Source organism: Jaculus jaculus, chromosome 1 (assembly GCF_020740685.1).
Source record: "Jaculus jaculus isolate mJacJac1 chromosome 1, mJacJac1.mat.Y.cur, whole genome shotgun sequence".
NCBI classification, from domain to species: domain Eukaryota; kingdom Metazoa; phylum Chordata; class Mammalia; order Rodentia; family Dipodidae; genus Jaculus; species Jaculus jaculus.
Genome location: NC_059102.1, coordinates 182,342,404 through 182,414,160, shown reverse-complemented (window position 1 = coordinate 182,414,160; position 71,757 = coordinate 182,342,404). Strand labels below are relative to the sequence as shown.

The 71,757-nt window shown below is 44.6% G+C and overlaps 2 protein-coding genes across 2 annotated transcripts; both read right to left on the bottom strand.

The window, feature by feature from the left end:
- Positions 1-36,123: 36,123 nt before the first annotated feature.
- On the bottom strand, positions 36,124-45,285 carry LOC101617210 (polyunsaturated fatty acid lipoxygenase ALOX15-like). Its single transcript, XM_045158205.1, has 14 exons — positions 45,124-45,285; positions 43,435-43,639; positions 43,115-43,196; positions 42,918-43,040; positions 42,679-42,782; positions 42,347-42,507; positions 41,569-41,712; positions 40,331-40,540; positions 38,390-38,476; positions 38,126-38,295; positions 37,862-37,983; positions 37,103-37,203; positions 36,814-36,981; positions 36,124-36,700 (listed from the first exon to the last, which is right to left on the bottom strand). Exons 1-14 carry the CDS (start codon positions 45,256-45,258, stop codon positions 36,521-36,523), a joined length of 1,992 nt encoding a protein of 663 aa, XP_045014140.1. The 5' UTR covers positions 45,259-45,285; the 3' UTR covers positions 36,124-36,520.
- Positions 45,286-60,869: 15,584 nt separating this feature from the next.
- LOC123462204 (polyunsaturated fatty acid lipoxygenase ALOX15-like) lies at positions 60,870-69,876 on the bottom strand. Its single transcript, XM_045155036.1, has 13 exons — positions 69,727-69,876; positions 68,055-68,259; positions 67,735-67,816; positions 67,323-67,426; positions 66,977-67,137; positions 66,200-66,343; positions 64,817-65,026; positions 62,959-63,045; positions 62,695-62,864; positions 62,431-62,552; positions 61,847-61,947; positions 61,558-61,725; positions 60,870-61,444 (listed from the first exon to the last, which is right to left on the bottom strand). The coding sequence occupies exons 1-13, from the start codon at positions 69,859-69,861 to the stop codon at positions 61,265-61,267; spliced, it is 1,869 nt and encodes a 622-aa protein (XP_045010971.1). The 5' UTR covers positions 69,862-69,876; the 3' UTR covers positions 60,870-61,264.
- Positions 69,877-71,757: the final 1,881 nt, after the last annotated feature.

The window sequence follows — 71,757 nt, the reverse complement described above, 5'->3', positions numbered from 1 at the left end:
GTCTGTCCCTGGCACTAGCTCAGGTGCCAGCCCCTCCCTGTCTGCCACGCCGGCTGTCTGCCATTGTCCTGTTGCCGGTGAGTTCAGACTGCTTCTGGGTCCCAGTGTTCCACCAAGCCAGAGTTTGGGCTGCTTCAGTGCTTGGTGCCTCAATGTCCCTCCTAGTGCAAGCACAGGCAGCTTTGGCACATTACTGTGTGAGAGCTCAGGCAACTTTGGTACCCCTGCCAGGCAGGGGCTCAGGCAGCTTTGGAAAGTGAGAGCCAAAGCCCAGGCTGCTTGGCAACTACCTCAGGCTGCTATAGCTTCACATTGTGCTTGAGCCCAGGCTGATCCACCCACCTATGTGCCCATACACTGTGATGGGCAGACTACAGCACAAAAGAAATAACATGAAAAATCAAATGCAAGAAAATCCAGTTAGGTCACCCAGTCCTACAATGAACATCTCTAACCGAAACATAGAAGAGTCATTAGGATCAGAACACCAAATTGAAGCTATGAGCATTGCAACCCTGAACATGCTACTGGTAGAACTTGCAGAAAAGCAACAAAGGACCAATAATCATGTGGATGCTGCCATCACTAGACTAGACCTAATAGATAAGAAAATGGAAGGAGTTCAAAGACAGTTAAGAGATATGAGGGAGAATGAAAAAAAAGAGGACCTCACAAATCAGCTGGCCATGATAAATGAAGACATAAAGAAATGCAAGGATGAATTCTAAGAAGCATTAAGAAAATCAGAAAATAATGTGAAAAAGGAGATTGACAGAGGAATGGAAATTATACCTAGAAAAGTAGTAGAAAATGCAAACCTAATTGAACAAGTCCAAAACTCTCTAAAATCTCTCAAAAAAAAAAGAGTAAGACATGTGGAGGATAGAAACTCTGATCTGGAAGACATGATGGAAGAAACAGTCGGAGAGTTCAAAAATTTAAGTAAGTTCAAAAGTTTTTGAATAGAATATGAGGGAATTGTGGGATACACTTAAATATCCTAATATCAGGATCATTGGAATACCAGAAGGAGAAGAAATTCATTCAGACCAAAGGCATGGAGAACATATTTAACAAAATAATTGAAGAAAATTTCCCCAATCTCATAAAAGAAAGGCCCATCAAGATACAAGAAGCTAAAAGAACTCCAAACACACTGGACCAAAGGAGAAACTCTCCAAGACATATTTTGATTAAGATTCTAAACATTGACACCAAAGAGAAAATCCTCAAAGCAGCTAGGGAAACACAGCACACCACTTTTAAAGGTAACCCCATCAGAATTACTTCAGACTTCTCAATGGAAACCCTGAAAGCTAGAAGGGCCTGGAATGAAACACTGCAAAGTCTAAGAACCTATGGATCCAACCCAAACTACTCTACCCAGCAAAAGATCCCTCATAATAGATGGTGAAAGAAAAACTTTCCATGACAAAATTCAGCTTTACAATTATATGAACACAAAACCAAACCTACAGAGAGTATTTCAGGAAATTTTCCACAGAGAAGAAACAACTAGTCAACCTCAAATGCCTATAAGAAACAGATCACAATAACCAAACTCTCAGAGTAGGCACAGAAAACTTCAAAGTCCATGAAAACACCAACTCACATATACCATCACAATATGACAGGGATCAAATCGAATCTCAGAGTCATTATCCTAAATATTAATAGCATTAATTCCCCCATCAAGAGACACAAGCTAACAGAATGGATCAAAAAATTAGACCCCTGAATCTGTTGTCTTCAAGAAACCCACCTCACCACTAAAGACAGACACCTCCTCGGGGTAAAAAGGTGGAAAACAATATTCTAAGCAAACAGGAATAAGAAATAAGCAGGCATAGCTATATTAATATCGGATAAAATAGACTTCAAACCAAAAATAATCAAAAAAGACAAAGAAGGCCACTTCCTACTTATCAAGGGAATGATGAGGATAGTACTATCATAAATCTGTATGCACCAAACACAGGGGCACCACAGTTCATAAACCAAAACCTACTTGACAATAAAACAGAAATAACCACCAACACCATCATAGCTGGGGACTTCAACATACCATTATCAGTAACAGATAGATCATCCAAACAGAAACTCAACAGGGAAGTAAGAGAGCTCAACAAAACCATAGATCACTTAGACCTAACAGATGTCTACAGAACTTTCCATCCCAAATCCAGAGACTACACATTCTTCTCAGCAGCCCACGGAACATTCTCTAAAATAGACCATATACTGGGTCACAAACACTGCCTCCACATATTTAGGAAGATTGACATAATTCCCTCCATGATATCAGATCACAATGCTATATTGCTAGAAATTAGCAACAAAAGACCCACCAAGAATCCCAATGGCACCTGGAAACTGAACAGCACACTTTTAAGCAATAAATGGATAGTGGATGAAATAAAAAAGAATATTGAAAAATTTCTAGAAATGAATGACAATGAGAACACATCGTACCAAAACTTATGGGACACAATGAAGGTGGTTCTCAGGGGAATATTCATAGCACTCAATGCCTTCATAAAAAAGACAGAAATATCCCAAAATCAATAATTTAACCATCCACCGAAAGGTGCTAGCAAAGCAAGAAAAATCCAACCCAAAAAGCTCCAGAAGGAAAGAAATAATTAAAATCAGAGCAGAAATTAATGAATTGGAAACTAAGAAAACAATTTAGACAATTGACAAAACAAAGAGCTGGTTCTTTGAAAAAATAAACAAGATTGACAAACCTCTGGCCAATTTGATAAAGCAAAAAAAAAAAAAAAGAGAGAGAGAGATGCTTCAAATTAACAAAATTTAAAATGAAAAAGGAGAGATCACAACAGACATAAGTGAAATTGGGAGGATCATCAGGACTTATTTCAAAAACCTCTGCTCCACAAATTGTATAATGTGGAGAAGATGGATAAATTCCTGGATGCATACCATCTATGAAAGCTAAACTCAGAGCAGATTAATATCCGAAACAAACCTATCACATTCATTGAGATTGAAAAAGTAATAAAAAACCTCCCTAAACAGAAGAGTCCAGGACCAGATGGCTTCTCAGCTGAATTCTATCAAACCTTCATGGAAGAACTGAAACCAATCTTCCTCAAACTGTGCCACACAATTGGAGAACAGGGTAAGCTACACAACTCCTTTTATGAAGCTAGTATCACCCTAATTCCAAAATCAGGCAGAGATGCCACAAGAAAAGAAAACTACTGGCCTATTTCCCTGATGAACTTAGATGCAAAGATCCTGAACAAAATTCTTGCGAACCAAATCCAACAACACATCAAAAGCATTATCCACCTTGACCAAGTAGGATTCATCCCAGGAACACAGGGGTGGTTCAACATATGGAAATCTGTCAATGTAATACACCATACAAACAAGATTAAACATAAAAACCACATGATCAGGAACAAGCCGGGCATGGTGGTGCAAGCCTTTAATCCCAGCAATTGGGAGGCAGAGGTAGGAGGATCGCCGTGAGTTCAAGGCCACCCAGAGACTACAGAGTTAATTCCAGGTCAGTGTGGACCAGAGTGAGACCCTACCTCGAAAAACCAAAAAAAAAAAAAAAAAAGATCAGGAACAAGACAGGGTTGTCCACTCTCATCTCTGCTCTTCAATATTGTACTGGAAGTCCTAGCTCAAGCAATAAGACAGGAGATAAAAGGGATACAATTTGGAAAGGAAGAAGTTAGCTCTATTCACAGATGACATGGTTGTATATGTAAGAGACCCAAGAGACTCCATCCCAAAACTCCTGAAGGTGATTAACTCCTATAGCAAAGTAGCAGGATACAAAATCAATGCACAAAAAATCAGTAGCCTTTCTTTATTCAAATGACAAAGATACAGAGAAAGAAAGAAGGGACATGGTCCCATTTTCAATAGCAACAACAACAACAAAAAATACCGAGGAATAACCTTAACCAAGGAAGTGAAAGTTCTATATAACAAAAACATAAAAACACACAAAAAACAAATTGAGGACTTGAGAAAATGGAAAGACCTCCCAGGCTCCTGGATAGGCAGAATTAACATTGTAAAGGATGCAATCATACCAAAGGCAAGATACAGATTTAATGCAATGCCAATTAAAATCCCAACAGTGTTCTTCACAGAGTTAGAAAAATGATCTCAAATTTCATATGGAAAGGCAGAAGGCCTCGCATATCCAAACATATCCTCAGCAAAACAAATACCTCTGAAGGCATCACCATACCTGATATAAAGCTATATTACAAAGCCATAGTAATAAAAACAGCATGGTACTGACATAAAACAGGAGTATAGACCAATGGAATACACTTGAGGACCTGGACTTTGGGTCAAGCAATTATAGCTACTTGATATTTGACAAAGGCCCTCACAATAGAGGCTGGAAAAAAAGATAGCATCTTCAACAAATGGTGCTGGACAAACTGAATAACCATATGCAGGAAATTGAAACTTGATCCACACATTTCACCATACACTATACTCAAGTCCAAATGGATCAAAGACCTCCATATAAGACCAGAAACTCAACTACTACTGGAAGAAAATATAGGAAGTACTTTCCATGATATAGGAATGGAAAAAGACTTCCTGAACAAAACTTCAGTAGCTCATGATCTTAAACAGTCACTCAACCAATGGGACCACATGAAGCTGAAGAGTTTCTTTACAGATAATCATACAATAAGCAAAGCCAATAGATTACCCACAGAATGGGAGAAAATATGTGCTGGTTATCCAACTGACAGAGGCTTAATCTCTAGAATCTACAAAGAACTCAAAAATTGAAACAGTAAAAGTCAAATACCCCACTCACAAAATGGGGCAAAGAGCTGAACAGGCAGTTCACAGAGGAAGAAATACAAATGGCAAACACACACTTGAGAAAATGTTCATTATCCCTAATCATCAGGGAAATGCAAAATAAAACAACTATGAGATTCCACCTTACCCCTGTAAGGATAGCAAAAAAAAAAAAAAAAAAAAAAAAATCAAATGAAAATAAATGCTGGCAAGGATGTGCAGAAGTAGGAACACTCATCCACTGTTGGTGGGAATGTAAGATAGTACAACTGCTTTGGAAAGCAATATGGAGACTCCAGGAAAAGCTGACTATAGAGATACCACCAGACCCAGTTATTCCTTAACTGGGCATCTACCCTAAAACCTTCAAACCACAGGCCAGAGATATTTGCTCAACCATGTTTGTAGTGGCTCGATTCTTAATAGCTAAGAGCTGGAATCAACCCAGATGTCCATCACTAGAAGAATAGTTAACGAAGATGTGGTATATATACACAATGGAATTCTATACAGCAGTAAGAAAAAATGACACAAAGAAATTTGAGGAAAAATGGTTGAACCTGGAACAGATCATTCTCAGTGAACTTACCCAATCACAGAAAGAAAATCGCCGCATAGTCTCACTCATCTACAACACCTAACCTGAATCTACCCAAGATGCCTTACATACCCAGCAAGCAGCTCATGGCCTAGACAATAGGAAGGGTGGGGAGAAAGCACATGGCAAGGGAGGGGGTGGGAAACACAAATCTAGACCCAAATGGCAATGATACCATAAAATTCTACATCCTAAAAGGCAGACCAAATGGCTGAACATTCACTAGGCCCTTAGAGGGAACACCTGAACCACAAGACACTGGAGAGGGTATGATGAAGACTGACCTTAATCTTTTACAGTCTCTCTCTCTCTCTCTCTCTCTCTCTCTCTCTCTCTCTCTCTCTCTCTCTCTTCTCTCTAATTCTTTTATATTAGTTATCTTTTTCTTCCTTTTCTTAATGGGCACTGACCTGTAACTCCCAGTACCAGCATGTGGCTATCATACCACAATCAGCTTTTGGTCAGAGAAACCTACAAGGTTTCCTAAAAGAAAGACAGATTCCTGTCAGAGTACTTGATGACCCACCAAAGGTTAGTGGTAAGACCCTACTGCTGAAGACACCATATGTGGTTGACGTGTAAAATGGAATGGTATGGCTGGAAGCTGGAAGAGGGTCAATCCCCAAACAGTCAGCGTGTCTACTGCCAGAAGGTGCTACATGGGCGACTGGGGGAAAATGACCAATATCTGCCCAAGCTACTCATGGTCTCACCTACTTAGGAGCAAATAACCTGTCGCGATGCTCCCACAAGTGCAATAGTGGCACACAGCCATGGTGGGGAACCTGCCATTGCCAACTCCAGTGGAGTCTGTGTGACCTGTTCACCCAGCCAAGGTGAAAGCTTCAAGGAAGAAAGCCTCCTGGAAGGACATGTGTTTTCCAGGCTTGTAGTGACTTGTGCTGCTCTCTAATAGCTGTTTTCTTCATTACTACTGTTCTGTTCCTGACATATGACAGCAGCATGATGTTCTTTCACAATTTAGTAAAAATTAGATATGGGACAGTTTCCAAAAATTGAGTCACCTGATGGTATGACAATTCCTCTGAAGACCCTGTTGTTGTTTCAAGCCATAGTCAGAATACCAAGGACCAGAACCAATCAATGAACCATTACCTTAAACAGGAGTGTATAGGAATGGGGATATGCTAGTAAACAATGGTGGGAAGCATGTTTCTTTGTATTCTTTAACTTTTGTGGATAGACTTGCTAAGTCAAGGCCACCTTGGTGCTTGCTTACTAAAGCACAAAGAGAAAGTATTAGGAAACAACTGGGATCCAAGTATGAGAAGGCAGGCTTTGGTACACTTACATTTTTATGGTATGGTTCAAGGAAGAAAATATATTAGAGTTATGAAGTTGCCCTGTTAGAACTTTTGTTAAAAATACTTGATGCTTGACGCAGGCTTAAAACCAAAAGTCATTTGTAACCACTGACTGTCTAACACTAATTTTGGTGAGACATTAACTATTAAATATGTGATTGTAGTCTTACTCAATGTATTTGTGCCTCAATTCCTGGAACAGGCTGTTCATAGAAATTGTACCAAACAAAGGCTAAGCTTATGCAATCAGAATTGTATATAATCTGATGCTCTACTTCAGTAAAATACACTCAGATATACTAACCTGTGTGTGTGCCTGTTTGTCACTTCACCAACTCCTTGCCCACCTCCCAAGGCCCTGTTTTCCCTCAGACTGGTGGTCCAGGCTTTGCCAGTCCATGGCAGAAACAACTGCTCTTGATTTGGCTAACTGATCCCCTTGGTGGTATGGTACCTATAGCTGGATCTGGGAAACAAGTCAGAAACATATCCAAACATAAGCCCACTCTCCATTAACAAGCTATCACCAATCGTGGGCTACAAGAGGGCCTATACCTATTAAATTCTCTATAAAAAGGTAAGGGTTATCTAATTTTTCTGGTGCTAACTTACTCTCCGTTGGAGAATCTGCTTCTCTTTTTCAGATAGATGCAGATCCTAAGGAGAGAGCCACCCCATCATACCTCAAAAGGGCCCCTGCTGAAACTAAGAAAAATTGGTGAAACAAGCAAGGGTGCTATTCTCCTGATGAACTGGATACCAGCACAAGGGTGAAGGAGAACAATACAGAGAAAAATCAACTCCTACCAAATCAGATATCCAGAGACCCAGAGGCCCCCAACACCTCATCACTGAAGCAGACCAAAAATGAACCCAACATGGCTCAGGGAAATTTTGCAGAAGAGGGGGCAGAAAGAATGTCAGAGCCTCATGTTGGGTCATGCTATGCTATCCTACCCATAACTGTGGCTAACTCCAGAATGCATGACCCATATACCTCAACAAGGAGGAGCCAGGGTGAGGGGGTAGGACATGGATGAGCCTATCAATGGTACCAAATTGACTGTATTTGCTGAGTACAAAACTAATTAATAATAATTAAAAAAAAAGACTCTCAGTTAACTTGAAAAAGCTTGGTGGTCTGTAATTCTCTCGTGTGGATTAAAACATTTGGATTACTCAGTGAGATCAACCCACTCCCATGGGACTCAGCCTCACCTCATAATTCCCAAGGGGAAGTTAGATGCTCCCTGAAGATATTCCAGGTCCTTGTACTGACCACTGAGTCAGGAGAGGCATGGAATGACTGCTGTATTCTCAGAAACAAAAACGGACTGAGTTCCTCTAAGTTCTCCTAGGAGGTAAGATTGTACACTGATGTCAGTTCTGGTTTCAGGTTAAGAAGGACAGGACTTGTGGGGCACCTTCCCATGAGCTGGGAAGCATAGGCCCCTTAGGAAACCTTCAGGTTAAGAAGGACAGACCTTTTGGGGAACATTCATGAGTAAGAGGGATAGGACCCACAGGAAAGCTTCTTAAGGACTGGGGAGGAAAAGCCCACCTAGGAACTTTCCTTTGTCCTCTAGCACGATAATGGGGTGTCTGTAGCAGAGGACCTGGATTTCTGATTCTGCCACCCCATGATAGACAGGAATTTGGTTCTGTTTGAGTGCCTGGCAAGCCAAATAGCTATAGGAGTTATAGATACATCTAAGATATTGTATCTGTTCTTATGGAATGTTTGTGCATGGGTTTGAGTGTGTGCATGGGCAGTCCAGTTTACCAGAAGAAATTGGCTGGGAGTCCAAAATCTTTGCTAAGTTCAGGAAATCATGTTAACAGAATATGAAGCAACTGTGTGATACAGTAAATGACCAGACATCCAGATCATGGGTGAAACAGAAGGGGAAGAAATCCAGGCCACAGGCATAGAAAACATATTCAACCAAATTACTGAAGAAAATCTTCCCAGTCTCACAGAAGAGATGCCCAGATAAAAGAAGCCCACAGAACACCAAACATACAGGACCAAAGAAGAAAAAGTCAAGACACATAATAGTTAAAACTGTAAACAAAGGAAACAGAGAGTGATAAAAGCAGCAAGAGAATATAATTCATCAAATACAAAGCTAATCCCATTAGAATTACCTCAGATTCTAAAATGGAAATCATGACAGCCAGACAGGTATGGAATGGAACACTTCAAAGCCTAAAAAACTAGGACTTTCAACCCAAACTATGTAGCCAGCAAAAGTATCCCTCATAATAGATGGAGAAAGGAAAACTTTCCATGACCAAAGCCAGCTGTATGATTACATGAACACAAAGCAAAACCTGCAGTGAACACTTCAGGAAATATTCCACTCAGAAGAGTTGAACAACCAACCTCAAGAGCCTACAGAAGAAGAACACAATAAACAAAACTAGAGCAGGCAGGGAAAAGTTCAAAGCACCAAATTCCACAAACCCTCCATCACAGCAGGGATTGAATAAAACTTCATAGTTATAACTTTAAATATTAATGGACTTAACTCACCTATGAACAGTAACAAGCTTACTGGGTGGTTCAGAATAATGGACCCTTCAATCTGTTGCCTTCATAAAACCCATCTCACCATCTTACCTCAGGATAAAAGGATGTAAAATGAACTTCAAGCAAATGGAAATAAGAAACAAGCAAGTGTGGCTATACTAATATTTGACAAAATAGACATCAAACATAAAGGAATCAAAAAGAACAAAGGGACTGGAAAAATGGCTTAGTGGTTAAAGCATTTGCCTGTGAAGCCAAAGGACCCAGGTTTGATTCCCCATGACCCACGTAAGCCAGATGCACAAGGGGCAAATGCATCTGGAGTTCATTTGCAGTGGATAGAGGTCCTGGCAAGCCCATTCTTTCTCTCTGTCTCTCTTTCTCTCTCTCTTTCCTTGCAAATAAATTAATTAAAAAAGAAAAAGAAGGATACATTTTTCTCATCCAGGGAACACCCCAACAAGAGGAAATCACAATGATAAATCTAAATGCAAACAAAGGTGCACCACATTTTATGAGGCAAATCTACTTGACAGCAAATCACAAATAAATCCTAATGCTATCATAGTAGGAGACCTCAATACCCCACTATCATCACTAAGCAAATCATCCAATCAGAAAACCAACAGGGAAGCACTAGAGCTCAACTCTACCATAGATCAGTTAGAACTAACAGACATCTACATTTCAACCCAATTCTACAGAATACACATTCTTTTCATCAGCCCACAGAACCTTCCCCAAAACAGATCATATATTAGGGCATAAATCATGAATTCCATAAATTCCATAAATAAATTCCATAAATTCCATAAATTCAAGAAAATTGATGTACCTTCCTGCATCATATCAGGCCACAATGCTTTTAAGCTAGAAAGTAACAACAAGAGACACATCAGGAACTCCACCATCACCTGGAGTCTGAACAACATGCTTCTGAATAATGGACGGGTAATCAAAGAAATTCAAAAGGAAATTGTGAAATATCTTGAACTCAATGATGATGAAAATACAACACACCAAAACTTATGTGGCACAATGAAGCCAGTTCTAAAAGGAAAAAACACAGAGGAAGACAGAGAGGGGGGTTGGAGAGATGGCTCAGTGGTCTATAAAACCTAACAAACCAAGTTCAAGTCCCCAGATGCCAGATGTACAAAATGCCACCTGCATCTGGAGTTCATTGGCAGTAGCTAGAGGCTCTGGTGTGTCCATCCTTGCTCTTTCTTCTTCTGTCTCTGCTTGCAACTAAGTAAGTAAATAAATACTTAAAAAAAAAAAAGACAGAGAGAACTCAAATTAATAACCTAAATATGCCCCTAAAGTGGTTGAAAAAAAAAAAAACAGCAATAATGCAACCCAGAAGTTGGATTAAGCCAAGGGGACTGCTGGCATGGAGACTCTCGGGGTCCTGGCCCCAGGGAGATGATGGGTGAGTCCCAAGTTGCTGCAGACAGATGGACTCCTTGTAACTGTTTTAAAACTTACTTTGTCTGTTTATGGTTCTATGAAACTGCTAACAGAGAACAGCCTCAAAATTATCCAATATAGCCAGGCACGCCTTTAATCCCAGCAATCAGGAGGCAGAGGTAGGAGGATTGCTGTGAGTTCAAGGCCACCCACCCTAAGACTCCATAATGAATTCCAGGTGTCAGCCTGAGCTAGAGTGAGACACACACACACACACACACACACACACACACATATATGTATGCACACACACATACATACATATATAAATCCAATACTCAGATCGGAAAATACCCAGTACTTAGTGTTTCAGAATTTTCAAGTAATGTTCTAAACTGCTTTCATACTTTTGAAAATGTGTTTCAGAAAGCTTATAAGAAAAGTGGTTCCAAAATCAACAAAGGATAACATCCATATATGTATTCTGGGTAAATATTCTAAGTCAAGTCTGCTCTACTCTTTTATACAAAGTTATTTCAAAGAATCTTTGTTTAGACTTTTTTTTAATTTTATTTATTTATTTATTGATTTGAGAGCGACAGACACAGAGAGAAAGACAGATAGAGGGAGAGAGAGAGAATGGGCGCGCCAGGGCTTCCAGCCTCTGCAAACGAACTCCAGACGCGTGCGCCCCCTTGTGCATCTGGCTAACGTGGGACCTGGGGAACCGAGCCTCGAACCGGGGTCCTTAGGCTTCACAGGCAAGCGCTTAACTGCTAAGCCATCTCTCCAGCCCTCAAAGAATCTTTGAAGGACAGTAGAAAAAAACTTAAGTGGTCATTTTAAAAAGTTTCATGGTATATTCTGAGACACTGTCTCTCCCACAGAGACTGGCTGATACATGCATTACCCCACTAAAAAGGAGGCCCTCAATAAAAGGGGGATATATATCTAAGGAAATAAGGCCAGCATGTCATTTGTTTATACAGTAAGTCTTAAAATGCTTGATCAGTTTACAGACTTTGTGATACATAAGGTGAGTAACAACCCTGTAACTTTTAGATGGTTTCGGTCTTGTTCATGCTGGTTCTGCTGGTGCTTATCACTGAGGTTATTTTTAGTCTTATTAAATGTGATATAGTCACTATGAGTTTGTCCTTTGGAAAACTAAGGAAACTGTCCATGCTGTGGGGAATGTTTAACTATAAAAATGATTGAATGGTTAAAGGTACCTGTTTACAAAATTCCTTTATGTATGTGAAATTCAACAATGACTAGGCTTTGCTCTGTGTGTAATCAAACAGTCTTAGTCAAGGTTTTTCTTAAATAATTATCTCTTTCCTGGTGCATTAAGTTCATTCCTTATAGATACATTGATACTTGATTCATATTCACTGTTCTAGGACACAACCTCATGTTCAAATGATCTTCATTGTTGAAAAATGATCTTAAACTGCTGTTCTGCTTTCAGATTTTGGGAGTAATTGGTATCTGCCTAGGTACATAGACTAGCCTAAAAATGTTTTTAATCATAGATGCCTAGATTTTATACTATCTTGTTATTTCCTGACATACAATTCTAGATTAAATAAATTGATTTTAAGGTGTTGGTTAAGCTGGGCATGATGGCGCATTCCTTTAATCCCAGCTCTTGGGAAGCAGAGGTAGGAGGACCGCCACGAGTTCAAGCCTACCCTCATACTACATAGTAAATTCCAGGTCAGGGCTAGAGTGAGACTTTACCTTGCAAAAGCAAAATAAATAAATAAAGTTGTTGGTAAAATATTGTCAGGGCTACTAACATGTTTTCCCATACTTATAACTGACAGATACTTAAAGAATAAAATGTGTCTGCTTTGTCTGTTCTAGATATGGCTCACAATGTCACCTGACAACTAAACTTAAACATTAATCAGAATGATTTTAATCTTTTGTGCCATTCTCTAACAAGACTGTTTTTCTAACCAGATATGTTCTGTCCATAAGAGCCAAAGTCAATTGGAAACATTAGGAGTCAAAGGATTAACCATTAGGATTAACCAATATCTTCATTCCTGTTCCTGGGTCAGAAAGCCCCAGGAAACAATGGGACACTTCTTGTTTCTAGTCTGTGGTAAGTTGCCTGTCTTCTTGATCAGGGAGGACATGGAGATCTAGAGATGGAGTCCGAGTCATTTTATCTACAATAGGAAAATTGGTCCTTTAGTCTTCCCAAGATAGGGAGGGCCAGTCGGTCAGCACAGCCTTCACTCATCCCAGCAGATGATACAGTGCTGAATGTCATAGAACTCCTCACGGTTCCCTAAAACTCCTACAGAGCCATAAATGACCTCTAAAAACATAATGCATGGTTAATTTTGGCTTCCTACATGGTCTTAAACACCCAGTAAGAGAATATACCACAATATATTACAATATAAACAAAGATTCAGAGTAATAGGTTTCCCTGTCTGATGCTGAATTTCACTACTAAGTGAAGGGTCAATGAACCACTGGCCTCAGACTACTGACCTCTGTGGACCATACAACTTTCCTGGACTATAGCATGATGAGGACTATCTGTTACAAAGCAAGCTCTGAAAGATCAGGCTTCACGAGCTCTCATGTCACAGGGACAGGCAATTTTAAACAAAAATTTTTCCCCACATCTGTCTCTCCTAAAGGGCCCCCATTCCTTACCCAATATTATCTCTACTCTCTCCCACATTCAAATACAGCAGTGGTGGTTTCATCCCTGGAAAACTGCTGTTGCTCTAGTAAATAACTGACTGCTGCTCCCACAATGCATACCCACAACAGCATGGGGAAAACCTGTAACCCCACTGAGGTGTGCCCGCAGCGGAATGGGGGCAAGGACGAGGGAAAGGATGATACCAATACACGATGTATCCATACTAAGTATGTCTGTAATTAATTTTTAAAACAGAAAGAAAAAACAATTGTCAGGATTGGAAGAAAAAAGAAAAGAGAAACAATACTCTATGCTGGCTTTCTTTCTCTCTTGTATTTCTCATGTCACTACAGTCAATCCCAACAACTGGTGCCAAAATCTAGCTCCCTGGGCAACCTTGTCCCCTTAACACCTTCATTAAACTCAGTTTCCAGCCTTTTGCTCCCCCCTTTCACCCTTTATTCTCTTTCCTATTCCCCTCCACTTCCAGCACAGACATGTCTTGTCATTTGATCCTGCCATCCACACAACACCTCACCAAATGCCATTGACGTACAAGTCAAAGTCATTCTAGTGGCACCCTTGACTGTCTTCCTCCTGGAACCCAGGGGTCCTCCACCTCTCTTGCCTCTGGCTCCATGCCTCCCAGAGGGTGAAGACCGGTTGCACCCTTTTCCATTATTGGGATCTCCAACTTTAAAGCCTCCTCCGGATTTATTTTGGTAGCAGGTGATCTAGCAAGTGATCTAGCTTCATGCCTTAGCAGCCTGTACCTCAAAGCCAAACATTTTTCTTAATATTTTTATTTACTTTTTAATTTTTTACAGTCTTTTTTAAATTGACAACTACCATAATCGTAAAGAACATCCCATGGTAATTCCCTCTCCCTTTCCCTCTTTCCCCTTTGAAACTCCACTCTCCATCATATCCCCTCCCCCTCTCAATCAGTTTCTCTTTTATTTTGATGTCATCATCTTTTCCTCCTATTACTATGGTCTTGTGTAGGTAGTGTCAGGCACTGTGAGGTCATGGATATCCAGGCCATTTTGTGTCTGGAGGAGCATGTTGTAAGGAGTCCTACCCTTCCTTTGACTCTTACGCTTTTTCCGCCTCCTATTCTACAATGGACCCTGAGCCTTGAAGGGTATGATAGAGATGTTTCAGTGCTGGACACTCCCCTGTCACTTCATCTCAGCACCATGGTCTTCCCAAGGTCACTGCCATCTGAAATGAGAAGATTCCCTAACCAAAAGTAGCTTTAATATATAAGTATGAACATTAAGAGAAGTGCTTACTGGGTAATTTGATGAGCATAGTATATACATTTTGCGAGACACCAGCAGATGCTACACTCCTAGGGCTCATGACTACCCATTTTAGGTTTTCAGTATCAGGGATATATTCCCTCCCATGGAGCAGACCTCCAGTCCAATTAGAGGGCAGTTGGTTTCCCCCATAGCACACATGCCACTATTGCACGTGTTGGCTCATCTGACCTGGCTGGACAAATACAAGACTTGCAATGTACACTGTTGAGTCTCTTCACTGGTGATTTCTTTCTCTCCCATTGAACTACATACAGTGTGGCTTTTTCCAGCTTTCTGTCAGCTGGTCTACATGGAGGCAAAGCCAAACTTTTAATTTGACCTTCTGTTTAATTTGACCTCAATTTAGAACTTTCAATTTACAAGTCCTTACTAATTTTGATAGCTTCATAAGACGAAATGGCAAGGGATTGGAGGTTCCTTATTTTCAAGACATTTTCCATTTGTGTGCACACCCCTCTCTCTCTCTGTCTAGAGTGCTCTGCTAACCAGATTTTCCCTCTCCTCCTTCCTCTGTGCTGACAACTGCTCCTGGTCATTTTATCCATTGCCTCCCTTTTCTGAGTTTGATCCTGCAGATGAGCCCCTTCCCTTCTAAACCCATGGCTTACTCCAGGACAGCCTCCTCTCTGGCGATGATCTCCTTCTATAGAGCCCCTCCAAAGAATTCTGCCTCACACACTCTCTCTTGAACTCCTCAGTGGCTTAGCAGGCTGGATCTATTGGGTCTCAAAAGACAAAGCTCAGATCTGTCAGCCAGGTCTCTTTCTCCCCTCCAAACTTGAGCCATTCCTCCAAATGGGGTACAAACTCTTCCAGACTGCCCCATGCCTGCCTCCAAAGGGAACTCTGTCTTTACTGGGCTGCTTTAACTTCTTCTGCATATGGATACCTAATTTCTCTCTCCTTGCTTTTTCCCTATCCCGCCAGAGAAAAACCTGCAGCTGAGGCAGGGCAATCACAGTAAACCAGCACACGCCTCACAGCTACATAAAATAAACAAAGACAGGCGGCGCCAAGGGTGGGGTGGGGGGAACACCAGCTTTAAATTCAAACTAAGAACAGCTGTTGCCCTGCTGTTATGGTGACTGCTCATCCCAGGCCAAAACTGAAATCCTAAACAGTTCCTGTTATTTTCTCTCTCTCTCTCTCTCTCTCTCTCTCCTTTCACAATAATAAATTGCTTGAAAATGCCAACTCCCCTGGGCTCTCAAAAGTCCCAGGAGATTGGAACAAACCTCCAACAGCCAGATAGGATAATTCACCTGCCCTAACTCCAACCATAGACTGGCCATTTGCCATATCCAGTGAGCCACCCAGCCCTGGGCCATCTTTAGCCCAAGGAAAGAGTAAGCTTCCATCCATCTGTCTTCCTAAGGCACCTAGGAAGATAGCTCCAGATCTCTTGTCTTGTCCTAAGACGACTACCCGGGAAGACTCCAGTCAGAAGCAAATGCTTGGGGATGTCTGCTTTCCTTCTGAAGCCCCTGTCCTTCAGGAGACTTCCACCCTTGCAGATCAGGGATCCCTGATCCTCACACAGATGCCCAAGCACTTCTCACTCTCCATGGATTCCCAGATTTCCAAAACCCCACAGCCCTCCCCGCTGGGTTGTCTCCTGACCAATCTTAAAACTCTTAACCTAAAAGGAGACATAAAACCCAAGCACAATCATTTTTTTTATAGCAATACAGTTTTGCCAAAAAACAAATTGAACAATGATTCTCTTTGGCCAGAAAAATGACACATTTGGCTTCCACATACTTAAAGCTCTTGATAACTTCATAAACTGACCTGGCAAATGGCTCTATTCTTCTACCCCTGATCTCTTCTCTGTCAGTTCTGCTCTCTGACCCAGGCCCTCCTGGGGAACAAGCTTCTTTCTTCCCCATTAAATAGTTCTTATTAGCGAACTGCCTTGCTCTTACCCAGGAAGACGACCACAAGCCCTCCTTTGCAATGCCACTACAAATGACAATATTTCTCTCTCTCTCTCCAGCCCTAAACTGCAGTTAAGGTCACTTAACCTGTCTCCATTCAAAGTACAGCTATAAAACTGGCCTTTGAGGATGGCCTCCAGCCCATTCTCCAGATTCCACTGGCTCCCTTGGGCTTCTTGTTCTGTCTTAAAGATTTCTAACCTGGTTTGATTTCCTAGAGAAATCCAACTATAATCAACAGCCACATGCTGAGATGGGGACTCTCTTCTCTCCTGTGTGGACCTTCCTTTATTGGTCATAAAGACGGGCCACAAAGATTGTTCTTTATGGTTCCAGGAGGAATTACTAGAACCTGCTCATCAACTCCATGCCTTCCCAGAGGGCATGCAGGCCTCTTCCACATGTTCGAGTCTTCCCAAAGACAAAGTATAACTGAAATCTTCACAAAAAGACATCTCTTCATGTTTTGTGCTTTCTGTCATGTCTAATGCTGGCCAGCCATGTCACGTCATGTGTTCTGTGTTTCATGTAGTCTGTCTTTATGTGTGACTAAATTCATGGTCACTAATGGCTCCAATGTCTATGTTCATTAAGTGTCCTGATACTTATAGATATATTTTAAGATTATGTTAAATTACTAAAACCAGGTATATGATGTATTTCTGACTTTATGCCTGACGTGCTAACTATAGCTATGGACATGTTTATATTCCAGGGTTTGTTCCTGATTCTAACAATGCCTGCTAAATGTTTATTATAACTTAAATCATTACAGAAGTGATTAATTTGGGTTGACTGACAAAACACAAAAATGTTAATATGTTTTGCCTATAGTTGTCAGTGTTAAAATACGGTATACATGCTTTCTGTTGAGCTAAATTATTGAAAAGATAATAATATTTCTAATGTTCCTAGCCTATAGCAATCTGGATGGAGTATATGCATCCATAAAAACGTGTAAATGCACCTGAGACTTTCAGTGAAGCAATAGATATTACACTTTCCTCTTCTGAAACTGCAGCAAAGATTCCTTTAAACAATACGGTAGCTAATACATATCAAGAATTCTGTAACAATATACAGCTAAAGATAGATAGGAATTGACTCTGGGCCTGACCACTTTGAGACGATATATAACTACCTTATCTCAGGAGACGTCTTAACCCGCACAGACTGTAAATCTTTTTCCTCTACAAGCATGGGAAAATTCAAGCAGAGGATCGTCAAGGATGCGGGACTCCAGCACGGTCAGTGCCTGGGAACGTCATGCATGAAGCTTCGGTGGAGGTGCTCTCCCTCTCTGTGAAGTGGGTTCTGCCTGATTACTCTCACTGACTCAATTATTTCCAATAGCAACAGATTCCTTATTTTTAGGCTTAATTTCTACAGAAGGGGACCATCAAAATTACAACTATACAGTGTGTTTTCAGTTAACATAGTGGGTTAACATAAAAAGTTGTTTCTCTGTACTTCTCTCCCCTTAATTGTTTATATAATTCAAATTTAACTCTATAATAAGTTGGTAAATTTATTTATGATGCCATGCCTTATGTTGAGATGGAAATTGGAGTCAAGAAATTTAGAAGCCCCTGACCCAAACTGTTCTGTAATAGGCTTTTGTATTGCTAATGTTCCATACTGCATAGTCTTTTGTACCAACACTGTAGTTTTTGTGCAGTTTCAAGACCATATTTGTATTTATAACTTCTGACCTGTACTGAAATTCATCTCGTGTTTCTTATTTCCATAATGTACCTGCAGACATCTCTCTGCTAATTACCCATTTTTTTATGTTTTAAAACGTGCCTATTTCATACTCAAAGTCTCTAGCACCAGGCCAGGGCTTTGAATTCTGAAACTGAACAATAATAAGACTAATCCAAAATAAAGCATATAGGCCCTGAACCACCAAGAATCATGGTCCAGGCTTTGAAAGAAATTCCCCTGAGCATGAAAATAAATTGATTCTCCACTCGGTCTCAGGTGCTGGTTCTGTGAGCCTTAGTTTCTCATATCAATATCAAGGTTACAATTCAAGTATACATAAGGTTAAACTCTGACTACTTAAAAACTAAGTCATGGGCTGGAGAGATGGCTTAGCGGTTAAGCGCTTGCCTGTGAAGCCTAAGGACCCCGGTTCGAGGCTCGGTTCCCCAGGTCCCACATTAGCCAGATGCACAAGGGGGCGCACGCGTCTGGAGTTTGTTTGCAGAGGCTGGAAGCCCTGGTGCACCCATTCTCTCTCTCTCCCTCTATCTGTCTTTCTCTCTGTGTCTGTCGCTCTCAAATAAATAAATAAATAATGACCAAAAAAAAATTAAAAAAAAAAAACTAAGTCATTAACAGAATCGGAACATTTTAGGTAGTGTTGTTTGTTTAAGCTTAATCTAAGTGGGAAATAAATCAAAAGTACAGGATTGATGTAAATGACCTTCTGGACCTTCACAGTTTCACCAGTTCACCTTAAAGGGCCCTACAACAGACTAACTCCATCTACCTGGGCCCCTTTTGATTGTTCACCAACACCTAAAAGTAGCAGGAATAGAGACCCCTACACACACTTTTCTTTTTGCTGTCCTGAAGTAATAAGACTTGAATTTACCATCCATCTTCCAAAAATTTGGGGGTCTCTCTCCACTGACATTAGACTTGGATGCTATTAAAATACAGACCAAATTTCCTTTGTCCCTGGTAACATTAAAAGGTAAAAAGCTATTGTCTCCTGATGAGAAGTCAGATCCTAAATAGAGACATAAAATGTATAATATGTGCTGATAGATTTAAAAGCTTGTAACATAATTGTTTGTCTCTGATTGAGATGACTAACTTATGTCCAAATGTGGAGCTTGTATGTTTTCCATATGATAAATCCTTTATTTTGTTGCATAAAACAGCTATTTACAGCAATAGATTTTTTTTAAGATTTATTTATTTATTTGAGACAGAGAGAGGGAAAGAGAAATAGAGAGTGAGTGAGAATGGTCATGCAAGGGCCTCTAGCCACTGCAAATGAACTCCAGTTGCATGCACCACCATGTGCATCTAGCTTACGTGGGACCTGGAGAATTGAACTTGGGTCCTTAGGGTTCGCAGGCATGTGCCTTAACTACTAAGCCATCTCTCCAGCCCAGAAATAGATTTCTTAAGTGTTCTACTCATATGTTTTCCTATTGGGTAAGACTTTTATTTATTTTCTATAAACTTATTCTAATATGAAAAAAATATGTAAAATTTTATTGTGCCTGTAGAACTAATCAAACCTTACACTTGTTTAGCCTAACATACTCTCATTAGTTCTTCTACAGCTAAGAACTTTTGATCTCTGGACCAAGTAAATAAAAACTATAAACCTTCTATATTAAGAATTTACAACAAAAACCTTTAAACCTGATAACCTGATAACTAAACTTCAAAATTAGTTAATTAATTTCTTAATCTCTATCATGTTTAAACTTAAAATTGCTTATGATATTTAAAATATTTTTCTTTTTAATATAATTTTTATTAACATTTTCCATGATTATATAAAAAATCCCATAGTAATACCCTCCCTCCCCCCACACACTTTCCCCTTTGAAATTCCATTCTCCATCATATTACCTCCCCATCTCATTCATTGTACTTACATATATACAATACCAACCTATTAAGTACCCTCTTCCCTTCCTTTCTCTTCCCTTTATGTCTCCTTTTTAACTTACTGGCCTCTGCTCCTAAGTATTTTCCTTCTCATGCAGAAGCCCAATCATCTGTAGCTAGGATAAAATATTTTTCAATACAAGTTTCTTTTTTACTAGCTTTAACTATTTTTTAATTTTTTTATATCTATATTTTTATTTATTTATTTGATGGAGAGAGAGAGAGAGAGAAAGAATGGACACACCAGGGCTCCAGCCACTGCAAATGAACTCCAGATGCATTTCCCCCTTGTGCTTCTGGCTAACGTGGGTCCTGGGGAATCAAACTTGGGTTCTTTGGCTTTGCAGACAATGCCTTTACTGCTAAACCATCCTACTTCCTACCTTACCTAAGCCAAATCTTTATATTTCCAAACTTCCAATTAACTCCTTATCCAAGTTAACAATTCCTTCTTCCTTACCTACACCTATGTTACTATTTTTCAACCTTAGCTATAATACTCATGTCACCTGTAGATGTCATGTCATATTCAAGAAAATACATATAGATATATATTGACCAGGTCACAATGACTAATAGATTTACTATGATCTAGGCATTTCTTTCCTAATGGCTCCAATAAGTATCACTCCCCTGAAGAGCTGCCCTCTTGCTTGTTCATCAGAGCCATGCTGAACACCACCTGCCATATACACAAAGGGCAAAGTGAGGTTCATCAATGGAGAACCAAAAGCTGAGGCTCCCAGAAGAACACCTTGTGACTAGAACTTCAACAATGGACTGCAACAATTGTGGAGAAATAAATGTTACCAGTCCAGAGTCTATAATATTTTGGGCCACATTAGCCTTTTAATGGTCAGTAATATTTTTCTGTATATGTCATATCTGTTGCTGTAAGCTTAAAACAACTCATATCTCTACTCCCTTCAAGTTAAACCTATCCTGTCTCTGATATGTAATTTATTCCTCTATATGATAGGGCTCCTCAACACAGTTTAGTCTCTTCTTTGCCTCTAGTCCAACAGATTCAGTTATTCCTTGATAACCATTCTATATTCATAGGTTTCTCTCTGTTGGCATCATCATCTGCTGGCACCAACTGAAACCTGCTTCCAGATCCTAAATGACGGTGCTAAGGAATTGAGCTGAGACTGGAATGACTCTATAGAACCAGGGTACTCCAAGCAACCAGGTGATTTCTTCTTCACAGAAGCCCCAAGACAGCAGCTTGCAGAACTTTTATTAGAACAGCTCTGTGTACAGGGTTCATGCAGAGTTTATGCAGATAATGGCTTAAACCAAACAAAGTAGACAGCCACTTCCCTGTCTCAAAAGTCGGAGACATTCTTGGCTAGCTTGAGGCTATAGATGAATATTAGATCTCCCTAACAGCTGGAGAATAGACACCACAGACAAACCCCAACATTCCAGGATAAGTAGGTGTCCTTCTCAAACATAGTGTCAGCAGAATCATAGAATGTTCTGCAAACAGAATACAGCAGTCTAAAAGCCACCTGCCCCCTTTTTTTGTGAACTCATTAAAAACTAAGTAAGCCAGGGCTGGAGAGATGGCTTAGTGGTTAAGTCATTTTCCTGCAAAGCCAAAGGACCTCAGTTCAATTCCCCAGGACCCACGTAAGCCAGATGCACAAGTGGCGCATGCATCTGGAGTTTGTTTGCAGCAGCTGTAGGCCCTGGTGTGCCCATTCTCCCTCTCTCTCTCTGTCTGTTTCCCTCTCTCTCTCTCTCTCTCTCTCTCTCTCTCTCTCTCAAATAAATAAATAAATGCTTCATGGTATGAATTTCTTTTAAAAAAAAAACTAAGTAAGCCTCATGGAAAGTGCCAACGAGTAATATAGGACATGAGACACTGTACTATGCAAGAGATGGTGAGCATATGTAATAGAATGGCAAAAATGGTACCTAAGAAAGGGAGTGACCTAGAAAACCACCCAGGTCAAAACCAGGTATTGGCCTCATGAGGCTTACCTATGTCTTGTCTGATTTGGTCTAACTGTTGCTGAATAATATTAAAATTGTCAGTGATATTGAAACCACACATTTCCAGGAAGTACTCACATCCTAAATAATGTTTTATCAAAAGAAAATCAATACTAGCCCAGTTTTGAAGAACTGGTATTTGGAGTTCCTTCATTTCCAGGTTGATCTCAGCCAAGACTTGGGCAGTGAGATGTGCTGTTTTACTAAATACAGGGGCTAATTGAGAAGTAAAAACCAAAAGCAGCCAGAATGGTTATTTGGGAAATAGTCATAAGATGCAGTTGATCATCAGTTAGGAAGCCCACGGGTGACATGCTGTGAATGGGGTAATGTGGGCAGCAAAGGAAAAAAAAATCTTCTTAGTGAACAAATACCAGAAAAATGGGTTGACAAAGCTTGATAAGCAATATTGCTGCACAGAGAAACCTATCCTACAGAGAGTCTCTTCCCAGCAGAAGGCAGGCATAACATTCAATGGAAGAATTTGCAAAGGCAACTGACCACAATCAATACACAAGCACGGGTGTTATGGAGCAAAAGAAATGGACAATGTAGGTTCAGCCTGGGAAATAATCTCTACCTAACAAGACAGGTTATCTTTACTAATATTAGTATATTCATCAGGTATAACAGATAATCCTATGAGGTTGTTGGCTAATAATTTCTTCACAGAGGTTCCCTCCTTAATGCAAAATGCACTCCTATTTATGGTGTTAACTGATAATTGGGTCCAAAAATTCTGATTATCATTAGCTTCAGGATTATCTAAAGGTGAATTAATATTGACGTCAACAGTAGTAATATGATGAAGAATGGAATTTCAAAGGGGAAAGTGCGGGGGGGAGGAGGTATTACCATGGGATATTTTTATAATTATGGAAAATGTTAATAAAAATTGTGAAAATAAAAAAATTTAAAAAAATCAGTAGAGTAAATAGTATGTGCATTAGAGCTCTTTCAGTTTTGTACAATTATATAACCCAGCATCTTAAGTATAAGCTGTCTATATGCTCCACTTAGATTGATCAGTAACATTCTCCATGGGCCCAACATATTAACCTGACTGAACATTTTCCTCCCATCCTTACATCATCTAATAGGGCCCACCACCATTTTTGAACAGAAAAAAGTACAATTCAAAATCAAAGGGAGAACCCATAACAGCTGAGCCAACTTGCTCAACAGGTGGCAGACATGAGCTTTATACCGTGCAGCAGTGAACATAGTCATAGTATTCAGTTCTCCAATGGCATTTTTACCTGCCATTCAGCCACTGGAGGGTGTGTGTGTGTGTGTGTGTGTGTGTGTGTGTGTCTGTTGCCCTCAGGTGGGGATCAAAGCATGCTTTGTCCAAGGAGGAGTACTTTGTTTTGGAACAGTTATATGCATTCTTTTGAAGAATGCCTCTAAATTGTCTCCAACATCAGCTTTGTCACTGTCACTGTTGCTTCATGGCAAGACTTTTTTTAAAAAAAAAAATTTTGTTTATTTTTTATTTATTTATTTGAGAGTGACAGACAGAGAGAGAAAGAGGCAGAGAGAGAGGAGAGTGGGCGTGCCAGGGCCTCCAGCCACTGCAAACGAACTCCAGACACGTGCACCCACTTGTGCATCTGGCTAACGTGGGTCCTGGGGAATCAAGCCTTGAACCGGGGTCCTTAGGCTTCACAGGCAAGCGCTTAACCGCTAAGCCATCTCTCCAGCCCAAAACTTCACCCTTCATGATGCCAGCCCAGATATCCTCTCCTGTGTCTGTGGATACACAAGCAAATCCCTGACCCCATTCTTGAACATGGTCTGGCTTCCAATCATTACTCATGACATCCTTCCCCCATATAGGCTGAGGGACAGTGACTAGAGCCTCCTTGATGCAGTGCCCCTGTGTGGCCGAGTATCCATCATCATCCAAAACTTCATAATTTAGTGCATATAATGCCACAGTCAACTGCTCTTTGGAGGTATTATAACCTTCCCCTTTTCTTTTGCAAGGTATAAAATCAGAGTACAATTATTGTGTTCTACATTAGCCTGGCTATGTGGGTTATATGGAATCTCAGTGGTGTGCACTATATGCCAATCAGCAAGAAAGTGAGCAAAGTGAGCACTAAGCGGGAGCATTGTCAGTTTGAATGTAATACAAAAGTTGTCAGCATATGGGTAGTAATGCATTTTTTTTGATTGAGTGGTAGCCCAGGTAAATCCTGAAAACATATCCACTGTAACATGAACATAAGAGAGGTGACCAAAGCTGGGGACATGTGTAACATCCATCTGCCAGTTGTCATTAGGTTTAATCCCTCATGGATTAGCTCCTCCTGAAATTGAAGGAGTATGAAATGGAGCACAAGAAGGGCCACACACGACAGTATCAAGAACTTGAATTCTAGGTAAAGAAAATGTGTAATGTTAAAGGCTGTGGGAGCATGGGTGAGAGGATGCACTGTGGGACCTGATTATCTTGAGTGTTGCCTTCCAGTAGCAACCTGGGCAAGCCGGAGTGGGAGCAGATGTGGGTCACATATACTGGGATCCTTCTTTGACAAATTAGTTCCTGTACCTGCAAAAGGAACTGTGAGATAGGGTTAGCACGGCCTGGCATAGCAGCAGCTTCCAATAATGGTAAAGAAGTAGCATCATATTGTGAATCTGTGGTCAGATAAATAACAGATTTACAGCAAATAATTAATTTTGTTGAGCTGAGGTGTAAGCTGTATGGAGAGTTTTCATAGTAGGGCCAGTATAAATCTTATCTCATTGTAACTCACAAAATTTATTAATCATTTTATAGACCTATTAAGAGAGACCACACCCAATTGATTTGTCTCATTATCAGTTGATAGAGAAGTAAGTACAGTGGTGTAAACTAGCAAAGATTTAACCATTTGATCATTGAAAATCAGCAGAGAAACATCTTTGGCAGAAAAACATAGAATTAAACATTTTTATTGTATTATCTTATTTTATTTATTTTTTTTCGAGGTAGGGTCTCACTCTCACTGTAGCTCAGGCTGACCTGGAATTCACTATGTAGTCTCAGGGTAGCCTTGAACTCATGACTCATGGCAATCCTCCTACTTCTGCATCCTGAGTGCTGGGATTAAAGGCATGCACTACCATGTCCGGCTTCCCTTTATTATTTATGTCATCAAAATCTCTCTATAAATTAGGGCATAAATTAATGCACTAGAAACCAAAAAAAAAAAAAAAAAACCCAAACAATCAATGAAACAGAGTTGGTTCTTTGAAAGGATAAACAAGACTGATAAACCCTTAGCAAATCTGAACAAAAGAAAGAGAGAAGAGATACAAATTAATCAAATTAGAGATGAAAAACAGACACCAGAGAAATTCAAAAAATCATAGGCACATACTAGAAGAACATGTACTCCACCAAGTATGAAAGTCTGAAAGAAATGGATGACTTTCTTGATTTATATGACCTACATAAATTAAATCAAGATGAGATTAATCACCTAAATAGATCTATAACAAGTATAGAGATCCAAGCAGTTATCAAAAAAATCTCCCAACTAAAAAAAAAAATTCCAGGCCCAGATGGATTCACTGCTGAATTTTACCAGAACTTCGGGGAAGAACTAGCACCATTGCTTCTTAAATTTTTACATAGAATAGAAAAAGAAGGAATTCTACCAAACTCCTTCTATGAAGCCAGCATCACCCTGATACCAAAACCAGGCAGAGATACAAAAAAAAAAAAAAAGAAAGAAAAGAAAAGAAAATTACAAACCAATCTCCCTCATGAACATAGATGCAAAAATTCTCAACAAAATATTGACAAGCAGAATATAAGAATATATATCAAAAAGATCATCCACCCTGACCAAGTAGACTTTATCCCAGAGATGCAGGGATTGTTCAACATACACAAATCGATAAACATAATACATTATATAAATAGACTGAAGAACAAAAATCACATGATCATCTCATTAGATGTAGAGAAAGCATTTGACAAAATCCAACATCCCTCCATGATAAAAGTCCTACAGAGACTGGGAATAGAAGGACCATATCTTAACATAATAAAGGCTATTTATGACACGTGTACAGCCAACATATTACTAAATGGGGAAAAACTGGAAGCTTTTCCACTAAAATCAGGAACAAGAGAAGGATGTCCACTGGCCCAACTTTTATTTAATGTAGTACTGGAAGTCTTAGTCATAGCAATAAGGTAAGAGACACACATAAAAGAGATACAAATTGGAAAGGAAGAGATCAAGTTATCATTATTTGCAAATGGCATGAGTCTATACATAAAGGACCCTAAAGACTCTACCAACAAACTGTTAGAGCTATAAACACCTATAGCCATGTAGCAGGATACAAAATAAACACAGAGAAATCAGTAGCCTTCCTACATGCTAACAACAAACACACAGAGGATGAAATCAGAGAATCGCTCCAATTCACAAGTGTATCAAAAAATAAATAAATAAAGTACCTTGGAATAAACATAACCAAGGAAGTGAAGGATCTCTACAATGAAACCTTTAAAACACTTAAGCAAGAAATTGCAGAAGACACTAGAAAATGGAAAGACATCCCTTATTCTTGAATCAGAAGAACTAATATTGTGAAAATGGCAAACTTACCAAAAGCAATTTACACATTTAATGAAATCCTCATCAAAATTCTAATGGCATTCTTCACAGAAATAGAACAAATAATCCAAAAATTCATTTGGAAGCACAAAAAAATCTCAAATATCTAAAATAATAGTGAGCAACAAAAATAAGGCGGGTGGTATCACCATAGCTGACTTTAACCTATGCCACACTGCCATAGTAACAGAAACAGCATGGTACTGGCACAAAAGCAGATATGTAGATCAGTGGAACAGAATAGAGGACCCAGGTGTAAGTCTGGGTATCTATAGCTACCTGATATTCCACCAAAATGCCAAAAATACCCTTTGGAGAAAAGACAGCCTTTTCAGCAAATAATGCTGGAAAACTTGATATGTATGTGTAGAAGGATGAAAATAGATTCTTCTCTCTCTCTCTCCATGCATAAGACTTAAGTCCAAATGGATTAAAGACCTTAATATCAAACCTGAAACTCTGAAACTGCTAGAGAAGAAGTAGGGGAAACCCTTCAACATATTGGTCTTGGCAAAGACCTTCTGAATACTACCCCAATTCCTCAGGAAACAAAACCACAGATTAACTCTGGCACCTCATGAAGTTACAAAGATTTTTGTATGGCAAGGACACTGTGAATAGAGCAAAGAGGCAACCTACAGAATGGGAAAAAATCTTTGCCAGCTATACATCTGATAGAGGATTAATATCTAGAATATACAAAGAACTCAAAAACTTAAATAATAAGAAATCAAACATCCCAATTAAAAATGGGCTATGGAACTAGAGAGTTTTCAAAAAAAGAAATACAGATGGCATATAAGCATCTAAAAAATGTTCTACATCACTAGTCATCAGGAAAATGCAGATTAAAACTACATTGAGATTCTATCTCACTCCTGTCAGATTGGCTACCATCATGAAAACAAATGACCATAAATGCTGGTGAGGATGCAGAAAAAGACGAACCCTTCTATACTGTTGGTGGGAATGAAATCTGATCGAGCCATTGTGGAAATCAGTGTGGAGGTTCCTAAGACAGCTAAAAATAGATCTACTATATGACCCAGCTACAGCACTCCAAGACATATATCCTAAGGACTCATCTCATTACCTTAGATATAATTCATCAGCCATGTTTATTGCCCCTCAATTCACAATAGCTGGGAAATGGAACCAGCCTAGTTGTCCCTCAACTGATGAGTGGATAATGAAGATATGGCACATTGATACAATGGAGTTCTACTCAGTGGTAAAGAAATATGAAGACTTCCGGTTAAGATGGCGGTGTAGGTACCACACCAAAGCAGCCTAGGGGAGAAAAAGACCGAAAAAACTCAGCAAAATACACACTTTTACTAAAAAGTGAGGTGTATAGGAAATCAAAATGGCAGTAGAGAAGTAGAAGAGATCCAGAGCCTGCACAGGCCAGAAAAAGCAGCCCCAGCTGGTCCACCGACCTTGGTGGCGGCAGCGCACCAGAAAGATGCCAGGCTCAGCTCGAGCAGCAGGAAAAGCCAGGTGCAGGGAGCTTCCATTCACCAGACCACTCCACAACTCAAGAAACGTGAAGGGAGAGCGGCACTGAGAAAGGGAGGAGCAGACCACAAGGTAGAAGAACACGTGGAACAGCGAGAGAACTAGAGCAGCTGTGGCTCCCTCCCCTCCCCCACCACCTGTGCCCAGCTCCACCAAGCAGAGCAGCAGTCCCGGACCCGGCCACGCCAACTTGAGATGACAGCAGGACCCAAGCAGGAGCAGAGTCCAACAGCAACATCAGCAGCTCTGGTACCAGGAGCAGCGGCCCCAGCAGCGGCAGATCCAGTAGAAGTGGCAGCTTCAGAGGCAGCAGTCGCAAATCCAGCAGCAGCAGTGGAGGATCCAACAGTGGCAGCTAAAGCAGCAGCAGCAGTGGACCCAGCAGAGGAGACACACCCAGCAGCGGCAGCTTTAGCAGCAGTGGCTGTTCCAGCAGCAGAGGTGCCAATCTGCAGAGCCATAGTTGCCAGGCTTGGTTTGCCCTGCAGGAAAAGCCAGTGCCCAGCTCCAGAAATCAGAACAGCAGCCCAACGACCCAGCCAGCAACTTGACTGAGACGAGACCAAAATCATCCAAAAAGGTAACTGGGATTGCACCAGGGAAGGTTCTCACTTGGTCACAAGTTGACTTGGATCCCTCAACAGACCAGAAATCTTAACCTCTTTGTTGATAGAGGATCTGGTTGTTATAATAACTACTCTTGCATAAATATTTAGTGCTGTTTTTGATTGAATGTGTACAATGTTTAGTTAAATTTTAGAATCTACCTGTATTTTATTCCACCCAGCCTACTTGAATACTCCCATAGCAGGGAAACTCAACCCCTAGGAACACCTTTGTAGATATTCTTAGAGTCTTAAGAGCCACACCTAATACCTTAAGTTCCTACCCTGAAGATATATAACATCAAATCAATTGATACAGCTAAGAATACCCAGCTAGCTAGAAAATCCAAGTATTAACTTAATCCAAGATGCAAAAATATATACATTATAACACAAGAAACACTAAAAAAGTAAGACAATATAAATCCACCTAAAAGTATTAATGCATCAGAAATGACCTCCAGTGAGAACTAGTTAAAGGAAATGCCTGAGAAAGATTTCAAAAGAATGATTGCAAACATGTTCAAAGAAGTCAAAGAACAAATCAAAGGAATCAAAGAAGAAATCAAAGAGGAAATCAAAGAAGATGCAGGGGAAACCCTTCAACATATTGGTCTTGGCAAAGACTTTCTGAATACAACCCCAATTGCTCAAGCCATAAAACCACAGATTAATCACTGGGACGTCATGAAATTACAAATATTTTGCACTGCAAAGGACACAGTGAAGAAAGCAAAGAGGCAACCTATAGAATGGGAAAAAATCTTCGCCAGCTATATATCTGATAGAGCATTAATATCTAAGATACACAAAGACTTCAAAAAGTTAAATAATAAGGAATCAAACGAGCCAATCAAAAAATGGGCTATGGAGCTAAATAGAACATTCTCAAAGGAAGAAATATGAATGCATATAAGCATCTTAAAAATAGTTCTACGTCACTAGTCATCAGGGAAATGCAGATTAAAACTACATTGAGATTCCATCTCATTCATGTCAGATTGGCCACCATCATGAAAACAAATGATCATAAATGTTGGCAGGGATGTGGAAAAAGAGGAATCCTTCTACACTGCTGGTGGGAATGTAATCTGGTCCAGCCATTGTGGAAATCAGTGTGGAGGTTCCTAAAACAGCTAAAGATTGATCTACCATATGACCCAGCTATAGCACTCCTAGGCATATATCTGAAGGAATCATCTCATTTCCTTAGAAGTATATGCTCAACCATGTTTATTGCTTCTCAATTTATAATAGCTGGGAAATGGAACCAGCCTAGATGTCCCTCAATTGATGAGTGGATAATGAAGATGTGGCACATTTATACAATGGAGTTCTACTCAGCGGTAAAGAAAAACAAAGTTATGAAATTTGCAGAAAAATGGATGGACCTGGAAAGGATTATACTAAGTGAGGTAACCCAAGCCCAGAAAGCCAAGCGCCACATGTTCTCCCTCATATGTGGATCCTAGCTACAGATGATTAGGCTTCTGCATGAGAAGGAAAGTACTTAGTAGCAGAGGCTAGTAAGTTAAAAAGGAGATATAAAGGGAAGAGAAAGGAAGGGAGAGGGGTACTTCATAGGTTGATATTGTATATACGTAAGTACAATGATTGTGATGGGGAGGTAATATGATGGAGAATGGAATTTCAAAGGGGAAAGTGTGGGGGGGGAATTACCATGGGATATTTTTTATAATCATGGAAAATGTTAATAAAGAAAAAAAAGAAATAAAAAAAAAATCCCTGAGGCCTAGGCTGCAGAGATTGATTAGTGGTTAGGGCATTTGCCTACAAAGCCAAAAGACCCACATAAGCCAAATGCACAAGGTAATGCATGCATCTGGAATTCAAGTTCTTTTATACAGGCTAAAGGCCCTGGCATGCCCATAATCTCTCTCTCCCTCTCTCCCTCTCTCTCTCTCTCTCTCTCTCTCTCTCTCTCTCTCTCTCTCTCTCCCTCTCGCTGAAATAAATAAATAATACATATTTTTAAAAAAAGAAAAATGGAGTATGAAATTTGTAGGAAGATGGATGGATCTGGAAAGGATTATACTAAGTGAGGTAACCCAGGCCCAGAAAGCCAAGTCACATGTTCTCTCTCATATGTGGATCCTAGCTACAGATGATTGGACTTCTGTGTGAGTAAGATAAAAACTCAGTAGCAAATGCCAGTAAGCTAACGAAGACATATAAAGGGAAGACAAAGGATAGGGGGTAGTACTTAATAGGATGGTATTTTATATACGTAAGTAGTAGAATAGATTAAAGGGGGTGAAAAGGCCCAAGTTAGGTCAGGGGAAGAGATTGAGTAAAGTAAAGGTGGAGGGAGGGATAATCAAAACCTAAGAGGATATAAATAAATCATATGGAAACCTACGTTTTTGGACAATGGAACACTCAGGAGCCATAGATTGTTACTACAAAATTTTCAGTGTCAGGAATGGGATACCTTCCAGTGAGTTTTTGGCCAGGGAGGTCCCTGATGCCCCCAAAAATTACAGGAAATTGCCAAGACCCTTGGCTTCCCACCAGGAAAAGATGGTAAGACCCTAATGTTGAAGATGCCACATACTTGGGCTGCAAGACCTCTGAGAAATCCTGCTGGAACTGAACTGATAACCTCCTCCATGTAGACCGGCTGACAGAAAGCTGAAAGAAGCCATTCTGCATGCAATTCAATGGGATAAAGAGAAATCACCAGTGAAGATACTCAACAGTGGACACTGCAAGCCCTATATTTGGCCAGCCAGGCCAAATGAGCCAACAGATACAATAGTGGCATGTCTGTCATGGTGGAAACCAACTGCCCTCTAATTGGACTGGAGGCCTGCTCCATGGGAGGGAATACATACCTGATACTGAAAACCTAAAACAAGGGTAGTCATGAGCCCTAGGGGTATAACGTCTGCTGCTACCTGGCTAAATGTATATACTATGCTCATCAAACAACCCAGTAAGCACTTATCTTAATGTTCATATCTATATGCTAATGCAAATCTCACTTTTGGTAGAAAACCTTCTCTTTTCAGATGGCAGTGACCTTGGGATGACTCAGAAGGTATCATGGTGCTAAGAAGAAGTGACAGGAGTGCTTAGCACTGCAATATCTCTATCACACCTTCCAAGGCTCAGGGTCCATTGTGGAAAAGGTGGTGGAAAGAATGTAAGAGCCAAAGGAAGGGTAAGACTCCTTACAATGTGCTCCTCCACACAAAGTGGCCTGGGTATCCAGGACCTTGCAATACCTGACACTACCTACACAAGACCATCCTAATAGGAGGAAAAGATTATGACATCAAAATAAGAGAGACTGATTGAGAGGGGAAGAAGATATGATGGAGAGTGGAGTTTCAATGGAGAAAGTGGGGGGAGGGAGGGCATTACCACGGGTTATTGTTTACAATCATGGAAGTTGTTAATAAAAAACATAATTAATAAATTTTTAAAAATTACTCAAGCCAGGAGTGGTGGTGTATGCCTTTAATCCCAGCACTTGGGAGGCAGAGGTAGGAGGATCACCATGAGCTCAAGGCCACCCTAAGACTACATAGTGAATTCCAGGTCAGCCTGGGCTAGAGAAAAACCCTACCTTGAAAAAAAAAAAGTGTTCACTTATATGTTTATTTGAGAGAAAGAATGGGAGGGAGAGAGAGAGAGAGAATGGGCACTCCAGGGCATAGAGCCACTGCAAACAAACCAGACACAGGCGCCACGTGGTGTATCTGGGCTACGCAGGCACTTTGTAATCAAACCTGGGTGCTTGGGCTTCTCAGGCAAGCACCTTAACCAATAAGCCATCTCACCAACCCTAAAAATACATGAACTTATTTGATAGCAAGACAGAAAGAGACAAAGAATATGGGTGTGCCAGGGCCTCTGCCCCTACAAATGACCTCCAGCCACATAGAGCACTTTCTGCATTTCCTTTAGGTGGATATTGAGGAATTGAAACCTGGCCATCAGGTTTGCAAGCAAGTGCCTTTAACGGCCGAGCCACCTCTCCATCCTTCTACGTTCATGAAGCTGCTTCTTCGCACAGTAACTGACACCCTTGCAGTAAGTGCGCTGTGCAGGGTTTGTACCTTCACTTCTGTGTTGGCTCCACCTCCACAAGGAGCCCTGCTCTGACTGCACTGCCGCATTCTACACAAAGGCACCCAGGCAATCCCAGCTTTTAAAGTAATTTTACTCATTTATGTATTTATTTACTTTGAGAGAGAGAGAAAGACATGGAAAGAATGGGCATGCCAGGGCTTCCAGGAGCTGCCAACGAACACCAGACATGTGTACCACCTTGTGCATCTGGCTTATGTGGGTCCTGATGAATCAAACCTGGGTCCTTTGGCATGGCAGGCAAGTGACTTAACCACTAAGCTATTTCTCCCAGCCTAATCTTAACACCTAAATTCCTGTTCTTTCTTCAAGAATTAGACTTAGAATCCAGGCATGTTGACTCATGCCTTTAATGCCAGCACTTGTGAAGCAGAGTTAGGAGGACTACCATGAGTTCAAGACCAGCCTGACACTACATAGCGGCTTCCAGGTCAGCCTAGGCCAAAGTGAGACCCTACCTGGAAAAAAGGGGAGAAAAAGAATTAGACTTAGAGCTGGAGAAATATATAGGGCCAAGTATCACACATATGTCTTCTGCAGAATTCAGTAGAACTTGGGGCAATAATATTGCAAGGGATATACTTTTGGTTCATGTAAACTGTTAACTTTGTTTTAAATGTCTCAGATTATAATATACAGAAGTAAAATTTACAATATTATTTTCACAAAAATGTTAACCAGCTATACCAAAATTATTAAATCTGTGTAGTATGAAGATAATCATAAGATTTTTTTATAATGGTTTCCATTAATTATATGAATTTAGAACTACCCAACTAGTGAACTAAAAATAGGTTATAGATATCCTGCAATTCCTCAAACTGAAGTCTTGAGCAAAATATCTCCAGCCAAACAGAAGGGATATGTCCATCAAAATGTCTTCTCAGGCTGGAGAGATGGCTTAGAATTTAAGGTGCTTGCCTGCAAGGCCAAATGACCCAGGTTTGATTCCCTAGGACCAGACGTATATGGTAGCACATCCATCTGGAGTTCATTTGTGTGCCCATTCTTTCATTCTCTTTCTACCTATCTGCCTCTTCCTCTCTCTCAAATATAATAAATAAAAATTAACTTTAACAAAGTTTTCTAAAGGTTTATCCGCTCGGATCCATGGTGTTCATTCTCTTGGTCAGTGAATGTGCTTTTTACAGATGACAGAGAGTATCAGGGAGATCCCAAGACCTATCAGAATAAAAAGAAAAGAAAGCTAGGCTGGAGAGATGGCTCAGGGGTTAAGGTGCTTGTTTGCAAAGCCTGATGGCCTGAGTTCAATTCCCCAGCACTATATAAAGCCAGATGCACATAGGGACCCATGCAAATGGAGTTTGTTTGCAGTGGCAAGAGGACCTGGTGCATCCATTCACCCTACACAGCCCTCTATCGATGCAAATAAATTAAGAAGAAAAAAAGAAAAATCCAATTGCCTGGCATGAGAGGAATCACCCCATCACATCAGCCAGGATCCAGGTGACATTACAGAGGAAGAGGTGGATTAAACAGGAGCGCCGCTCTCACTGCCAGCCTCAAACCAACCCCAGGCACATGGAGGTAGACACGGAGGAGACTCCAAACTCATCCAAACAGATGAGAGCTCCAACACCATAAGGAGACTTATAACACACCCTCTGAAGCTCAGAGAACATTGTGAAAGAGGCAGGTATAAACAATGTAAGAGTAAGAATGGGAAGGTGTGTCCTGTTGCATTGTCCTGCCCACCCCAGAGATTGACTGGTGCATTCATGACCCCACTGTGAATACTGACCATCCCACTGAAGACAGGCCTTCAGTGGAATGGGGGCAGGGGTGATGGGACATTAGAATCTAACTGATGAGATTTTTTACTAAATTGCATTAGGTACAGACATTAAAGTTCTCCATAAGTAAATTAGGAAAAAACATCCATAGCCAGGAGCACTTAAAAAATTAGGGTTGAAGTCACAGACAGCTGTGTGCTGCTGAAGTGAAGTCACACTGCCTTGAGTAGATGTCCAGGGAAGTTCCTTTGGGGTGGCACAGGGTGGTAGTTGGACACTCTTCTTATCTGAGCAAATATGACCCATGTGCTACCTTTTAATGTAACAGATTTATGATAAAAAGACACTTGCCTGAGTGTACTTAATACACTGTCTGATGATGTCAAAAAAAAAAAAATTAGGGTTGGCCATTAGTGGTGGTGCATGCCTTTAATCCCAGCACTCGGGAGGCAGAGGTAGGATGATTGCCATGAGTTCGAGACCACCCTGAGACTACAGAGTGAATTCCAGGTCAGCCTGAACTAGGGTGACACCCTACGTCAAAAACAAAAAGGGGGGCTGGAGACATTACTCAGTGGTTAAGGACATGCCTGTCAACATAGCAACAGGGATTCAATTTCTCAGTTCATACACAAGCCAGATGCACAAAGAGGCACATGCATCTACAATTTGTGTGCAGTGGCAAGATGTCCAGGTATGCGCATTATCATCTCTATAATTTCTCCTCTCTCTCTCTGTTTCTCTGCCTTTCTAGAAATAAATAAATATCTTATTTTTTAATATTTATTTTTATTTGAGACAGGTGAATGGGCATTCAGGGGCACTTGCTACTGCACACAAACCTCAGATACAGGCTTCTTCGATAGCAAGTCTCTCCCTGCTGCCAATGGAGTGCTTGACTACTAAATAATGCCAGACATGTTGCCCTACGGTCTTTGTGATCTCCTACCCCTATTCCACACCACAGCAATATTGGATCCCAGATGCCTATGCAAGTCTGTATGGGCCACTTAGATTCAGCCTGACATGGATGATTGAGAACTGAACCTGGGATTGTAGACTGTTCAAGTAAGGTCCTTTACCCACTGAGAAATTCCTCAGTCCCTAGATTGAACATTTTCTACATGAGCTGTGAAAGGAAAATCTCAAGTTGAAAACTGTGGAGATTTGCTGGGGTCATGATGTGCTTTGTGGTGGTTCTGGCTGCAGGACATGTGTGCTCCTATCCAGTTAGAGAAAAGAAAACAATTTTGATGCAAACATTTTATTTAAGATAATTTGACCTATGTTCTTTTCTATCCTGAGGCTAAATATCTTTGTTACAATCAATTAAGATTCAGTATCTATTTTGATTCCTACAGGTGTGGGACAATATATACTATCACCCTACTTTATTCTTGAAAGACTTATTTTCTAAATATGCCTATTAGACCTAAGGGAGAAGAGAAGGAGGGAAAAGAAGAAAGGATGGTGGTGGAGGAGGAAGCAGAACCCCCAGCCATCCTTCTGCAGGCAAGGGTTCCACACACTATGGGGAAGTGGCTCCTGGGGGAGGGGCCATGGGAAGAAAGCAGGGTGTGGGGGAAGGGCTGCACGCTGAGAGGAGGGTCAGGCTGCCCCTGAAGCCACCACATGCTTGGGACACTCATATGGCCACACTGTTCTCCACCAGGCTGGGCCGCAGGTACTCATAGGGTATGTCTAGGCTTTTGTTTCGCATCTCAATTTCTTTATCCAGGACAGCCAGCTCCTCTCTGAATTTCTTCAGCACAGCCTTGGCCTCAGGTGTTGAAAAGTACTCCTCTCGATGCTGGCCCAAAGGCACCTGGGGAGGAGGGGGAACGGAAGCTTAGAGCCTGATGATGACTCCAGCCATATTGGGGCATCACACCAACCTCTTTGCCTTCTTCCTCAGGATCCTGGGCATCTGGCTCTTACCATAACAGCCTGACGTCTGCCCAGGTGCCAGATAACATTCATCTGGAGATTCGCCTGATTAGGGTTGGGCAGTGTAGCCATCAGGGTCTCCAATGTTGCATCCTTGGTGGTGGGTGGGGGCAGTCGCATGGTGCACGGTGTGTTAGGGATCCAAAAGAACCAGTCAAGCTGGAGGGGCGTGGGTCTACAGTCAAGCTCTGTGAAGCAGGAAAACCCCTCTGCCTGCTCACCTCCATCCCCGCACCCCACTCCAGCCCGAAATTCCCAGCTGCCTGCCTCTGGGAAGTACCTGACCCAGGTGGACAGAGGCATGCTGGCCAGTGCAGGTGAAGATGCACATGGTGACAAAGTGGCAAGCCTGGGCCCGGGACTGCAGAGAGGTGGGGAATCCTGTGAGAAGCAGGAACAGTTAGAAGGCGATGGGGGAATATGAGCAGAGCTGAGAGAGGAGAAGGAGAGGCAGAGAGAGCAGACACAAAGAGGAGGAGAAGAGAGGTGAGAAGGGGATGCTCAGGGCCTTTGGAAGTTGGCATGAGGCAGGAAAGAGATGCCCTGCTGGAGGGAGCCCATCAAGGAGTGCTGGTTCTGCCTCACAAGTCCTCATGTCTCAGGAGTTTAGCAAGGTGGTGACATCACACTGGTAGTCACAGAGGGTATTTTCACCACAGCAGTGGGCAAATGCTACACGTTAGGGCTTTTCTTCGGGAGAGTCAAGTGTTAAGCACTTGTGAGCATTGCTCCCACTGCATCTAGGAAGGTGTTTGGGAGTTTTAAGGGGAGGAGCATGCATCTAGAGATGGGGATGGTGGCACATGCCCTTAATCTCAGCCCTGAGGAGGCAGAAGTAGCAAGACTGCCATGAGTTTGAGGCCATGTTGAGACTATATAGTGAGTTCCAGGTTAGCCTTGACTAGAGCGAGACTCTACCTACAAAAAAATTTAAAAAAAAAAAAAAAGAATCTGGGTCTGGAAGATTGCACAGAAGTAGAGAGGACTCTGGAGAAGTCATATAACGAGTCTTAGTTCTCAGTGCAGAGACTCCTGTTACCTCGGTCCTGGGCCCCTCGCAACCCAATTTCCGTGATCTCCCGACACCAGTTCTGCAATTCGTAGTCATCTCTCACGTCTGCGTCTGTCTTATAGTAGAGACTGAGGGTTCCCTCCACATACCTGCAGGCACACATCGCAGCAAGAAAGCTGATGTACTCAACTCCTGGTTCACTTGGCCAGGTCAGGGTGTCCACACCCAACCCTGGTGCAGACCTCCTGCTGTCCGGCACCCACACCTGCCCTGCATCCCTGTCTGCCTCACCGGTACGTGATTTCCCACAGCTTCAGTGCATCTTGGGCATAGAAGGAAGACTTAACGTCCAGAAGCCCCCGCTCAGCCAAGTCGTCAGGAGGGCAGAAAGAGCTGTAGGTCAGCAGGGCTCCGGCCTTCTTGATCAGCTGCAGGTGGCCTCCCCCACCTGTGCTCACGATCTGATGGAATGAGGACAGAATTTGTCAAATCAAGCATTCCAGAACCCAGTGCCAGAAGACAGTGAGCCCAGGATCCACACCCTCCTCCACCTACCCTATCAAAAATGCCACATTCTGAGATCAGTCCATTCCTGGCCCGCACGTTAATTTCCATGGTGTACTGCAGGTGAGGAGCCACAAGCTAGAGAGGGAAACAGGGACAAGTAAGTGAGAGGAGACGGTGAGGCAGCGGGGCCCTGCGGAAACAGGCTGGATGAGGAAAAACAGCACAGATGTTCAGGGAACGCAGAAGAAGGCTGATTTACATTGCATCAGTTTTCCATCAACTGTCGAGTTAGTGCTTCAGTGCAAAGCTATCACTTACTTTCTTCCATATTCTTTTCCTAAGTCTGTTCCTCCACTTTAACATCCCCACGGGAGCCTTGTAAGACATATTTTTTTGTCCCTTTCCTGCTTCCACAAACTCACCTCTTCCCTCATCCTTTCAATCGTTACACTCAGCTTCTTGCTGTTCTCACAACCAGGTATGTTCCCCAGTCAGTGTCTTTGCCAGGCTCTTCCACCAGCCTGCAATGCTGGGCCCCTGACCATCCCATTCTCTGGATCCCTACAGGATCGTTCTCTACGTGACCTTTTCAGAGAGGTCTTTCTTGATGAGCCAAACTAGGCTCACCATCACACCTCTGCCCTGATGACTATACCCTTCATGTCAAATGTGACCATCTTCACTCCCCTGCTCTGATCACTGTATCACCTCCTCTGTGACCATCATCGCACCCATGCTCTGATCACTGTACCTATAACAACCCATGTTACCATTCAATAGCTTTGTCTGATTGGTCTACTAGAGAAGGAAATGCCAAAAGGTCACAGTATTGCCAGGAGTGTTTAGAATGGTTCTTGCTATACAGACGCTCTCAGCACAAATTTGTAATGCAGGGATGCTTTGCCTTGACTGGCAGTGTTAATTCATGCTACTCTTGATGCTCTATGCCTCCATTTAGAACTCCTCAAAGACTGTTGGAAGAGTCTCCTAGTTATATGCATGATCACAAGTGTGATGGAATCTAGTCCTTTCCTTTTTTTTGATTTTTGTTTGTTTTTTTTTAATATATTTTATTTATTTATTTGAGAGAAAGACAAAGAGGTACAGAATGGGCCTCCAGCCACTGCAAACAAATTCCAGATGCATGCACCTCCTTGTGCATCTGGCTTATGTGGGTCCTGGGGAATTGAACCAGGGTCCTTTGGCTTTGCAGGCAAATGCCTTAACTGCTAAGCCATCTTCTCCAGCCCTTTTTTAAATTTTTTTAAAAATATTTTTATTTATTTATGTTCAAGCAGAGAGGGAGAGGGAAGAGACAGGCACAGAAGAAGAGTGGGACAGTTCCTCCAGACACGGCACACACTACAGACGCATGCATCACTAGGTGCATCTGGCTTTAAATGGAAACTGGGGGATCCAACTTGGGTCATTAGGCTCTGCAGGCAAGCATCTTACTGCTGAGACATCCCTACAGCCAAATCTACCCTTTACATTTTTTATGCAAGAGAGCAAAAGCAAGACCAAGCAACAGAGAGAGAAATTTAGCACACCAGGATCTCCAGGCACTGTAATAAAACCCCAGACATGCACACCACCTTCTGAGCATGTGCAACATTGTGCTCTGTGTAACCATCTGTCTGGCTTATTTAGGATCTGAAGAGTTGAACATGAGTTCTTAGGTTTCAAAACTAATCACCTTAACCGACAAGCCATCTCTCCAGACCCTACATTTATTTTATGTACTGTAGAAATATCTGCTTCAGGACATGAAAGGAATGAAATATTCTCACCCTTACCCCAGTAGGTATCTCCACGCCCTTGAGAGGTGGTTTGCACTGAAAGTGCAGGGAGGCCACCTCACACGCCCCTGCTCACTTCCTCCCCATGGCTATGTTCTTCCTAAACCCTGAAAAGGCACAAAAGCCTCCTGGGCCTGGAAGGTGAACTGGGACCAGGGAAGCAGGCAGAGAAATGCAAATCAGCTATTACCTTGAAGACAGGGTGTAGGGATGGAAGGCACCTCATGGTGGCCACAGCAAAGACCTCAGCCATCAAGTGTCCCCTCAGCAGATGAGACTGCAGCTCATGAAGCTGGAAGTCAGAGCTGCGGACCCAACATTTGGCGAGGAGCCAGACCATTGGGGGATCCGTGGGCAAGAAAATAGGCGGTGGAGTGGATCCGACTTTTGGCAGCTCAAGCTAGAGTGAGGAAGAGTGTGAAGGGTTGGACTCGCTGGGTGCCAGGAGCTCAGTGATCCCCACTTCCTGCACAGGTGAGCTTTCCCTTCCTCCTCTGGCCTGGTTCTTTCTCCATCTTCCTGAGCTACCCACCCCAGCCCCATTCCTGCCCTTTCCACCCAGTACAGCGCTCATCAAAACTGCCCTTCTGCTGCCTGCCCCAGCCTCCTTCTCCACGAGATTCAGCCCCTTGCTTGTTTGAGCCCCACTCGTGAAGACACAGCAGCCTCTCTAGGACCCTTCATCACCAACTCTGCACAGAGAACTGAGTCTCTAGTTTTTGGCTGCATGTGACACACTTGGAATGTCTCCCCATTCATCAAAAGTGGTAAGACAAAACCCTACCTGGGAATTTCCCCTCTTTCTTTGTGCCTTATTTATTTCTTCAAGTGTCTCCCTCTCTCCCATGTTTCCTTGATCCTTAAGTGCGGGTCAGCAGGCCTGGTGTCCCTCTTCACTCCTTCCCATCTTTCTTCTCCATCCCTCCAGCTGCCACCCACCTCGGGATTTGTCACCTCCTGCAGCCTTAGCATGAGAGCCTAATCCCAGCAAGGAGTAACTCTCTTCTTCAACCCAGCCTAACTCAATCACCTAACACTGCCCTTCTGTGGTGCTTTCCCAGTCCCCTCATGCCTTTCTTCCTGAGCTTAGCTTGCCTGGTCCAGCTCCTCTAACTCCAGGCCTATTATCCACAGAGTCTCGCCTGACTCTGCCAAATGCATCCAGTGGGTAAGTCCATCCTTCCCTCCTAATGATCCCTCCAGGACCCAGATATTCACATCTCTGTCCTCTAGCTTAAATAAACTTGCCCAGAATGTTTCCAAACAAGGCTGCAGCACCACCTGCCTTTCAAACCACTTCATAGATAACTCCTCCAGTGCCTTAGTGGAATGCCTTTGAGTGGATTGAGAGAACACTTACTGAACCTGGCCAGAAGACTCCCCTGAGTAGGCTGCCCACTGTGGAAAAAAAGAACCATGCTTTCTCACCTGGATTGCCAAGGGTAAGAGTTGCCCATCAGGCTGTAGCTTCAGCATGACCAGAGGGGCAGCGAGGTACTGCTGCCTACACAGGACGACATTGGCTTTGATCCCATCCAGAATGGAGTAATCAGCTTCAAACAGAGTGCCTGCCTAGATGCAAAGAAAGGAAAGGACCTCTCCATGTGAGGAGACATCTTCCCACCAGGACTCCCTGACAGACAGATAGCAAAGAAGATAAATGACTTGTCTCCATCCCCAAGTTTACACTAGCTGGACTTCTTCCTCAAGGAGTTCTTAAACATTCTGGTTGAATTACTCCCTTTAGAGAAGAAGAATCATCAAAGAAGTGGCATATCTTGGCTAAGATCACACAACATACACTAGCAGAGTCAGGATTCAATCCAAGATAGCCTTGTAATCAAACCCATGGATTTCTCTACCAATTGTCCAACACTGGCTGCTTATTAATAACCACACTCCTGTGACCACAATTACTTAAGTCTGCACCATCTCTGAATCCATGGGCACCAGTGTCCAGTCACATGTCCTCATTTGACTTTGTCTCAACCAACCTCCCCTTTATACACCTGCCCTCCACAACATGCCATTTTCCTGTAGGGAGGAAAGTTGTGGAGTTGTATTTTTCCAGTATTGGTCAGATTTCTACCGCAGGATCCTTTTGCCAACCAGCAGCAAGCTGGACCTTCAGTGGATAGGAATACAGTTGACACCAACACTATCTCCACGTCCCTGTGTGGCCTGCCCCAAGCTCTGATGTCCATACCTGGAGCTCCTTCAACAACTGAGCCTGCAGCTCCTCCATGCCTGGGGGAAACACTAGGCGGTCAGGAAGGCAATTGGAGCGCCTCAGAAGCATGGGGTTGGCACCATTGAGAAACTGGTATCCAAAAAAGGCATCCTCCTTCCAGGAGTCACGAACCCGCCCTAGGGATAGAAGGTGACTGTGCTGTGGGGTCTGAGCTGCCACAGAACCATCTCTGCCTGACGTGAGACTAGCAGAGGGACTCAAGCCTCTGGTTTTCCAGGCCAGTACATGAGTCCCAGTCCAGATGGGATTAAAAGTCCTGGGGGAAATATTGGGGTAGGGGAACTGACCAGCCAGCTTGCTGTGGCCACTCTTGAAAACACAATTGAAGTCATCCAGATTATTCCAGGTAGTGATAGCGTTTAGAGGCAAGTTGATAGCAACATCTGCAAACCTTTAGGGAAGGAGACAGTCATTTTTAAAAACGAACTTCAGAGTTGTGAACACCTATCTAGAACTGGCCCATGAGCCCACTGGGTACCACTAGAGCAGCACACCTCCCTCCCACACCTGTTCCCCTTGTGCTCACCCCACAGTAAGTGAAGTGTTAAATTCAAATTCTTTGTCCTCCCGAAAGCGCTCATCCACAGGGAGGTCAGATAAACTGGTCCCTGCCACATTCAGGATTAAGCCATCCTTCCAGTTGCCCCACCTGTGGGCAGAAATGAAATCAGGCACTGGTGTGGAAGAAGGAGCTCGCACTGGGCTCATCGGGGGTGGGCTAACCTGTACAGACTCCTTCTCTCTTTCAGCTCCTCCTCCCTGTGTTCCTTGAACAGGCCTTGAAGGTCCTCAATCACAGTGCAACCTAAAAGTGCAGAGCAGAGCATGCTGGGACATCGGCTGAGTTCTGCCTCTTCAGCCCCTCCTGGCTGGCCCCTGAGCCTGCAGCTTCAGGGATCCCCCGCCCCATGACACCTGCACCAATGCCAGCATCTCTTTTCTTACCCCTGCTCTCCAGGTTCGAGCCCCACACGCCACACCCTCTTCCTGACACACCCATGCCCAGCATGTCCTCTGCCTTTCACAGCCACCCCTCTGCTCACCTGTGCCTTCAGGGAGCCTCAGGATGTTGCTGCCCGTCACCCAGCGGTAACAGGGGAATCTGTGCTCTCTTCCTTGGTCCCCAGGGCCCTTCACAGTGATCCAGTTGCAGAACCAAGCGTCATCCTTAAGAAAATGCCGTTTTTGCAGTTTCACAAACAGCAGTGGTCCAAGGTACTGGGACACGTTCACCGTGAATTCCTCCTCCTGCAGGCGACAGAAGAGGCCTCAGCCACAGGAAGGAAGGCCCATAAGATGAGAATTCAGGCCAAATCGTGCTTCCAGTGCGCCACAGGGAAAGTGGTGAGAAGGAAGCCAGAAAGAGAATGAGGGGGAACAGCAGGCGGGACGGGACTGTGACTCCTCTGACTTGTTACCTCAACCCCGATTGAAAAGAGTGAGAGCGCAGGGGGTGGAAAATCAAAGTGCCTTCCTTCCATCAATTTTTTTCCCTATGAATAAACAGTTATTGTGCCAAGTACGTAGTGGGCAGTGGGAATCCTGCCTGAGGTACAGGTAGCACGCGGTTGAGCTGGGAGACCCCACCAAAGCTGAGGCTAACATGGACCCCACCCAGTCTGGTCCAGGCTCGTGGAGGGTGGTGCATCGCAGCAGAGACTGGAGGTGGACAGGCAGTTGCCCAGAGACAGTGAGGCGCAGAAAAACCAGAGGACAGGGAGTGCCAGGCGGGCTGTGCTCCAGAGAGGCCCTACAGCTCCCTGGGAGCTGAAGCTGCGTGTGAGGTCTGGGAGTCCAGCAGGACCAGTCTAGGAGAGGGCAAAGACTAAGGACTGAGAAAGAGACAGAGCCACTGACAGGTTTCAGCAGGCCAAATGCTCTAAAAGTGTGAGCGCACCAGGAGAAACCGTCGTGGATTCAGAATGGCAGTGAGGCCAGTCCATAAGGTGAAGGTGACATGGGGACAGTGGAAGGGGTGGTCAAGGATGGGGCAGGCATCAGGTAAGGAGTTTCAGGGGTGGCACCCACTACCTCTGCTCAACTCTTGGTCTCAGAAAAGCGAAGGTAAGGAGGAGTGGCCTGTGACAGCTGGTAAGACACCAGGGGACAGAGGCCTGGGGGAGAACCTCTTTGTGGCATGTTCCTTTGAAGGGTCCCTGCTTGACAGGATCTGGGGATCTGCATGATAGCTGGGCTAGGGATGGAAATGAGAGGGTTGGTAAAAAAGAAAGCGAACCAAAACAGAACAGAACAAACAAAAGAAGAAAACTAAACCCTCAGAGCAGTTAGAGCAGCAGGTGGCTATGAGCCCAGAGCAGAGCGTCCAGAAACAGAGGCTCCTCAGAACTTAGTTGCACCCCCACCTTTCCCCATCCCTTCTCACGCACTCCACCTCAAGTGATATGGAGAGAGGACTGAAAATGTCCATCATTAAAACAGAGAGCACGGGTCTGGCACGTCATTGACTCCTCCTAAGAGAACTGTGTGCTGTGAGGGGTGAACGGGAGTATCCCTTAAACTCCCGGAGGTCCAGGTGGCCAGAGTAGCTACTGAGCGCTGACCAGGTGCCAGCAAGGGGCTGACCCAGTGCTGTCACCGCTGTCCTGTCAGTGCGGTCCTCGAGCCAGTGAGCACCTGCAGCAGCCACAGCCAGGGCTCCCGCAGCGCCGCTTCCTGGATTTCACTGACTTGCAGCCAGGGACACAACCCATCCCTCATGCTGGGCAGCTCACCTTGTTCCTGCAGGGTCTTAGCAGTGCCCCTAGTGATGCCTCTCCATGCTGTCCCACAAGCCACAGCAGCACCTGGTTATTGGACCCTGCATACAAGGAGTCTCCGGTGGAGATGCAGATGTGGTAAACTCCCATCTTGCTCAAAGACGCCTGCAGAGAGTGAGGATGGGTGGACTTGTTAAATAAGAGAGCCCAGACACCGCCCTCTGGCAATGCCTGCTAGGGGGTGGGGAGAAGCTGGCATGTGTCCAGCCAACCCCGCCTAGTCCTGTGCAGGGCCCACAGCTCCACCAGCCTGGAGCTCTGCCCCAGCCCTAACGGGGAGGCTCTGCGCAAAGCACTGTTAGAGATGCCAACCACCATTTTTGTGCAAGGAGGATTGGGAGGGAGAAGTAGGTAGGGATTTGAACAGAAAAAGGAAGGTTGGGAGGGCGAAGTGGTTGGGTGTTGGAAAGAAAACGTGGACTATCAGCTGTAGCAGAACATGTTCTGCCAGCCCCTTATCAGAGGTTATTACCAATCTCTTGTAATGACTTTTTGTTTTTGCTGCTAGAGATAAGTCGTATGTCACTTTTCATAGTTAAGGCATCTGCAGTACACGGTCTTAGACATGGAATTTAAAGTGCAAAGCATGTGTCTCTCAGTACACTGTGTGTGAGGATGGCTGCTCTCCCCAATCCTGGCACTTTAAACAAGGTCAAATCTTTCGTCTCTTAGCCAGTTTTATAGGTGAAAATGTGGTGACTAGTTTTCTTTTAATTTCATTTTTTTGTTTTATTTATTTATTTATTTGAGAGTAACAGACAGAGAGAGAAAGAGGCAGGGAGAAAATGGGCACGTCAGGGTCTCCAGCCACCACCAAGGAACTCCAGACACTTGCGCCCCCTTGTGCATCTGGCTAACATGGGTTGGGGAATTGAGCCTTGAACCGGGGTCCTTAGGCTTCACAGGCAAGTGCTTAACCGCTAAGCCATCTTTCCAGCCCTGGTAGCTAGTTTTGATTTTACCTTGCATTTTCCTTTAATAGTATCATTGAGCAACCTTTGTATTGCAGAAGTTACTTATATTTTCTTTTCAGTAACCTGGCTGTCCCATTTTCCCATTGGGTTTTCCTTTTTCCTATTGATTTGTAGGACCATTTAGATATGAGAAGAAAAATAACCCTTTTCCACTTCTATTGCAATTAACAAGGAGCCCAAAGCCAGAAGGCCTTTTTTACCTACATCAATTCCATAAAGTGCTGATTTTGTTCTATACTATTATAACCGCCCCTCAAGAAACCAGTACCATTAAGGTAGCTTGTTCCATCTCCTACAGCAGGTAAAACACAGGGAAAATCTGGAACATTCTCTTCTTACAAGACAAGGGTGCTGTCAAGTGAGTCACAGGCAGTACTGACAGAGCAAGATTCCTCACTACAGGGACTCTCACTAGCCACTGTGACATTTGGGGGAGGAAAACACAATAATAAGTGGAGTTTCTTGAGAAAGATAAGTGTATGGATTAGAGCTTTTCCTGGGGTTTGCCAGGAAGGCACAGGGAGACCTGAGTTTTCAGGAAATAAGTCCCCCTGTGGAAAAGTGACCCTTGTGGCTCAACAATACCATTAAGGGAACAGCGTTTTGTGTGGGGGGGTGGCAGTCCTTGGTCTGGCTTATTCCATGTTTTCACTCTGCTGTTGTTCAAGAGATTATTCTTAAACAAGTACCCCTGGGGCAGCTGAATGGCTCCTGCCACGTCAGGAATCCTGTGTAGTCCTGACAACATCCAGCAGGAAAGAAGCACCATTTCTTCTTTTCCCCCTTGTGTAAAAACCTAAAAAGCTGTTTCAGAAACCATCTGGTAGCTCCTTGACCTCCTAAAACAAGTACTAGAGAAAACATTTCTCCAAGGGAGATAGTTTATTTGGGAACAGCCACACAACAATGCAGAATACACTAGTGAAGGGCAGAGGCAGAGCCAGGGAAGCAGAGGACAGCGGTGTTCGTTTTTTTTTTGTTTTGTTTTGTTTTTTTTCAGGCAGGTACCTTAACCACTGAGCCATCTCTCTCGCCTTCTTCTTACTTTTTTTCCTCAATTTTTATTAACATTTTCCATGATTATAAACAATATCCCATGGTAATACCCTCCCTCCCCCCCAACTTTTGGTGGGGTTCTTTTATACATGTTTATTTATTTATTAGCAAGCAGAAAGATGGGGCACACCAAGGCCTCCAGCCGCTGCAAGTGAACTCCAGTGACAAGCACCACTTTATGCTGCTTGCTTTACATGGGTACTGGGGAATTGATCCGGGGTTGGTAGACTGTGCAGGCAAGCGCCTTAACAGCTCAGTCATATCTCCAGCCTGAAAGGTGGTGTTTTTTTTTTCAGGCTAATAACTTATTGAATAGTGTCCATACACAAGACAAAGATTTTTGAAGGCAAAATGAAGGCTGTGTGTGTTGAATCCCAACATGATGGCTCCTAATGACGGCAGCTTGGGTGAGAGGCTGAACAGGTAGCTGCCCGGGCACCTGTGATGTGGTGATGCTCAGTGGGCGCTGCAGTGTGGGCAGCAGAGTCTGCCCACGGTCCTGTCGCCAGGAACATGTCTTGAGGTCCCTCTGTCCAGGGACTCCTGACTTTGTTTTGGTGGCATTTTACATGACAGATACCATTTCGATTTTAATTATATTCACATTGTATTTTTCGCCAAAACAGACTACCAAGCACGAAACCAGTAGGTGGACAAGGGATATGGAAATATGATCATCTGAGCCTCAGCAGGATTCAGCTCTGAATTACCTGAGCAAGGATGGGCACCCAAATGTATTTAGGGCTTCAACAATGAGCAAGAGGGTTGGGGTGATGGATTGGGATGTAGACACCCAAGATTGCCTTCTGGGATTAGTTTGTGAAAGGCTTCAATTCTTAGTAACATTCAAGAAAAAAGTTATAATTGGGATGGAGAGATGGCTCAACAGTTTACAGTGCTTGCTTGCAAAGTGTACTGACCATGGTTTGACTCCTCAGTGCTCCCATAAAGACAGACCACAAAGTGGTGCATGTGTCTGAAGTTCATTTGCAGGAACACAAGGCTCTGGTGAGCTCTTTTACCCTTTATCTCCCCCCCCTCCATATATATATATATATATATATATATATGTAATCAAAATAAATAAATATTTTTAAAAGTTACTTTAAAATGTTACAAAGAAAACCTTATTACATAGGTGTGACATAAGAAAATAAATGCTACTGCCTGTTGCTTCTTCTAAGAATGTTATGTACGTGTTTATAATGAACAGATGTACACTTATTTGGTAAATAGATAAAAACAGAGGCCTGTGTGAGCCAACTAGATCTGGAAACTACTGGAGCTCTTCCAAAACCTGCAAGGAGTGAACAGCACATGTGCTCCTCATGATAACCAGGTAGGAAGGAGGGCCATGCAGCTCCCCAGGGCTGCTGCTCAAACTCTATGACCAAGGAGAAAGATGGTCCTGAGATTCTGAGAGGTCAAATGTCCAAAAAGGAAAGTCAGTGTGTCAACACCATGCTGCCCTACCAGGAGACAATCCAGCCCTCACCACACTCATAAGAACATGCTAACATGTGCGTGCACATGTCTGTAATGACCTTGCAAAGCAACACAGCATGACACCCACCATGACAGAATGAGGGTAACCCATAACCCAGACAAAGGAGTATAAAGGAGTATGTCATTTCAAGGGGAAAGACAGATTAGAGAAACACAAAACTTACGTGAAAGATAAACACTAAAAGGCTTACTGAGGCCACAGGAGAAACGTCACTGAAAACACAGCCCTTTGAGCCCAGTGAGCTTCAGACCCCAAACCACAAATCAATCTTCTGAAAAGCCTTGAATCTACAGCCTCATCTGATCTGAGGGTGGAGGAAAGGTGCTATTCTTTAAGAGGGGAGAGCAGGGGACAAGACTTCTGTAATGCTGAGAAAACGTTGTGGTGTGCACCTGTAGTCCCAGCTCCTCGGGAGGCTGAAATAGGAGGATCAATGAGTCTAACAGTTTGGGTCCAGCCTGGGCAACATAGTGAGACCCTGTTCCTTTAAAGAAGCAATTTATCTGGGCTGGAGAGATGGCTTAACAGTTAAGTGCTTTCCTGTGATGCCTAAGGACCCCGGTTTGAGGCTCGATTCCCCAGGACCCACGTTAGCCAGATGCACAAGGGGTGCACGTGTCTGAAGTTCGTTTGCCGTGGCTAGAGGCCCTGGTGCGCCCATTCTCTCCCTCCCTCCCTCTCTCTCTCTCTCTCTCTCTCTCTCTCTCTCTCTCCCATCTCTGTCACTTTCAAATAAATAAATAAAAATAAACAAAAATTTGTTAAAAAACAATGTATCTGGCCGGGCGTGGTGGCGCACGCCTTTAATCCCAGCCCTTGGGAGGCAGAGGTAGGAGGATCGCCATGAGTTCAAGGCCACCCTGAGACTACATAGTGAATTCCAGGTCAGCCTGAGCTAGAGTGAGACTCTACCTCGAAAACCAAAAAAAAAAAAAAAACACACACAAAAAACAAAACAATGTATCTTATTCCTATTGAAAAACAAGAACAAGAAAGGACCAATAAAAGTACTAGAGAGATGGCTCAGTGGCTAAGGCGATTGCCTTTAAAGCTTAAAGAGCTTGGTTCAATTCCCCAATACCAAACTATAGCCAGAAACACAGTGCAGGGCATGCATCTGAAGATTCTTTGTAGTGGCTAGAAGCCCTGGCACACCCATACTCTCTCTCTCCCTCTCTGTCTCTCTCTTTCTCTCTCCTGTCTCTGTCTCTCCCTCACAACCTGCCTCCCTCTGTCAAATAGATAAATAAAATTCATAATAAATCTAAGGTTTTCTAGTAGTGGTCTCCCATCTTGCATTACATGATTACACTATAGCCTTGATTCTGGTTTTGGGGTTTTTTTTGCCTTTTTTTTTTTTTTTTTTTGAAGGAGAATCTCCCTCTACCCATGCTGACCAGGAACACTGTAGTCCCAGATTGGCCTCAAACTCACAGCAATCCGCCTACCTCTGCCTCCCGGGTGCTGGGATTAAAGTGTGTGTCACCATGCCCAGTTTAGCCTTGATTCTGAACACATGACATGTGTAATGAATGTACAATAAACACTGCCTGAAATATCTTTGGCTCAGACTGAAGACTCTGGTATTTTATGAACTGCAATGTTCTTACTGTGCATACAAAGTCATCTACTCTTATAGAAACAACGACTAAAGTCCCTGGGCACTGGGATTTTTCTTTCCCTAGATACAGTCATTTAAAATCAGGATGACCTTAACAGAATTTTGAGAAAAAAAGAGAGCAGAAAATTATGATCCAAGCTTAGTGACTCACATCTTTAATCCCAGAACAGAACTCTGGAGGCAGAGGTAGGAGGATCCCTGTGAGTTTGAGGCCAGTTTGGGACTACAGAGTGAGTGTCAGGTCAACCTGGGCTACAAAGAGGCCCTGCCTCAAAAAAAATATTTTTAAGTATATCAAAGTCTGTTCCATGTTGGCATTAACAAAATGGCTTGCTAAGACATGCTTACAGCTGGGGAAGGAGAATGATCCCAGTGTTCCCAGGCACTTGCTTTTCAAACTGGGTAAAAGTGCCACACAAGGCTATTGGGACTTTAAATTTTAAATCGGGGATTAACTGGTTTTATTATTATTTTTTTCTGAGGTAGGGTCTCACTCTGGCCCAGGCTGATCTGAAATTCACTATATAGTCTCAGGGTGGCCTCAAACTCACAGCAATCCCCCTGCCTCTGTCTCCTAAGTGCTGGGAATAAAGGAATGCACCACCACACCCAGCAGTTAACTGAGTTTTTAAACAGCTTTCTCACGTTTTTTGACCAACGTGGTGATGTCCATGGTTTGGTATCTATGGTTCCAGGAAAACGGTGGCAGGTCTGTATGTGGGGAAGACCCGGCAGAGCTTAGGGCTACAGAGTGAGCGCCAGGTCAACCTGAGCTAAAGTGAGACTCTACCTCAAAAAAATTTTTTTAAGGAGAACAAAAGTCTGTTCCATGTTGGTGTTAGCAAAATGCTTGCTTTTACAAACATAATCTGGAGAAGGGGAATGATCCCAATGTGCCCAGGCACTTGCTTTACTAACTGGGTAAAAGTGCCACACGAGGCTATTAGGACTTTACACTTTAAATCAGGGGTTAACTGATTTCTTTATTTCAAGGTATGGTCTCATTCTGGCCCAGCTGACCTAAAATTCACTATGTAGTCTCATAGTGGCCTTGAATTCATGGTGATCCTCCTACTTCTGCCTCCTGACTGCTGGGATTAAAGATGTGCACCACCATGCCTGGTAGTTAACTGATTTTTTTTAAATATTTTATTTTTATTTATTTATTTTAGAGAGATATACAGAAAAATGCAAGGGGGAAGAGAGAGAGAGGAAGAGAGAGATAAACAAAAAGAATAATCACATAAGGCCCTCCAGCCACTGCAAACGAACTCCAGATACATGAGCCTTCTTGTGCACCTGGCTTACAGTGGGTCCTAGGGAATTGAAAATGGGTCCTTTGGCTATGCGGCCAAGCAACTTAACTGCTAAGCCATCTCTCCAGCCCATCACTGATTTTTTTTTAACAGCTTTCTCACAGTTTTTAACCAACATGGTGATGTCCACGTGGTTTGGTATCTATGGCTCCAGGGAAACAGTGGCAGCTCTGCATGTGGGGAAGACCCTGCGGAGCTCCCTGGCAATGCGTGGGCAACGGGAAACAGGATGGGAGACCTTGAGGACAACCGACATGGCCCCTGTGGCTCCTCAGTCTGCAGACCAAGCACAGCACTCTGGTCCCTCATGAAGTGCAGCTGCTCGCTTGGCTGCAGACCTGAGGCATTCTCCCACTCCCTCTAGGACATGGGGCCACCTGGGGAAACAACACAGAAAAAGGCCTACACACAGCCAATGCTGAGACAGGGGACCAGCTCCCAGGCTGAGCCCAAGAAGGCCTGCTATCATGGGCCTTTAGAGAGACCTCCCTCAGAGAAGTCCTAGCTGCTGACCCAAAGCGACACCTCCATCCAGCTCGAAGCACTTAGGAGGATGACTTCGCTGTAGGGAGAAGGACGAGGATGAGAAGTAAATTAACTCCATTTTGCAGGCAGCTAGTCAGGGTTGCAAACCCCAAAAACAAAACATTCCTGACTCATGCTGACTCCCCAGGATCTTGGCTGGCCTATACCACGTAAACAACCTTCTGTTTAACTCATCAGCCTATCAGGACACTCACATGCATCCAAAGGAACCAGTCCCCTGCCTAGTCCATTAGCATATCAGGAGTCCCACACATATTCTCGAAGCAATCAGTCCAGTCCACCTCCACTTGATACTCAATTTACATCCCCAGGTACTCTCAGGACCCTTCTGACTTGGGAGCTGTTCTGTTACAGTCCTCACATCCCATTTGCCTCACATGGTTCTCTTCAGCTACATCTGCACTCCTCATTCTCACTGGGTAGAACTGGAGAGCCACTGGCTCAGGGAGTTTCTGTGAGCATTGAGTGTCCAGCACTCTGACCAGCCTATTCAGACCTGAGGAAGGATCTGTCATTCTCAAAATGGAGAACACAAGCAACCCCGATTAAACTTAGTGAGTCTCCCCCAGAAAGATATCCAAGTAGAAGGGATACTAGTTGGGAAGAAAAAGGGATTCAGCAGGAGAGAAGGTAGAAAGAGAAGTTATGGGGAGTGAAAGGGATCAAAATATATTATCTACACGCATAAAATTGTCAAAAAAAAATACAACAGGGGCTGGAGAGATGGCTTAGTGGTTAACGTGTTTGCCTAAAAAGCCAAAGGGCCAGGTTTTACCCCCCAGGACCCACGTCAGCCACATGCACAAGGTGGTGCATACATCTGGAGTACATTTGCAGTGGGTGGAGGCCCTGGTGTGTCCATTCATTCTCTCTCTCTCTTCTCTGTCTCTCTCTCTCTTCTCTCTGTCTCTATCTCTCTCAAATAAATAAATAAATAAATGTAAAAAAAATAAAATTCAAAAGGAAAAATAAATAATATGTATTTTCAAAGCAAAAAAAAAAAAAAAAAGAAATTGAACAAATGAGTACCCATTCTGATTCCACTCGTATAAAGTTCTGTAATATTTCTGGTTGCCTGGAATGAGAAAAGAAAAAATTTATGGGCTCAAAAGGACATAGGAATCCGCAACGATGTTGGAAAAGTTTATTTTCTTAATACTAAGATGACTTTGTCCATATAGACCCTCAAAAACAAATATACACTTTAAATGTTTGCTGGACTATAATTTTAATTCAAAAAATCATATCCAAAAAACTGGAAGTTTAAAAAAAAAGAAAGCAAAAGCTTCTCTACCTACCATCTGCACTATGGTCAGCTTCGTCGCGTCCATGTCCTTTCTGATGCACAATTTCCTTCACCTTGGCTAGCATGACATGCCTACCTGTTCCTCTAAAAGAACTATATAGGAAAAACTATTTAAGAGCACTAAGGAACATTCTGCTCCTGCTCTTCCCAGCTCTGTTCCTCTTCTCACCTCTGGGCGTAATTCATTCTGGTAGGAGTAGCTCACCCAACCCACAAGAAGGAGTAACTCCCCCAACACCCAGGAAGGAGTAGCCCACCCAACACCCCGGGAAGTAGTAGGCCACCAAACACCCGGGAAGGAGTACTCCACCCAACCTGGGAAGGAGTGGCCCACCCAACACCCGGTAAGGAGTAGTCCACCCAACACCCGGGAAGGAGTAGCCCACCCAACACCAGGGAAGGAGTAGCCAACTCAACACCAGGGAAGGAGTAGCCCAACCAACACCCGGGAAGGAGTAGCCCACCCAACACCCGGGAAGGAGTAGTCCACCCAATACCTGGGAAGGAGTAGCCCACCCAACACCAGGGAAGGAGTAGCCCAACCAACACCCGGGAAGGAGTAGTCCACCCAACACCCAGGAAGGAGTAGCCCACCCAACACCAGGGAAGGAGTAGCCCAACCAACACCCGGGAAGGAGTAGCCCACCCAACCCCCGGGAAGGAGTAGGCCACCCAACACCCGAGAAGGAGTAGGCCACCCAACACCCGGGAAGGAGTAGCTCACCAAACACCCGGGAAGGAGTAGGCCACCCAACACCCGGGAAGGAGTAGTCCACCCAACACCCGGGAAGGAGTAACTCACCCAACACCCGGGAAGGAGTAGTCCACCCAACACCCGGTAAGGAGTAGTCCACCCAACACCCTGGGAAGGAGTAGTCCACCCAACACCCGGGAAGGACTAGTCCACCCAACATCTGGGAAGGAGTAGCTCACCCAACACCCGGGAATGAGTAGTCTACCCAACATCCAGGAAGGAGTAGTCCACCCAACACCCTGGGAAGATGTAGCACACCCAACACCTGGGGTGGAGTAGCTCACCCAACACCCGGGAAGGAGTAGCCCACCCAACCCCCGGGAAGGAGTAGCCCACCCAACACCCGGGAAGGAGTACTCCACCCAACACCTGGGAAGGAGTAGGCCACCCAACACCCGGGAAGGAGTACTCCACACAACACCCGGGAAGGAGTAGCTCACCCAACACCCAGGAAGGAGTACTCCACCCAACACCTGGGAAGGACTAGTCCACCCAACACCTGGGGTGGAGTAGCTCACCCAACACCCGGGAATGAGTAGTCTACCCAACATCCAGGAAGGAGTAGTCCACCCAACACCCTGGGAAGATGTAGCACACCCAACACCTGGGGTGGAGTAGCTCACCCAACCCCCGGGAAGGAGTAGTCCACCCAACACCCGGGAAGGAGTACTCCACCCAACACCCGGGAAGGAGTAGGCCACCCAACACCCGGGAAGGAGAACTCCACACAACACCCGGGAAGGAGTACTCCACCCAACACCTGGGGTGGAGTAGCTCACCCAACCCCCAGGAAGGAGTAGTCCACCCAACACCTGGGAAGGAGTAGCCCACCCAACACCTGGGAAAAAGTAGCCCACCCAACACCCCAGGAAGGAGTAGCCCACCCAACACCCTAGAAAGGAGTAGCTCACCCAATACCTGGGAAGGAGTAGCCCACCCAACACCCCAGGTAGGAGTACCTCACCCAACTCTCCAGGAAGGATTCACCCATCAACACTCCAGGTAGGAGTAGCCACTAACACTTCAGGTAAAGGTAGACTACCCAACACTCCAGGTAATTCAACACCTCTCATCATTTAACGGCCAGTGCTGGTCTGGACTCAAAAATGGCCCTCAGAATGGGATCTGAGCACGTGGGCTCCCTCAAGCCTGCACCCTTCCTCTCTCTCCATTGGTGTGCTCACAGATTCGCCAGTTCTGAGGTGCAGAGGCATCAAAGTAAACCACTACCCTCTTGTTCTCTGAGGACCCCAGACTCAGTAAATGAATGACAAAGCCTGAAAAGAAAGCCAAGTCTTAGCAAAAGGTCATGTGAGAGGATCATGTCCTGAGCTAGGAGGTATGTTTTATTTGGATAAAGACAAAAATCTATAGGATATTTGCCAGATAGCAATAACCAGGTTAGCATAAAGTTTCCTTCTTCGCAATTGTATAAGTGCTACTTCAAAAAAGTATCGTGGCAGTTTGTTTGCAAGAATTCTCTTGTCGTCCTGTCAGAAGTTCATTATCTCCTATGTTCTACCATCCATAAGTGTGAGGCTATGTGTGCTCTGATTGTTAGTGATTTGTTCCAAAATAAACATGTTTGTTAATCTGGGCATGGTGGTAAACACCCATAATTTCCCACTCAGGAAGGTGAGACAGCAAGATCTCAAGTTCAATGTCAGCCTAAAGTTACATAATGAATCCTGTTTAAAAAAAAGAGAGGGAGAACTAGAAGAATGAGGAAAAATGTATTTGTTAGAGTATGTTTGCTCAAAGAAACTAAGTTTCCACACCTAATAGCAGTAGTGTAGCTTATACTCGATGACCACTCTTTCTGTTCTTATAACATCACTAGAACATAAGAGGCCTGACTTTGTTGGCTCTTCAAATCAGACTGTAGTAAAGCTGAGGGATTACGAGATTCATGTACTGAAAGGAGAGGTTCTCAGTCAGTGAGATGGAGAAAATCTGTCAGAATATTAAAGAGAGCAGAGCAAGGGGCCAAGAAGATGTGGTGCCCCAAGGAGAAGGGGTGTGGCCTCTGATGATCAGGGTGTGCCCACCAAAAATAAGGGCATGGACTCCAGAAGGAGAGAGGCCTCCAAAAAAAGGGTGTGGTTTCCAAGGAGAAGAGGCCAGTGAGACAGGTGTGGCCTGTGAGGGGTACATCCTCCCAGGAGCAGGCAATGTCTCTGTGGAAACCACTAGTACCATACCCTGACCTGTCATCTATCAGTGGCTGTTTCACAGGAGTCAGTTATTTTCCTAGCTTGACGTGTCCGCCCGCCCTGCTACACCTTCTCTCTAGCCCAACTCCCACCCGCCCCTGCACCACTCAGCAGACGGGAGTCTTAACTCATTTTTTTTATTTGAAATTCTTATTAATTAGTATCCTGCTCTTACATGTTCTGTTCATGAAAGAGCTCTGTCATTCACGCCCTCTCTAGAGATAAATTTATCTAGCGATAAATAAATCGGCACATTATGGATTCAAAGGTCACCAGGTCTCAGAATTTGAAGTCAAGGGCCTGTCTGAAAGCAACCCTTCATGTCATGGCCACTATCACTGAGTCTGGGGCCTTGTTTGAACTGGAAAGCACTGGCCTCTGGCACTTTAGAGGAATGAGATAGCCACCAAGCACAGCTGGCCAAGGAAATGAGCTCAGGATCTTCAAGGGGGCCTGCCCGGGCCGTGCTTTCCTTTAAGGTGAGCCAAGTTCCGGGGCTCAGTTAACCAAGAGCAACTAGCTGCTCGGAGAGCTTTGGCAGTCAATGTCCTTTCTCACCCTTCAGTTCTGAGCTTCCTGTTGGGGAAGCTCATAGGGAAGCAGATGAAATTAATTATGATCAGCTCATCAGAGCAGCAAAAGGGCGTTACAATCCTGGACATGGTCCTCCCCACCATGGGACAAAGGCCCAGACACACTTCTACATGAGTCACTGTCCTCAGCTCTGCCCTTGCCACCTCAGCCTGTCTCTACCATGTTTCTTCTCCATGACATACAAATATTTATTCTCAGCTAATTTTTTGAGATTTTCCCCAAATAACCATTAAATTAGGCCTATAGATGGAGTAAATTGCAAAAAAATAAATTTTTTTTAATCCTCTGAACATCCACGAAATAAATGGCCACTGGATTTTACAGCTTCATGAAATGCTAGGGCCAGCGGTCCCCTTCTCTGCAGGGTCCTTTCCATCTATCGCCACACTACAGTTGGTACTTCTTCTCTTGGTTCAGGCAGGGCATTCCTGGCCTTAAGGAGGAGGTCTGCAATCTGCTCCTCTGGGAGTCATCCTTTGCTCTCCCCCACCATCAGCAAGAGCTGTACAGCAGGCACAGGCCTCCATTCAGCAGCTGAAACTCTGGTCAGCTTGTGGCTTTTCACCCCTCTGAGATTCTCTTACAATCAGAGCTCTGGTGTCTGTGTGCTGTTTTTGATACCAATGTTCATGTTTCACTTTCAGGTTCTGGTGCCTGGCACTGTGTTTGTTCTTTTTACTTTTTGTTTTGTTTTATTTGTGAGAGAAAAAGAGGAAGAGAATTGACACATCAGGGCCTCCAGCCACTGCAGTCGAATTCCAGATGCTTCCACCATCTTGTGCATATGTGCGACCTTGCATGCTCTGTCACCTTGTGCATCTAGCTTACATGGGACCTAGATAGTCGAACATGGGTCCCCAGGATTTGCAGGCAAGCACTTGTGCTGCTAAGCCATCTTTAGAACTCTCCATTTTCTTTTTTAAAAATACTTAAAATTATTCAAGCCACGCATGGCCATACACACCTTTAATCCCAGCACTTGGGGGGCAGAGGTAGAAGGATCACCGTGAGCTCAAGGCCACCCTAAGACTACATAGTGAATTCCAGGTCAGCCTGGGCTACAGCAAAACCCTACCTTGAAAAACAAATGAACAAAAAATGTTCACTTATATATATATATATATATTTGAGAGAAAGAGTCAGAGAGAGAGAGAGAGAGAGAGAGAGAGAGAGAGAGAGAATGGGCACTCCAGGGCATAGAGACACTGCAAACAAACCAGGCACAGGCGCCACCCTGGGTATCTGACCTACGCGGGCACTTTGGAATTAAACCTAGGTGCTCGGGCTTCTCAGGCAAGCACCTTAACCACAGGGCCATCTCACCAACCCTAAAAATACATGAACTTATTTGATAGCAAGACAGAAAGAGACAAAGAATATGGGTGTGCCAGGGCCTCTGCCCCTACAAATGACCTCCAGCCACATAGAGCACTTTCTGCATTTCCTTTAGGTGGATATTGAGGAAATGAAACCTGGCCATCAGGTTTGCAAACAAGTGCCTTTAACGGCCGAGCCACCTCTTCATCCCTCTACGTTCATGAAGCTGCTTCTTCGCACAGTAACTGACCCCCGTGCAGTAAGTGCGCTGTGCAGGGTTTGTACCTTCACTTCTGTGTTGGCTCCACCTCCACAAGGAGCCCTGCTCTGACTGCACTGCCGCATTCTACACAAAGGCACCCAGGCAATCCCAGCTTTTAAAGTAATTTTATTCATTTATGTATTTATTTACTTTGAGAGAGAGAGATAGAAAGAGAAGGAAAGAATGGGCATGCCAGAGCTTCCAGTAGCTGCAAACGAATGTGTACTGCCTTGTGCATCTGGCAAACCAAACCCGGGTCCTTTGGCATGGCAGGCAAGTGACTTAACCACTAAGCTATTTCTCCCAGCCTAATCTTAACACCTAAATTCCTGTTCTTTCTTCAAGAATTAGACTTAGAATTCAGGCGTGGTGACACACGCCTTTAATGCCAGCACTTGGGAGGCAGAGGTAGGAGGATTGCTGTGAGTTCAAGGCCAACCTGAGACTACATAGTGATTTCCAGGTCAACCTGGGCCAAAGTGAGACCCTACCTGGAAAAAAGGGGGAAAAAAAGAATTAGACTTAGAGCTGGAGAAATATATAGGGCCAAGTATCACACATATGTCTTCTGCAGAATTCAGTAGAACCAGGGGCAATAATATTGCAAGGGAAATACTTTGGGTTCATGTAAACTGTTAACTTTGTTTTAAATGTCTCAGATTATAATATACAGAAGTAAAATTTCCAATATTATTTTCACAAAAATGTTAACCAGCTATACCAAAATTATTAAATCTGTGTAGTATGAAGATAATCATAAGACTTTTTATAATGGTTCCCATTAATTATATGAATTTAGAACTACCCAACTAATGAACTGAAAATAGGTTATAGATACCCTGCAATTCCTCAAACTGAAGTCTTGAGCAAAATATCTCCAGCCAAACAGAAGGGATATGTCCATCAAAATGTCTTCTCTGGCTGGAGAGATGGCTCAGCATATAAGGTGCTTGCATGCAAAGCCAAACGACCCAGGTTTGATTCCCTAGGACCCATTTAAGCCAGATGCTCATGGTGGCACATCCATCTGGAGTTCATTTGTGTGCCCATTCTTTCATTCTCTCTCTACCTATCTGCCTCTTCCTCTCTCTCAAATATATAAATAAATAAATAAAAATTAACTTTAACAAAGTTTTCTAAAGGTTTATCTGCTCGGATCCATGGTGTTCATCCTCTTGGTCGGTGAATGTGCTTTTTACAGATGACAGAGAGTATCAGGGAGATCCTAAGACCTATCAGAATAAAAAAGAAAAAGAAAGCTGGGCTGGAGAGATTGCTCAGGGGTTAAGGTGCTTGCTTACAAAGCCTGATGGCCTGAGTTCAATTCTCCAGCACCCACATAAAGCCAGATACACAGAGGAACTGTGTATGTAGAGTTTGTCTACACTGGCAAGAGACCTGCTGCATGCATTGACCCTCCAGCCCCGTTTATCAAACCAAATAAATAAAGAAGAAAAAGGAAAAGAAAGCCAACTGCCTGGCATGAGAGGAGTCACCCCATCACTTCTGCCAGGATCCAGGTGACATTACAGAGGAAGAGGTGGATTAAACAGGGGCACAACTCTCGCTGCCAGCCTCAAACCAACCCCATGCACATGGAAGTAGACACGGAGGAGACTCCAAACCCATCCAAACAGATGAGACACTGCAGAGAGCTCCAACACCATAAGGAGACTTATAACACACCCTCCGAAGCTCAGAGAACATTGTGAAAGAGGCAACTATAAAGAATGTAAGAAACTGGGCATGGTGGTGCATGCCTTTAATCCCAGCACTCAGAAGGCAGATATAGGAGGAACACCGTGAGTTGAAGGCCACCCTGAGACTACATGCTTCTTTGACACAAGATCTTTCGCTGCTGCAAATGCACTGCTTGACTACAAAGGAACACTGGACTCACTGGACTCGCTGGCCTCTAGCTCTGCGTTCTCCTGCCCCTCTCCCATGTCACAGGCACACTGGATCCCACACGCCTGTGCAAGGGTGCACGGGCCACTTTGGGTCCAGCCTGACATGGCTGCTTGGGAATTGAACCTGGGCTGGTAGACTGTTCAAGTAAGGTCCCTTATCCACTGAGAAATTCCTCAGTCCCTAGATTGACCATTTTATACATGAGCTCTGAAGGGAAGATCTCAAGTCGAAAACTGATGAGAATTGCTGGGGTCATGATGTGCTTTGTGGTGGTTCTGGCTGCAGGACATGTGTGCTCCTATCCAGTTAGAGAAAAGAAAACAATTTTGATGCAAACATTTTATTTAAGATATTTGGCCTATGCTCTTTTCATCCTGAGCCTAAATATCTTTCTTACAATCAATTAAGATTCAGTATCTATTTTGATTCCTACAGGTGTGGGACAATATATACTATCACCCTACTTTATTCTTGAAAGACTTATTTTCTAAATATGCCTATTAGACCTAAGGGAGAAGAGAAGGAGGGAAAAGAAGAAAGGATGGTGGTGGAGGAGGAAGCAGAACCCCCAGCCATCCTTCTGCAGTCAAGGGTTCCACACACTATGGGGAAGTGGCTCCTGGGGGAGGGGCCGTGGGAAGAAGGCAGGGTGTGGGGGAAGGGCTGCACGCTGAGAGGAGGGTCATGCTGCCCCTGAAGCCACCACATGCTTGGGACACTCATATGGCCACACTGTTCTCCACCAGGCTGGGCCGCAGGTACTCATAGGGTATGTCTAGGCTTTTGTTTCGCATCTCAATTTCTTTATCCAGGACAGCCAGCTCCTCTCTGAATTTCTTCAGCACAGCCTTGGCCTCAGGTGTTGAAAAGTACTCCTCTCGATGCTGGCCCAAAGGCACCTGGGGAGGAGGGGGAACGGAAGCTTAGAGCCTGATGATGACTCCAGCCATATTGGGGCATCACACCAACCTCTTTGCCTTCTTCCTCAGGATCCTGGGCATCTGGCTCTTACCATAACAGCCTGGCGTCTGCCCAGGTGCCAGGTAAAGTTCACCTGGAGATTTGCCTGATCAGGGTTGGGCAGTGTAGCCATCAGGGTCTCCAATGTTGCGTCCTTGGTGGTGGGTGGGGGCAGTCGCATGGTGCACGGTGTGTTAGGGATCCAAAAGCACCAATCGAGCTGGAGGGGCGTGGGTCTACAGTCAAGCTCTGTGAAGCAGGAAAACCCCTCTGCCTGCTCACCTCCATCCCCCCACCCCACTCCAGCCCGAAATTCCCAGCTGCCTGCCTCTGGGAAGTACCTGACCCAGGTGGACAGAGGCATGCTGGCCAGTGCAGGTGAAGATGCACATGGTGACAAAGTGGCAAGTCTGGGCCCGGGACTGCAGAGAGGTGGGGAATCCTGTGAGAAGCAGGAACAGTTAGAAGGCGATGGGGGAATATGAGCAGAGCTGAGAGAGGAGAAGGAGAGGCAGAGAGAGCAGACACAAAGAGGAGGAGAAGAGAGGTGAGAAGGGGATGCTCAGGGCCTTTGGAAGTTGGCATGAGGAAGGAAAGAGATGCCCTGCTGGAGGGAGCCCATCAAGGAGTGCTGTTCTGCCTCACAAGTCCTCATGTCTCAGGAGTTTAGCAAGGTGATGACAGCACACTGGTAGTCACAGAGGGTATTTTCACCACAGCAGTGGGCAAATGCTACCCGTTAGGGCTTTTCTTCGGGAGAGTCAAGTGTTAAGCACTTGTGAGCATTGCTCCCACTGCATCTAGGAAGGTGTCTGGGAGTTTTCACAGGGGATGAGAATGCATTAGGGAGATTCCACAGATACAGAGAGGACTCTGGAGAAGTCATATAACGAGTCTTAGTTCTCAGTGCAGAGACTCCTGTTACCTCGGTCCTGGGCCCCTCGCAACCCAATTTCCGTGATCTCCCGACACCAGTTCTGCAATTCGTAGTCATCTCTCACGTCTGCGTCTGTCTTGTAGTAGAGACTGAGGGTTCCCTCCACATACCTGCAGGCACACATCGCAGCAAGAGAGCTGATGGACTCAGCTCCTGGTTCACTTGGCCAGGTCAGGGTGTCCACACCCAACCCTGGTGCAGACCTCCTGCTGTCCGGCACCCACACCTGCCCTGCATCCCTGCCTGCCTCACCGATACGTGATTTCCCACAGCTTCAGTGAATCTTGGGCATAGAAGGAAGACTTAACGTCCAGAAGCCCCCGCTCAGCCAAGTCGTCAGGAGGGCAGAAAGAGCTGTAGGTCAGCAGGGCTCCGGCCTTCTTGATCAGCTGCAGGTGGCCTCCCCCACCTGTGCTCACGATCTGATGGAATGAGGACAGAATCTGTCAAATCAAGCATTCCGGAACCCAGAGCCAGAAGACAGTGAGCCCAGGATCCACACCCTCCTCCACATACCCTATCAAAAATGCCACATTCTGAGATCAGTCCATTCCTGGCCCGCACGTTAATTTCCATGGTGTACTGCAGGTGAGGAGCCACAAGCTAGAGAGGGAAACAGGGACAAGCAATGAGAGGAGACAGTGAGGCAGCGGGGCCCTGCGGAAACAGGCTGGATGAGGAAAACAGCACAGATGTTCAGGGAACGCAGAAGAAGGCTGATTTACATTGCATCAGTTTTCCATCAACTGTCGAGTTAGTGCTTCAGTGCAAAGCTATCACTTACTTTCTTCCATATTCTTTTCCTAAGTCTGTTCCTCCACTTTAACATCCCCACGGGAGCCTTGTAAGACATATTTTTCTGTCCCTTTCCTGCTTCCACAAACTCACCTCTTCCCTCATCCTTTCAATCGTTACACTCAGCTTCTTGCTGTTCTCACAACCAGGTATGTTCCCCAGACAGTATCTTTGCCAGGCTCTCCCACCAGCCTGCAATGCTGGGCCCCTGACCATCCCATTCTCTGGATCCCTACAGGATCATTCTCTAGGTGACCTTTTCAGAGAGGTCTTTCTTGATGAGCCAAACTAGGCTCACCATCACACCACTGCCCTGATGACTATACCCTTCATGTCAAATGTGACCATCTTCACTCCCCTGCTCTGATCACTGTACCTGTCACCTCATATGTGGCCATAATCACACCCCTGCTCTGATCACTGTACCTGTCATGTCCTATGTGACCATCATCACACCGATGCTCTGATGATTGTACCTGTTACCTCCTCTGTGACCATCACTCCCATGCTCTGATCACTGTACCTGTCACCTCCTATGTGACAATCATCACACTCCTGCTCTGATCATTGTACCTGTAACATCCCATGTTGCCATACATTCATTTTGTCTGATTGGTCTGCTAGAGAAGGAAATCCCAAAAGGTCACAGTGTTACAAGAGGTGTTTATAATGGGTCTTGCTATGCATACACTCTCAGCACCCATTTGTAATGCAGGGACGCTTTGCTCTGAATGGCTGTGGTAAATAATGCTACTCTTGATGCTCTATGCCTCCATTTAGAACTCCTCAAAGAGTCTTCTCAGTCATGAGCATGATCTCATGTGTGAGAAATCTAGTTCTTTATATTTTTATATATTTAAAAATATTTTTATTTATTTATGTGCAAGCAGACAGGGAGAGGAGATAAACAGACACAGAGAATGCATGTGCCAACTCCTCCAGACACCGCACACATCCAGAGCATGCGTCACAAGGTGCCTCTGTCTTTAAATGGATACTGGGAGATCAAACTTGGGTCATTAGACTCTGCAGGCAAGCATCTTACTGCTGAGACATCCCTACAGCCAAATCTATCCATTTACATTTTTTATGCAAGAGAGCAAAAGCAAGACCAGGCAAGAGAGAGAGAAATTTAGCACACCAAGACCTCCAGGCACTAAATAAAACCCCAGACATGCACACCACCTTCTGAGCATGTGCAACCTTGCGCTCTATGTAACCATCTGTCTGGCTTATTTAGGATCTGAAGAGTTGAACATGAGTTCTTAGGCTTCAAAGGGAAACACCTTAACTGACAAGCCATCTCTCCAGGCCCTACATTTATTTTATGTACTGTAGAAATATCTGCTTCAGGACATGAAGGGAATAAAATATTCTCACCCTTACTCCAGTAGGTATCTCCACGCCCTTGAGAGGTGGTTTGCACTGAAAGTGCAGGGAGGCCACCTCACACGCCCCTGCTCACTTCCTCCCCATGGCTATGTTCTTCCTAAACCCTGAAAAGGCACAAAAGCCTCCTGGGCCTGGAAGGTGAACTGGGACCAGGGAAGCAGGCAGAGAAATGCAAATCAGCTATTACCTTGAAGACAGGGTGTAGGGATGGAAGGCACCTCATGGTGGCCACAGCAAAGACCTCAGCCATCAAGTGTCCCCTCAGCAGATGAGACTGCAGCTCATGAAGCTGGAAGTCAGAGCTGCGGACCCAGCATTTGGCGAGGAGCCAGACCATTGGGGGATCCGTGGGCAAGAAAATAGGCGGTGGAGTGGATCCGACTTTTGGCAGCTCAAGCTAGAGTGAGGAAGAGTGTGAAGGGTTGGATTCGCTGGGTGCCAGGAGCTCAGTGATCCCCACTTCCTGCACAGGTGACCTTTCCCTTCCTCCTCTGGCCTGGTTCTTTCTCCATCTTCCTGAGCTACCCACCCCAGCTCCATTCCTGCCCTTTCCACCCAGTACAGCGCTCATCAAAACTGCCCTTCTGCTGCCTGCTCCAGCCTCCCTTCTCCACGAGATTCAGCCCCTTGCTTGTTTGACCCCCACTCGTGAAGACACAGCAGCCTCTCTAGGACCCTTCTTCACCAACTCTGCACAGAGAACTGAGTCTCTAGTTTTTGGCTGCATGTGACATACTTGGAATGTCTCCCCATTCATCAAAAGTGATAAGACAAAACCCTACCTGGGAATTTCCCCCTCTTTCTTTGTGCCTTATTTATTTCTTCAAGTGTCTCCCTCTCTCCCATGTTTCCTTGATCCTTAAGTGCGGGTCAGCAGGCCTGGTGTCCCTCTTCACTCCTTCCCATCTTTCTTCTCCATCCCTCCAGCTGCCACCCACCTCGGGATTAGTCACCTCCTGAGGCCTTAGCATGAGAGCCTAATCCCAGCAAGGAGTAACTCTCTTCTTCAACCCAGCCTAACTCAATCACCTAACACTGCCCTTCTGTGGTGCTTTCCCAGTCCCCTCATGCCTTTCCTCCTGAGCTTAGCTTGCCTGGTCCAGCTCCTCCAACTCCAGGCCTACTATCCACAGAGTCTCGCCTGACTCTGCCCAATGCATACAGTGGGTAAGTCCATCCTTCCCTCCTAATGATCCCTCCAGGACCCAGATACTCACCTCTGTCCTCTATCTTTTTATTTTTGTTTATTTGAGAATGACAGGCAGGCAGAGAGATACAGGGAGATAGAGGGAGGGAGAGGGAGAGAATGGGCACACCAGAGACTCCAAGCACTGCAAACGAACTCCAGATGAATGTGCCACCTGGTGCTTTTGTGCTGGGGAATCGAACCGAGGCCCTTAGGCTTTGCAGGCAAACACCTTAACCACTAAGCCATTCTGACTATCCTCTATCTTATTCTGTCTGTCCTCCAGTGCCTTTGAGTGGATTGAGTAGACACTTACTGAACCTGGACAGACCACTCCCCTGAGTAGGCTGCCCACTGTGGGAAAAAAGAACCATGCTTTCTCACCTGGATGGCCAAGGGTAAGAGTTGCCCATCAGGCTGTAGCTTCAGCATGACCAGAGGGGCAGCGAGGTACTGCTGCCTACACAGGATGACATTGGCTTTGATCCCATCCAGAATGGAGTAATCAGCTTCAAACAGAGTGCCTGCCTAGATGCAAGGAAAGGAAAGGACCTCTCCATGTGAGGAGACATCTTCCCACCAGGACTCCCTGACAGACAGATAGCAAAGAAGATAAATGACTTGTCTCCATCCCCAACTTTACACTAGCTGGGCTTTTTCCTCAAGGAGTTCTTAAACATTCTGGTTGAATTTCTCCCTTTAGAGAAGAAGAATCATCAAAGAAGTGGCATATCTTGGCTAAGATCACACAACATACACTAGCAGAGTCAGGATTCAATCCAAGATAGCCTTGTAATCAAACCCATGGATTTCTCTACCAATTGTCCAACACTGGCTGCTTATTAATAACCACACTCCTGTGACCACAATTACTTAAGTCTGCACCATCTCTGAATCCATGGCCACCAGTGTCCAGTCACATGTCCTCATTTGACTTTCTCTCAACAAACTTCCCTCTCATATACCTGCCCTCCACAACATGCCATTCTCCTGTAGGGAGGAAAGTTGTGGAGTTGTATTTATCCAGTATTGGTCAGATTTCTACTGCAGGATCCTTTTGCCAACCAGCAGCAAGCTGGACCTTCATTGGCAGGAATACAGTGGACGCCAACACTAGCTCCACCTTCCTTCATGATCTGCCACGAGCTCTGATGTCCATACCTGGAGCTCCTTCAATAACTGGGCCTGCAGCTCTTCCATGCCTGGAGGAAACTCTAGGCGGTCAGGAAGGCAATTGGAGCGCCTCAGGAGTATGGGGTTGGCGCCATTGAGAAACTGGTATCCGAAAAAGGCATCCTCCTTCCAGGAGTCACGAACCCTTTCTGCAGATAGAAGGTGATTGTGCTATGGGGTCTGAGCTGCCAACAAACCATCTCTGCCTGATGCTAGACCCGCAGGAGGAATCAAACCTCTGGTTTTGCATGCCAGTACTTGGGTCCCATTCCCACTGCATTGGGTAAGATGAATAAAGGTCATGGGGAAGTATTGGGGTAGTCCGGAAACTGACCAGCCAGCTTGCTGTAGCCACTCTTGTAAAAACAATTGAAGTCATCCAGATCATTCCAGGTAGTCACAGCATTTCGAGGCAAGTTGATATCAAAGTCTGCAAACCTTAAGGGAAGGAGACTGTCATTTTTAGAATCAAACATCACAGTTGTGGACACCTATCCTGAACTGGACCATGTTCCCACTGGCTTCCACTAGAGCAGCAAACCTCCCTCTCACCCCACAGAAAGCAGTGTTCAATTCAAATTCTTTGTCCTCCCTTAAGCACTCATCCACAGGGAGGTCAGATAAACTGGTCCCTACCACATTCAGGATTAAGCCATCCTCCCAGTGCCCCACCTGTGGGCAGAAATGAAATCAGGCACTGGTGTGGAAGAAGGAGCTCGCACTGGGCTCATCGGGGGTGGGCTAACCTGTACAGACTCCTTCTCTCTTTCAGCTCCTCCTCCCTGTGTTCCTTGAACAGGCCTTGAGGGTCCTCAGTCACAGTGCAACCTAAAAGTGCAGAGCAGGGCATGCTGGGACATCGGCTGAGTTCTGCCTCTTCAGCCCCTCCTGGCTGGCCCCTGAGCCTGCAGCTTCACGGATCCCCCGCCCCATGACACCTGCACCAATGCCAGCATCTCTTTTCTTACCCCTGCTCTCCAGGTTCTAGCCCCACACGCCACACCCTCTTCCTGACACACCCATGCCCAGCATGTCCTCTGCCTTTCACAGCCACCCCTCTGCTCACCTGTGCCTTCAGGGAGCCTCAGGATGTTGCTGCCCGTCACCCAGCGGTAACAGGGGAATCTGTACTCTCTTTCTTGGTCCCCAGGGCCCTTCACAGTGATCCAGTTGCAGAACCAAGCGTCATCCTTAAGAAAATGCCGTTTTTGCAGTTTCACAAACAGCAGTGATCCAAGGTACTGGGACACGTTCACCGTGAATTCCTCCTCCTGCAGGCGACAGAAGAGGCCTCAGCCACAGGAAGGAAGGCGCATGGCATGAGGACTCAGGACAAATCCTGCTTCCAGTGCGCCACAGGGAAAGTGGTGAGAAGGAAGCCAGAAAGAGAATGAGGGCGAACAGCAGGCGGGGCGGGACTGTGACTCCTCTGACTTGTTACCTGAACCCCGATTGAAAAGAGTGAGAGTGCAGGGGGTGGAAAATCAAAGTGCCTTCCTTCCATCAATTTTTTTCCCTATGAATCAACAGTTATTGTGCCAAGTACATAGTGGGCAGTGGGAATCCTGCCTGAGGTACTGGTAGCACGCGGTTGAGCTGGGAGACCCCACCAAAGCTGAGGCTAACATGGACCCCACCCAGTCTGGTCCAGGCTCGTGGAGGGTGGTGCATCGCAGCATAGACTGGAGGTGGACAGGCAGTTGCCCAGAGACAGTGAGGTGCAGAAAAACCAGAGGACAGGGAGTGCCAGGCGGGCTGTGCTCCAGAGAGGCCCTGCAGCTAGCTGGGAGCTGAAGCTGCCTGCGAGGTCTGGGAGTCCAGCAGGACTAGTCTAGGAGAGGGCAAAGACTAAGGACTGAGAAAGAGACAGAGCCACTGACAGGTTTCAGTGAGCACACCAGGAGAAACCGTCGTGGACTCAGAATGGCAGTGAGGCCAGTCCACGAGGTGAAGGTGGCATGGGGACAGTGGAAGGGGTGGTCAAGGATGGGGCAGGCATCAGGTAAGGAGTTTCAGGGGTGGCATCCACTACCTCTGCTCAACTCTTGGTCTCAGAAAAGCGAAGGTAAGGAGGAGTGGCCTGTGACAGCTGGTAAGACACCAGGGGACAGAGGCCTGGGGGAGAACCTCTTTGTGGCATGTTCCTTTGAAGGATCCCTGCTTGACAGGATCTGGGGATCTGCATGATAGCTGGGCTAAGGATGGAAATGAAGGGCGGTAAAAAAGAAAGCAAAACAAAACAGAACACAACAAGCAAAAGAAGAAAACTAAACCCTCAGAGCAGTTAGAGCAGCAGGTGGCTATGAGCCCAGAGCAGAGGGTCCAGAAACAGAGGCTCCTCAGAACTTAGTTGCACCCCCACCCTTTCCCATCCCTTCTCACCACGCACTCCACCTCAAGTGATATGGAGAGAGGACTGAAAATGTCCACCATTAAAACAGAGAGCACGGGTCTGGCACGTCATTGACTCCTCCTAAGAGAACTGTGTGCTGTGAGGGGTGAACGGGAGTATCCCTTAAACTCCCGGAGGTCCAGGTGGCCAGAGTAGCTACTGAGCGCTGACCAGGTGCCAGCAAGGGGCTGACCCAGTGCTGTCACCGCTGTCCTGTCAGTGCGGTCCTCCCTCGAGCCAGTGAGCACCTGCAGCAGCCACAGCCAGGGCTCCCGCAGCGCTGCTTCCTGGATTTCACTGACTTGCAGCCAGGGACACAACCCATCCCTCATGCTGGGCAGCTCACCTTGTTCCTGCAGGGTCTTAGCAGTGCCCCTAGTGATGCCTCTCCATGCTGTCCCACAAGCCACAGCAGCACCTGGTTATTGGACCCTGCATACAAGGAGTCTCCAGTGGAGATGCAGATGTGGTAAACTCCCATCTTGCTCAAAGACGCCTGCAGAGAGTGAAGAGGACTTGTTAAATAAGAGAGCCCAGACACCGCCCTCAGCTATGTTTGCTAGGTAGTGGCGAGAAGCTGGCATGTGTCCAGCCAACCCCGCCTAGCCCTGTGCAGGGCCCACAGCTCCACCAGCCTGGAGCTCTGCCCCAGCCCTAACGGGGAGGCTCTGCGCAAAGCACTGTTAGAGATGCCAACCACCATTTTTGTGCAAGGAGGATTGGGTGGGAGAAGTAGGTAGGGATTTGAACAGAAAAAGGAAGGTTGGGAGGGCGAAGTGGTTGGGTGTTGGAAAGAAAACGTGGACTATCAGCTGTAGCAGAACATGTTCTGCCAGCCCGTATCAGAGGTTATTACCAACCTCTTGTAATGACTTTTTGTTTTTGCTGCTAGAGATAAGTCATATGTCACTTCTCACAGGTAAGACATCTGCAGTACATGGACTTAGACATGGAATTTATAGTGCAAAAGCATGTGTGATTTTGACCGAAATTAAGAAATTCCTTGTCATATAAAAGTACTAATTCACACATCTCTCAGTACACTGTGTATGAGGATGGCTGCTCTACCCGCTCCTGGCACTTGTGAAGGTAAACAAGGTCAAATCCTTCGTTCCTTAGCCAGTTTTATAGGTGAAAATGTGGTAGCTAGTTTTGACTTTACCTTGCATTTTCCTTTTATTAGTATCATTGAGCAGCCTTGGTATTGCAGAAGTTACTTACATTTTCTTTTCAGTAACCTGGCTGTCCCATTTTCCAATTGGGTTTTGTTCTTTTTCCTAGTGATTTCTAGGACCATTTATATATGAGAAGAAAAATAACCCTTTTCCACTTCTATTGCTATTAACAAGGATCCCAGAGCCACGAAGCCTTTTTGCCTACATCAATTCCATAGAGTTCTGGTTTTGTTCTATAATATCTTTCCCCTCCCTCCCCCCATGCCCATAAGACACCACTACCACTAAGATAGCTTGTTCCATGTCTTACAGCAGATAAAACACAGGGGAAACCTGGAACATTCTCTTCTTAGAAGACAACGGTACTGTCAAGTGAGTCACGGGCAGTACTGACAGAGCAAGATTCCTTACTACAGGGACTCTGACTAGCCACTATGACATTTGGGGGAGAAAAACAAAGTAACAAGTGGAGTTTCTTGAAAAAGATAAGTGCATGGATTAGAACTTTTCCTGGGGTTTTCCAGGAAGGCACAGGGACCTGAGTTTTCAGGAAATAAGTCCCCCTGTGGAAAAGTGACCCTTGTGGCTCAGCAGTACCATTAAGGGAACAGCTTTTTGGGTGGTGTGGCAGCCCTTGGTCTGGTTTATTCCATGTTTTCACTCTGCTGTTGTTCAAGAGATCGTTCTTCAACACGTAGATGGGGCATCTGAATGGCTCCTGCCACATCAGGAATCCTGTGTAGTCCTGACAACATCCAGCAGGAAAGAAGCACCATTTCTTCTTTTCCTCCTTGTGTAAGAGCCTGAGCAGCTGTTTCAGAAACCATCTGGCAGCGCCTTGACCTCCTACAATGAGGACCAGAGAAAACAGTTCTCCAAGGGAGATAGTTTATTTGGGAACAGCCAGACAACAATGCAGAATACACTAGTGAGGGATGAGGCAGAGCCAGGGAAGCAGAGAAGGACACAGGTGTTCTTTTATGCATGTTTTATTTGTTTATTAGCAAGCAGAAAAACGGAACAAGAAGAGAGACTGACAGACAGAAGGGGCACACCAAGGCCTCCAGCCGCTGCAAGTGAACTCCAGTGACAAGCACCACTTTATGCTGCTTGCTTTACATGGGTACTGGGGAATTGATCCGGGGTTGGTAGACTGTGCAGGCAAGCGCCTTAACAGCTCAGTCATATCTCCAGCCTGAAAG

What these genes read in the sequence shown, in the direction of transcription:
- LOC101617210 (XM_045158205.1), bottom strand. Translation starts at nt 45,258, where the DNA reads ATGGGAGTTTACCACATCTGCATCTCCACCGGAGACTCCTTGTATGCA. An exon ending in TGGCCACAGCAAGCTGGCTG is followed by an intron (nt 42,508 to 42,678) that starts GTCAGTTCCCCT and finishes TTCTATCCCTAG; the next exon opens with GGCGGGTTCGTGACTCCTGG. An exon ending in CCTCTGTCCACCTGGGTCAG is followed by an intron (nt 36,982 to 37,102) that starts GTACTTCCCAGA and finishes ACGCCCCTCCAG; the next exon opens with CTTGACTGGTTCTTTTGGAT.
- LOC123462204 (XM_045155036.1), bottom strand. Translation starts at nt 69,861, where the DNA reads ATGGGAGTTTACCACATCTGCATCTCCACTGGAGACTCCTTGTATGCA. An exon ending in AGTTATTGAAGGAGCTCCAG is followed by an intron (nt 66,344 to 66,976) that starts GTATGGACATCA and finishes CCTTGCATCTAG; the next exon opens with GCAGGCACTCTGTTTGAAGC. An exon ending in CCCTACACCCTGTCTTCAAG is followed by an intron (nt 63,046 to 64,816) that starts GTAATAGCTGAT and finishes TTCCCTCTCTAG; the next exon opens with CTTGTGGCTCCTCACCTGCA.